General features: G+C 39.2%; 2 protein-coding genes and 2 long non-coding RNA genes across 4 annotated transcripts; all 4 read left to right on the forward strand.

The window, feature by feature from the left end:
- Window positions 1-6499: 6499 nt before the first annotated feature.
- LOC134336050 (uncharacterized) lies at window positions 6500-13586 on the forward strand. Its single transcript, XR_010015681.1, has 3 exons — window positions 6500-6586; window positions 12698-12745; window positions 13507-13586. It is a non-coding gene; the product is annotated as an uncharacterized LOC134336050 (long non-coding RNA).
- A 480-nt stretch (window positions 13587-14066) lies between these two features.
- On the forward strand, window positions 14067-21646 carry crybg2 (crystallin beta-gamma domain containing 2). Its single transcript, XM_062985073.1, has 17 exons — window positions 14067-14071; window positions 14190-14394; window positions 14491-14630; window positions 14811-14937; window positions 15146-15181; window positions 15269-15408; window positions 15578-15704; window positions 16364-16518; window positions 16697-16823; window positions 17225-17257; window positions 17352-17464; window positions 18286-18415; window positions 18665-18804; window positions 19447-19570; window positions 20214-20372; window positions 20610-20769; window positions 21321-21646. Exons 1-17 carry the CDS (start codon window positions 14067-14069, stop codon window positions 21407-21409), a joined length of 2010 nt encoding a protein of 669 aa, XP_062841143.1. The 3' UTR covers window positions 21410-21646.
- A 6827-nt stretch (window positions 21647-28473) lies between these two features.
- anxa14 (annexin A14) lies at window positions 28474-35792 on the forward strand. The gene is made up of 13 exons (XM_062984831.1): window positions 28474-28558; window positions 28959-29007; window positions 30006-30099; window positions 30345-30433; window positions 30637-30750; window positions 31415-31505; window positions 31764-31843; window positions 32914-32952; window positions 33197-33287; window positions 33699-33806; window positions 33908-33963; window positions 34471-34578; window positions 35671-35792. The coding sequence occupies exons 2-13, from the start codon at window positions 28990-28992 to the stop codon at window positions 35728-35730; spliced, it is 948 nt and encodes a 315-aa protein (XP_062840901.1). The 5' UTR covers window positions 28474-28558; window positions 28959-28989; the 3' UTR covers window positions 35731-35792.
- A 10761-nt stretch (window positions 35793-46553) lies between these two features.
- On the forward strand, window positions 46554-48512 carry LOC134300316 (uncharacterized). Its single transcript, XR_010007340.1, has 3 exons — window positions 46554-46756; window positions 46881-46909; window positions 48372-48512. It is a non-coding gene; the product is annotated as an uncharacterized LOC134300316 (long non-coding RNA).
- The last annotated feature ends 7248 nt before the right edge of the window (window positions 48513-55760 follow it).

Consider the following 55760-nt stretch of genomic DNA (forward strand, 5'->3'; position numbering starts at 1 on the left):
GTTGTTGCAAAATGTCCGTACAGGCATTTACAGATCAGATCGCTCATCTAATCGCTCAACCACACCTCATTCCAACCTCATTTTTTCGGACATTCCTGACGTATTTTGTCGTGACCTGTCATTTGTTCAAGTTGACGTTGGTCTAGAAAGCTATTTAGACGTCCTGCTAGTGTTGCATACAGTATAAAAGTGTTCATTAGCTTTAATCCTAATAAAGTTCAGCACATCAAATATCGCTTTTACTTTGTTGCTACCACACAGATTCGGTGCCCAAAACACAGAGACTCCGGCCATCATCTACATCATGAGTTTATGCTTTTTCAAGCCTCCCAGTGAAAATAATGATACACTAAGTGGTCAAAAGTATTCAGACACCTGACCATGAGCTTGTCAGACGTCCTATTTCAAAAACAGAGCGACCTCTATGTGACCTTTACAGCTAAAACAACAGCCGTTCTTCTGAGAAGGCTTCTCACAACACTTTGACGTATTTTGTCAAGACCTGTCATTTGTTCAAGTTGACGTTGGTCTAGAAAGCTATTCAGACGTCCTGCTAGTGTTGCATACAGTATAAAAGTGTTCATGAGCTTTAATCCTAATAAAGTTCAGCACATGAAATATTGCTTTTATTTTGTTGCTACCAAAAACACTGATACTCATTATCTAAATCATGAGTCGATGCTTTTTCAATCCTCCCAGTGAAAACAAGGATACACTAAGTGGTCAAAAGTATTTGTACACCTGACCGTGAGCTTGTCAGACGTCCCTTTTTAAAAACAGAGCGACCTTTATGTGACCTTTTCAGCTAGGACAACAGCCGTCTTCTGAGAAGCCTTCTCACAGTATGCCTGTGGGGATTTGTGACCGTTCAGTTGTACAAAAGAACTTTTGCATGGCTGGTCAAGAAAGCCTCAATTAATGTTCTGGTTCATTCTACAACAGTTCAGTGGGGGCTGAGGTCAGGACCACTGTAGTTTATTTTACTTAAACCAAGCCTTTCTTCAGGTCTTTATAGAGCTTGCTTTGTGCTGAAAAAGAAAGGACCTTCCTTAAACTGATGCTGCAAAGTTGAAAGCTTATTATTTCCCTTACATAACTGATTCATTACACCTATTAGCAACTATGTTCTATTTATTTGCCAAAGCATTAAACAAATCAATAGTTGACACAAGCAGCTTAGCCGCCTCAAGCAATCTTATGAATTTGATTTAGATGCTTGTAGTAATAATGCCATATTAATTATTCGATGTATAAAATCAACCAGACTTTATTTATTTAGTTCTTTTTGTTAATATATAAATACAAACAACAAAAAGACAAAATAGCGAAACAGTGTAAGAATTATCAGCTTGATTTTAAAGTGACTGAATCAAGACCCAAAACGAGCTCTGATATGCGAGATCTCAATCAGCAGGAGTTCCACAGGGGTGTAGTTGTGGGCATCTTGAGTTTTAGGGGCTAAAAAAAAAGCCCCTAAAAGCTAAAAAAAAAAAATTTAATATTTCATGGCAGTGAGTATCAAACATGTACAAACAGCATCAGTAAAGAGAAGCAGCAGTCAGTTCTCCCATAGCACGATATATCACTGTCTCTTTTATTCATGTTTAAACCATAATTTCTTCTGCATTTTTTAGTTTTGGTCACACATTCCAATTCACACCCTAATTTTCCATGCTCAGTTTTTACTGTAAGTTCCAGACAGGTGATAGATGCATCAGATGCGATGCTGTGCTGTGGCAGAATACGGCCTCCAGACTTCCTGCAACACAGGATTGTTCAGCACGTGTTTAATTAAACTTAATGATTCATTACAGAGAACTAAAAGGTGACACCTCTGTTCTCCAGAAAATACCTCAGTCCTGCATGCTTAATAAGTTCTTCTGATCATTCTGTATCAGTGCTGTGTTTAAAGATCTGTTTTAGTCTAAAATACATGTTAGATCTTTTTATCCTGAAAGTTTCCACCCCTGTGTTGTGGGATTCTCCTGATAATGTGTGTGTTCAGGTTAACAGTAGCACTCGGAGGAACAAGGGATGTTTTGTTTCAGATTTTTTAGCACCTCTGTGAACATGGTTTGCTTGTTCAATCACACAAGTTTAACCAAATATTTACCTTCGGGACTTCAGTCACGACGGAGCTTCAATCACAAAGTCCTTGTTACTTCTGCACAATGTTCTGTGCTTTACAAGTAAAGCAATTAGATCAGATTAAACAGATTATAAAATCTTATGGGATAAATAATAGCTTTTGTTATTGGAGAGGAATCAGGCTCAAAAACTAAGTCTTAAGGACACACGTCTGTGTGAGAAACCTGATTAACTGGTACGAATCAGAATTGGCCGGTTCTTGCTTCATAAAACACAACAAGCAGTGTTATTATAGTTAACAGTTAAATCCTTAGCATGGTTTTTGTGTTTGTGTGTGTTCATCATCCATTCATCCTGGTCAGGGTCACTGTTCAGGGTCCAGTTGCACCAGGAAACACTGGGTGCAAGGCAGGAATACACTGGCCAGGCTTCTGCTATCTTCCCCACCCTCAGCATGTCTGTGTAGATGCCTGACCGGCTGACAGCACCGCTGTGGACATTAAACCTGGATTCCACAGTAGTGCTCAAGCTCAAGCGCCACCTGACCGTGCACAATATACCTTATTAAAATATATTAACAATAAAATGTTACATACATTACTGTTTATTTTACCATTTTTAAATAGAAAGTAAAACTGTATCAGAGATTCTTGAAGACCTGTGTTGGGTGTTTCCTACTTAAAAGCCTCCCAGATCAGCTAAATGAATCAGCAGTCCATTACGGGTGCACTATTACTACCGACTCCAAACTCCCAGGTTCTAGTCTTTTAGTAATTTGTTAGTCATTTTGATGAACCACTAGGTGGCAGTATGGATCTTCTCATGACTTAACACGTGTCCGCTTGTACCTCAACATGTCAACCTTCTGAAAAGCAGATCAATGAATGAATGAACTGAAATTCTGAACATATTTTACTTTAGAAATGATAAGTACCTGTGTAATTTCAACATAAAACACTGTAAGAATGTGACTCGGTGACAGTTTGAGCACAACAGTGCTTCAGTGATTTGTCTAGTTTAAAGCGAACCCTTCAGAAAGACCTGCCTGTCTGCATTGCTCTGAAAATGTGCTTTGATCTTCATCCTACTCATTATTAATATAGACAAAAAAATTATGTTTAAACGGGCGCTCGCTCGGGTGGCGCACCGGTAATTTACATTAGCCCACTACCGAGTTCAAATCCCCAGCGCAGTGTTGCCAACTCCTCAGTAAGGAAAGTAGCTATTGGCTGTCCTAAAAGTCGCTAAATGACGTCACCACCTAATTTGCATAAGGTCAATTGCATGTATTTGACGCTGTAGAAGAGAGGAATAATATCGTGGGAGACAAAAAGTGGGTAAAAACACCCTAAATATGTTTAGAACTACAAATGAACCTTCTTCTGTTAATTCGTGGTTTGTTCTTGTTTTTTAAGACAACATTGAGCTACTCTGGGCAGGGTTGCCAGATTGCGACAGTAATTTTCAGTTAAAATGCATGAAAAAAAACCCTCCCAAAACACAGGTTAAGCAGATGATGTTTAGCATTTCACAAATAATAAACCATTTAAACCATCAAGACGTACAAATCAATATCTTAAAATGAACAGATCAGCAATTATACATTATAAAGGACAAATTATGTTTGCTTGCATGTCTTTAAAACAATTTCCAACAAAATCCGCTATTTTGGTTGAAAACAGCCCAATCTGGCAACCCTGACTGTGAGACTGACCGCCCGTGAGTGCTTTGGGAGGGCGGAGGGGCTCACGGCAGCACCCGCTGCTCATTGAGGACAATAACTGCAGAACAATGTGTGTTTTCACGTTCGAGTAACACCAGAAAAAGTCGCTAGATTTGTCGCTAGTCGCTTTTTTGAAAAAAAGTCGCTAGAGGGGTCTGAAAAGTCGCTAAATATTGCGACAATGTCGCTAAGTTGGCAACACTGCCCCAGCGGCGTGGGTCGGGCATCTGTGTACAGACATGATTGGCTGTGTCCTGGGGAAGGGTGTGGCTGAGTGCCCGTGATGGATTGGCATTCTGTCCACCCAGTGATTCCGTACCCGCCACGATCCTGACCTGGTTAACGAGGTGTCAAAACGTTAAAATGAAATGATATCTACATTTCTTGTTTAATTTCTTGCATGACCACCAGCGCTAAGCCTAATATCAAAGAAATGCTGGCTATTCTGTACAGGAGTCTGCCATGTTGGCATTTGTGAGCAGTAAAACCCTTTTTGGGTTGAGCTTCTAGATGTTGATTTGTATCATTTTGATTTCCAATTATTTCCGCCTCGGTTGCAGCAATAAGAACTAAACATGTGGTGGCACAGCGGGTAGCGCTTACAGTTAGAAAGGCCTGGAGTTTGCATGTTCTTCTTGTGTCCCACAAGTCCAAAAATGTGCAGTTAGAATTAATGGAGCTACTTAAATTGCTTTAGTGTGAGTGTGTACTCTGCCTTTTGCCTAATGAATCTGTGACCCTGACCAGGATGAATCAGTGGTAAAGCAGACAAATAATCAATTTAATGTAATGAAATACAGTTGACAACAAAAAATGCACACACTGGTTGTGTTTAATCTGCCCTCTGTCTAGGGTGTTTCTGTGTGCCTTGCGCCCACTTAGAGCTGGGATAGGCTTCACCCTGATTAGGATAAACGGCTTAGAAAGTGACTGGTCGTAATTGGTGGGCACAAATATGAAGTTTGTCTGAACACAGTCTATTGTCCTTTGGTACTATTGCACTATTTTTATTTAAATGCTACCATTTATTGTAAATAGTGTCTAGGAAGGGGCTCTAATGTTCTCCCGACTTACGTTAATGATTTTGTATGTTCCTCCTGTTCTAGGTTCCCTCATGCCTTTCCTGTTCTCGGTCCAGTAGCTGAAGAGTCTGACGCTGAGAGTTCTCAATCAGATTCAGAAATGAGTTCCACCGTCGCGAGCGCCACCTTCACTCTGCGACCCAAAGTGTCTCAGGAGAGCAGAGAAGATGGCAAAAGGGTGCGCAAGGTGTCGCTGGTTAAAAACAGCAGCGCCGCGATCAGCTCGGAGCTTCGTAACAGCGTGACGGATCAAAACGGACCGGCCCATAGAGCCGAGGGCAGAGCTACCAGCCTTGACCCGGCCGACGATTGGACGAGGCGAGATGATTACCGTTCTGCTACAGAAGGCTCGAAATATTCTGTTATGGACCGTTACGATTCAGGGTTCTCTTCTGACATCTCAGCTAACTCATACCTGTACTCATCAAACTCCAGCTCCAGGTATGAACCATCAGAGTACTCTACGCCGTCCTTCTTCTCCTCGGAGAGAGAGCGGGAAACTCCGCCTGCTGCGGTCTCCATGGACACAGACAGTAGCCGGGGCAGCTCTGACTGGTGGAACGTGAGGAGCGAAGTCCAGGGGAGCAGCGAAGTCGAGGCAGGTAGGAGGAGCTGGGTGGAGTCTACTGAAACTGCTGGAGAGAGAGACGTGGTGAGAGACGCAGGAATAACAACCACAGGCTCCAACCCAAATTCCAGCACAGACAAGACTGACGGTTTCTTCTCAGGTGTGTTTACGGCCACTCGCGTGGAGCTGTCGCCTTCACCCACTGACGCCGAACCGGAGCTTTTGGTGGCTTCCTCGCCCCATGAGATGGATGCCCTGAAGGACACGCTCAGGAGCATGCAAACTCCCATTCGACACAGACCTCTTCGGAGTGCCTCCAACCTTTCCTTCTTCTCTCTTCCACCCATAGTGGAAGATGCTCCGAGTCCTGTTCCTGCTTCCATCTCCAGCCCAAGCTCTCCAACGCCTATGTCCAGCCTGCCATTGGACCTGGGATTGAACTGGTCTGCGAAAGACCTCCGCACACCTTTCAGCATGATGATGGAGCAAAAAAGTCAGGAGATGTCGTCACGCAGTCTTATCTTGCCCTTGCGTGCCTCAGCCATCAGCAGCATGGTCATGAGCAAGAGCTCCCTGCCCAACCTCACGCTGGAGGAAGGAAATCAGATCAACGGTTTAATCGGAACATCACGCCTGGAGCACAGCTTGCTCTTTTCCAGTTATCGTTTGAACCAGCCAGAAGAGAACGGCCATGCGCCAGGCCATCGCGGTCTCTACCGAGCAGCCTCGCTTCCTGAGGTCAACTCCAGTCTCGACTACCTCAGCTCGTTTTCCAAGGGCCCGGACTTGTTGACTTCTGCGTTACCCGCCTACGAGCTCTCATCATCCACAAACTCTCTCCCAGGGGCAATGGAGACGAGCCGGATCAGCAGGGGCGCTTTGGTCATTCACAGTCCCCCTCCATTGAGCCCCACCTCGAACCATACACCCTCCCTGAACTTGGAATTGTACCGAACCCTTTCGCCCGAATCCTCACCCAAACCACCAAGCCTACAGCGCAGGCTCAGCGCTGGGACATCATCTATGGAGTCACTTGTCCCTAATGGAGGTGGAGGAGATTTAGGAGTTGCTCTGGGACCAGACAGGAACCTTTTGGCCAAGTACAGAGCTTTCCCTGATGCCTATGTAAGTAGTGCCTTGTTTTCAAGACTTTAAGACCTGTTAGGTTGGTAATAATGTTCGTACGATTTACTATAGATATTCAAATCAATCTTATACTGATCTGGATTAAAGTGTACGCACACTTTTAAGGGAAGAGTATTTAATAGCAGTCTGTACTTTTCTAAAAATAATAAATAAAGGATATTTTTTAATAAATAGAGCACGTAACTGGAACTTTATCTTGAGGCCCATGGTATATTCATTGAATGTATCTCTCTATCCAAGATCATGAGCACTGATAGTGAGTTGGTCCTACTTGCTTTGTAAAGTGTGTCTGTAGGAATTTGTGCACAGTAAACTGTAGTTTAAATCGTCCCAAAAGTGTTCAGTACGGTTGAGGTCAGGTCTCTGTTCCAGTGATAGCTCAGTGGTTAAGGTACTGGACTAGTAAACAGAAGGTTGCCGGTTCAAGCCTCGCCACCACCAAGTTGCCACTGTTGGGTCCCTGAGCAAGGCCCTTAACCCTCAATTGCTCATTGTGTTCTGCTCATTGTGTAAGTCGCTTTGGATAAAAGCGTCTGATAAATGCTGAAAATGTAAATGTAAATGTTCCGAACCTGTCAAACTATGTCTTTGTGCACCTCATCTTCCAAAAGTGTTGCCCAAAATTTGTATACGAAGGGTGTGGCTTGGACGCCTGAGCATACGTTTGGCCAAATATATCGACTGTGAACAGTGTCACTCATGTTACAACCACTTCTTGCTAAAGGCAGTTTTTATTTGTGGTTATTGGACTGAATCTGACCATCTTACAAATTCCTCTCAACCTAAAGTGATAGTTTGGGTTTTTTGATGACATGACACTAAGTGACATTTTAGTCATTAAATTAATCTTATATAAAAAACATCGGCATGACACATTGTTTTAGATAGATAGATAGATAGATAGATAGATATATAGATAGAGAGATAGATAGATAGATAGATATATATAGACAGACAGACAGACAGACAGAGAGAGAGAGAGAGAGAGAGAGATAGATAGATAGATAGATAGATAGATAGATAGATAGATAGATAGATAGACATGTTCTGACAGACAGACAGACAGAGAGAGAGATAGATAGATAGACAGACAGACAGATAGATAGACATATGTTCTGATAGACAGACAGACAGATAGATAAATGTTCTGATAGATAGATAGATAGATAGATAGATAGATAGATAGATAGATAGATAGATAGATAGATAGATATTGACCCTTTATTAAATTAAACCCCTATTACTAATAGATATTAATAGATAGATATTTGAATTGATTGATAGATAGATAGACAGACAGACAGACAGATAGATAGATAGACCGACAGACAGGTAGATAGATAGATAGATAGATAGATAGATAGATAGATAGATAGATAGATAGATAGATAGATAGATAGACAGACAGACAGACAGACAGACAGACAGACAGACAGACAGATAATTTATTGACCCTTCATTAAATTAAACCCCTATTACTAATACTCAGTATCAGATGGATGATGTATCTGCTCAGTCAGGAATGTGTTTATTAGAAGACAAGAAGAACATAAAGTACTAGAAACAATCCTTTAGGCTTATTTTAGAACAAAGCCCTGCTGTGATACGGTAGGATTCATGAAGTGAAAACCTGTTTAGAACTGAACACCTCAGAGAGATGAAATTACAATTTGACCCCATATCCGTTACCCAATTCCTCATGCATTATTCACGTCTGCTCCTTTCTCTTGACTCGGTGAAGTGGTGAAATGGTGTCGGTCTCGTGTCTCTGATGCCGCTGCTTCGGTCCGCTATCTGGTTTTATAAGTCAAACGTTGTGTGTTGATTGAAATTTAGATGAGTTGTAAAATGCCACATTTTGCTTGTGGTTGTTGCATTTGCAGCACTTTTTACTGGAGTCTTTTTTTGTTCCAGACACTGAAATGGTACCTAATAAACCATATATAGGTTCGATTTAGTTTTTATAACCTTAGGGAACCTTACTGAGACGAATCATTAGTCATTAATCATCATCATTAGTTTGATATCCTGCCTGTAATACAGTTTTTAAGCTTCTTCTGTGCAGACCGATTAAAATAAACTAACTTCTTGATCCTCACGTACAAGACCTGCTTTATATCTCGTCTGGCTTTCATGTTCACGGTTGTGTTCACGTTCGAGTTTTGCAAGTCAAACATCGTGTCTTTTAAATAAGCACAATTCGGACAAACAATGGGACTCGACACGTCGCCTCTGGCTGTGACCTGCGCAAGACGCTTTGTGAGAGAAGCGTGTGATTATTGTGTACCTCAGACTGACAGTAAAAAGGTGCTGGGCAGGTAAATTAGTGGGGTAGAGGTACAGCAATAGTCTATTTACAAAAAGGTTTCAGACAGACACTTTGTCATAAAGGTTTTGTTAATAAAGACACCTGTTGGGACACCCCAGTGTTATTCACACGTTATAGTGATGTTTCTTACCCCAGTAAACTTCCCTGAGATTAATTATGATTGCCACAAGTTTGATTTATTGACTGTAATAAATTTGGCACCTTGGAAGCATTTTTTAGCGTCTATCATGTGCAGACACATACAGTACAATGCAATACAGATTTCTTAACCAATTTGTGTTCAGAAAAAAATGAACCCACAGTTCTAAGCTACATTTATTTTGCAGTGTGCCACTGATGATACATTAATTGGCCAGAAGTATTTGGACACCTGACCATGAGCTTGTTATTAAAATAGAGTTCCATGAGAACTCTCTTCGTCGGAATTTGTGTCCATTCAGTCAAAAGAGGATTTGTATGCTTGGGCTGATGTTGGTCAGGAAAGGCTCAGTTGATGTTTTAGTTCATTCCAGAGCTGTTCATTGGGGCTTAGGTCAGGGCTCTGTGCAGGTCACTGGGGCGGCACGGTGGCTTAGTGGGTAACACTGTCGCCTCACAGCAAGGTCCTGGGTTCGATCCCCAGGTGTGGCGGTCCGGGTCCTTTCTGTGTGGAGTTTGCATGTTCTCCCTGTGTCCATGTGGGCTTCCTCTGGGAGCTCCAGTTTCCTCCCACAGTCCAAAGACGTGCAAGTGAGTTGAATTGGAGACACTAAATTGTCCATGACCGTGTTCGATATAACCTTGTGAACTGATGAATCTAGTTTATGCAGTAACTACCGTTCCTGCCATGAATGTAACCCAAATGTAAAACATGACGTTAAAATCCTAATAAATAAACAAACAAACAACACTGGAGTTTCTTTACATCGAGCTTTTCTTCATGTCTTTATAGAGCTTGATTTGTGCACAGGGGTACAGTCATTCTGGAACTGGACGAAGCCTTCCTTAAACTGTTGCTGCTAAGTTGGAAGCATATTATTATCTGTATAATTCATTTATTACACCTGTTAGCTGAAACTCATGACTTTTGTTTGGTTTGATGCATCATATCAACGCTGACAAAAAAAAATGACGTTCTGCATTTCACTATTTATTAAATCGTGGGAGTTGACATGTGACCTCTGGTTGTTGTCACTGCGTTTACCTCTTTACGCTTGACATAAAAAGACTTGAACGGATGAATCTTGTGTAACCAGTAATTACCTGTCTTGTCATGAATGCAACCAAGGTGTAAAACATGACAATAAAATCCTAATAAATAAATAAATCTTATACCTTGCAGTTAACATGCTTTTGACAGCATAATATGAATTGACTTGCAATTATTGTGCTGTTTCGACAGCGTATTAGGACGGTGGTCGTAATGTTTACATCATGTCTAATAGTAGGTAATGAGAAAGCAGCTTTAGTCGCACCGAAAACCGTATCTGGATTTTACAGATTTTCTGCCTTGCACTGACATTAAATAAAAACTTTTTCCTAGTCTGTTTGTGCACAGCAGCTTTTGCAGCAGGTACGAACTTGATCCTAATTTAACGAATCATTACCTGAGGTCAGAACAGATATCGAGACTCAGGCATGTGTGAATTTGCAGTCATGCTTTAGTTACTCTGATCATAATTTAGGTGATGTTTAATCCGCCCTTTTCTGCTGTTCATACCCACTCTAGTCTCCATACACACTGGTGCATGAAACAGTCCCACAACCCTAATCACATGGGTGTGCTAAGCTCCGTGTGCTTATATAAATATTCTCATCCTGCTCCTCGTCCTGGATCGTCAGTATACTGTATCGCCGTATTCGAAGAGTAACAAGCAGCCAAGTTCAGGTCTGTTGCTCTGATACTTGGTGTTGAGAGTGAGATGTGACCGTCTGATTACAGGTTTTGTGTGTGCTAAGTAAACACGCTCGGTAAACAGATAGTATTTCGGCTCTGGATGTGTAGGAGCGTTCTGATCACATAATACGACAAAACACTTAGGGAGCATTCACATGAGAAGTGGCTGTGCCGTTGTTTCCTGGGTTCACTGCTGGGTTCACCTGATTAAACTTTAACCCAGTTTGCCACTGAACTTTTCACAGCTCCTCCACTGAGACGAACTGTTTAATATGACGCGGAAAAAGCGACTCGAACAAAAGCTGTACGAACAAAGCGGTAATTGACGCTTCTCATGTGAATGCGCCCGTAGTGTAACGAGTCCTGTGTGGTGTGACCTTTTAAGCAGAAATAGGTTGCTAGTGATTATAAAACATCATGGCTATGTTATTTTGTACTGTTTTTCTATCCAAGAAAGTTATGGGTTTGATCCCCAGGTGGGATGGTCCGGGTCCTTTCCGTGTGGAGTTTGCATGTTCTCCCCATGTCTGCGTAGGTTTTCTCCCACAGTCCAAAGACGTGCAAGTGAGGTGAATTGGAGATACAAAATTGTCCACGACTGTGTTTGATATAACCTTGTGTAATGAGTAACTACCGTTCCTGTCATGAATGTAACCAAAAGTGTAAAACATGACGTTAAAATCCTAATAAACAAACAAACAAACAGTTTTTCTATCTAGAAATAATAAATCTCTCTTTTAAATAAGAGCAAACTGGGTTTTTAGATACGGTGCGTAATTCCTCCACTCTAATACCAAGTAACTGTGTCACATGAACTTCTCTTCACATTTATAAACACCTTTTTCTCTGTAAAAGCGACATGCTTTGACTTTTCCTCTGTAAAAGCGACATGCTTTGACTTTTCCTCTGTAAAAGCGACATGCTTTGACTTTTCCTCTGTAAAAGCGACATGCTTTGACTTTTCCTCTGTAAAAGCGACATGCTTTGACTTTTTTTCTCAGTAAAAAGGGACATGCACTCGACTTCGGTATGCGTTCAAAATCCCCACCTTTTTTTCTGTTTTGTCTTACTAGGAACTCTTTGAATCGTAGAATGCGGTTTGGACAGATAGCTAGCGACGTCTCTGCGTTTCAGTGGAATTTCGATTGTTGAGTTTGAATACCTGTCTGAACCTGGCTTTGTGGAAGACTCGAGTCGAACAAGAGTAGAAAAATTTAAACAGCTGTGAACGACGAGTGATTGGATCACTCTTTACTAGATCTCTTTAATAAGACGTGATTGTTTTGTGAGTCATGAGTTGGGTTCGGACACACCCACTTATTGCTGCCAGCTTTACTGGGTGAATACAGTTATCGCAAGTCTGTGCACAGTCGAACCAGGTGGCATGTTCTTTACCTCGGGCTTCCAAACACTGAATTTAAATACCAGCTGTGTGAGAAGTGAAATAATTCAGAACACACATTCAGTATGCTTATTAAATTAGTTCAAGCAGATTCACTCTGTTAAGGTTTTTGTTATATTTGAATGTACTGATTGTGTTTGTGTTCGTTATGCACCAGTACTCACCAGTAATGTTCCATTGCTGTGTACCGGTGTACATGATTCTGTGTGTGTACATTTTTATGACTGTGTATATGTACAAATAAGTCTGTAGGACCTAAAGTTGGGTTACAACATGATTAAACCATTGGAACTCAATAACCAGCCTGTATGTGCTCCAGCTGTGATGTGTTATGGAGATCTTGAGAGAGCAATGGATGTCAAGACAATGAAGAATACGCCCCTAAATATATACATATAAATATAAATACACGTGTCAGGCAGTGTGTATCTGTATGAGTGTGTTTATGTATTTAAATCAGTTTTTTCCTTTTTCTTGATGCAGCGTACCAAAGAAAAGGAGCATGGCAAACTCAACCCTCGACCAGGCAAGGTGAGTCCCGCCTGTTCACTGTCATCCACAAACACAAACACAACCCTGGATCAATCAGAGAAAGAGTTTTAAATCAAACTGTGATCATTCTAACATTTTAGCTGATTAAAACACACATGATTGCATTTATTGAGCTCCTTCATGTTGATGTATGCTTCAATAAAGCTTTTCTTACTTATTTTTATATTATACAATATATTACACATCAGAACAACTATTAATCAACAAGAACATGAACTTAAGTAGATCATCATTAAGGAATAAATATAGCCTACGGAAATTCTCATGATATGAAAATGAACATTATAACCCTCATCATCAAAGTGGAAATTAGTGAATCTAATCAAGTGTCCAAGTCATCAAAGTGAAAAGTGTATAATTAAACCGATAACCTGTATTGCGCCTGTTGTTGGTTTTATAAAGTTTTTAATATTTTTGACCTGTATAGACGATCATGGATGCACCATCGAAAAAGCAACAACAAATAGCACATTATGTTGTCTGATTAACGTTGATTTGGAACTTTAAGAGGCTTAACAAGTAAATTAAACATTGCTAACATTGATAATAATGTTGTTACCATCAAAATGTACATATCTCATTTAGATTTTTTACTGTGTTTGTTGAGGTAAATTTGGTCCCTCAACCCTAGAACCTGATCTTGACCGGACACAGTGCGGTACTGTTTACTGCCCTAACTGCCACATGGCATTGTCTAATTTTGGATTGTGGGATGAATTAAAGTTGTTGTGTTTTGATAGATGTTCATATATACCCGGCCAGGACGTCAGGGCCAGAGAATCGAGGTACGAGGAGATGTGGTGGATGCCACACAGTGGACGTTTCCAGAAGACGTCATCTCCATTCGAGTGGTCCGAGGAGGGTGAGGAACTTATTAGACTCTTACACTGTAAATCATGTCAATTAAATGCATGGTCCAACCTTAATAATCCCAATATAATCACAACAAAATAAACCACTACATTGATCACGTCAGACATCCATGTGCTTGTTAATTTGCTCTTCTCTTGATCTTCAAATGACCTTGACACTTTACATCTTCAGCATACACTTTAATCCAAGGCAACTTACAAATGTGACCGAATACAATCCAAACACTTGATGGTTAAGGGTCTAGCTCAAGGGTCCAAAGGTGGCAACCTGGCAGTGATGTTGCCTGATCCAGCGGCCTTCTGAGTATAGCCCAGCACCTTTGATTGATAAATTGATATAAATGAATGTTCATACAATTATATTAAAATAATATATATGGTTGAATTGATAGTTGTCTGTGCTGTGTGTGTCTTATATTTCCTTAAATATGCTGTCATGTAAAATGTAATTCTGGACCCATTAGTTGGTCTTTGGCATAAAAAGCATAAATTTGTCCAAATTTGTCAATTTTTCTGCCTTTAATGTGCATGTTTGTTTACTCTTCCTGCAGCTGGGTGTTATACGAAAAGCCGGACTTTAAGGGAGAGAAGATCGCTCTGGACGAGGGCGACATCGAGATCAAATATCCGTTCGGCCCTCAGGAGAACGATCACGGGAACATGCTGAACGGAGCTCTGGAGCATGAAGACGGAACAGAAACCAAACCTGCAGAATCCAGAGGCTTTGTCATTGGATCCATGCGCCGAGCGGTCAGGGTACGATTTACATCCACACTGTAGAGAAACGGGGTGAAAGGACCAGTGCACACTACGACATGATGAGTAAAATTTTGTTAATCATGTTGATTTTAGGACTACAGTGTTCCTGAGATCTGCCTTTTCCCAGAGGAGAATGCCGAGGGAAAGAAAGTGGTGTTCAGAGACACATCTGAAGATGCCCGAATCTACGGCTTCCCCATCAAAGCTAATTCTATCATCATCAACGCTGGACTGTGAGTAACTCCGGACTCATTTGATTAAATTCAACTTCATTTAGATGAACTGAAATGGGACAGTATATCATTAAAAAAGGGCATTTTGATGTCAACTTAACCCCTTTTTTATAATGTGTGTATATAATAAATGTAAGATAATGGCTGTATATTGATATATCACGTGTAATTTCTCTTTAGGTGGTTAGTATTTGCCGAGCCGTTCTTCCAAGGCGTCCCACGAGTGCTGGAGGTCGGGGGCTTTCCAAACCCAGCTGCCTGGGGCGTCACACATCCCTACGTCGGCTCCCTACATCCTCTCAAGATAGTAAGTGAATCTAAAGCGCTGGCTTTTATGTGTCGTATGAAATGATGAGGATCGAGAAGAGAAAACGCGGTTGTAATATATTATGTGTTATGAGTCAACCTGGCTTAAAAGTAAATTATATTAGGCAGGCAGAAGTTTCTCCACAAGGGGGAGCTGTTGGCACTGCATTGTGTTTTTGATGTTTTTGATGCTCTTTCATTTCTTTTAGGGAGAGCCGACGGTGGAGCGACCAAGCGAGCCCAAAGTAAGATCCACCACCACTTCTATAAAGAAATGTGTGTGTCTGTGTCTGTGTGTAGGTGTGACATAGTGTTGTTGTTTTGCTTTTTAGTTAGTAATCTATGAAAAGCCGTACTTCACCGGGAAAAGCCGAGACATCTACACCAACATGAGGGATTTCATGACAAGGACAGACCGCCAGCAGACGACGTTCATGTTCAGTGTCGGCTCAATCAAGGTCATCGGTGGCATGTAAGTGTACATGTGTGTGTATACGTGCAAATGTTACATGCTCAGTTTTTACACTTATTACCGACCCCTCATGCTATCCGTAGGGGTTCATACAGCACCTATATGAGTAAACAAAAATACAGTGTTAAATTAAAAGTTATTAATAGATAATAACAATGTGTTTTTTCAGATGGGTTGGCTTTGAGAAGGAGGGTTTCCGTGGGCACCAGTATCTGCTGGAGGAAGGCGAGTACCATGACTGGCGCACTTGGGGGGGCTGCGACACTGAACTGCGCTCGGTCCGAGTCATACGAACTGTGAGTGATACTTTATCTGCAGTAGTAGTGCAGTAGGAGATTTTATATGATGGTAAAACCACATTATACATTGATGAAACCACCATATGATGGTAAGAACACAGTATATTATGGTAAAACCTTCATATATGATGGTAGAACCACCGTATATTATGATAAAACTACAATGTATGATGGTAAAACAACTGCATATGATGGTAAAACCACTGTATATGATTGTAAAACCACAGTATATGATATTAAAACCACAGTATATGATGGTAAATCCATAGTATTTTATGGTAAACCCCCAGTATATGATGATAAAACCACAGTATATGATGGCAGAACCACAGTATATGATGGTGGAACCACTGTTTATTATGGGAAACACACTGTATATAATGCTAAAACCATAGTATATTATGGTAAAACAACTCTAAATGATGGTTAAACCACAGTATATGATTGTGAAACCACTGTTTATCATATGATGGTAAAACCCAACATTTTATAATATGGTAAAACAACATTATACAATAATAAAACTATTGTATATGGTAAAACCACTGTACATTATGGTAAAACCAATGTATATGATGAAAGAACCACCATATATAATGGTAAAACCACAGTATATGATGGTAAAACTACTGACTTCAGTACTTCCTTGCATGCAGGACCTAAGCCAGCCCATGCTGGAGATGTTTGAGATGTCGAATGACGATGAGGAGTTGGACGAAGAACGAAGGCTTGACGTGACCGAGGCCATTCCTGACGTAGAGCTGGTGGACTTTCGGCCGGTCACTTGTTCTATCCATGTACTAAGTGGAGCGTAAGTCATATCTTACTGTACATTTCATCCCAAACAGTGAATGCACACCATAATGAAATAGTAGTGTGGGACTGTTTTTGGCTAGCAGTGTATTTAGCCTCCTTGGTGTGATACTGTGCATAATCTGCGTATTTCAGATCAGTGTGCAGGTTTTTGATTTGGTCTGTCTGCTTCTCAGGTGGGTCGCGTACTCTCACGTGGATTTCTCAGGAAGCCAGTACATCCTGGAGAAAGGCTTCTACAACAACTGTGCTGACTGGGGCGCCAGCGACAACCGCATCTGCTCCATCCAGCCGATCCTACCAGTAAAGAAACACAAACATAAAAAAACAAATTTTTATTTCATTTCATTTGCATCATCACCAATCCATCACAGGGCTTTGGCCTGTTTCCCTTATCTCAGGGGTGCTAGCGTGCTTGCGCCCTCTGCTGTCTGGTCGGGGGATAACAGATCAGTGTTTATTACAGACTGTGTCTGTACGGGGAGGGAAATGGTCACGATCATTGCTGCTGCCATTACGCCCTCTGCTGGCTACTCTAGGCATTTGCACAAGGTGTAGATGATAGTGAATGGCAGTGCAGGGCTCCTGGCAGGTGAATAGAAGTGGTCAGTGGCGTGTGGACAGTCTGCGACCCTTCTTGATCGGGGGTGGAAACGTATTTGTTATGAATATGGAAAAGCACTGACCACTTCTCTTTATTACAGGCTCTAACTGATGGACTTGGTTTCCGGAGTGAGGTTAGTTAGTTTTTTCTCTCTCTCTCTTTTCCATGTAGAATTATTTATTATTATTTATTTATTTCTGTTTCTGTGGCCTTTTCTTTATCTGTAGCTGCTGCTTTATACAGAGCCGGATTTCCAGGGTACGTGTCAGATGCTCTGTGAGAGCGAAGCGTTCCTGTCTGAGAGGCGTCCGGTCCAGTCATGCAGAGTCGTGGGAGGAAGGTGGGCACATGTGGTCATTCATAGCTCAGTTTTTTCACCTCAGATGCTTTTGGTAATCATGAACCAGTACAGTCCACTCATTTCTGAAAGGTTTGAGGTCAGGACCTTGGACAGGCCAAACTAAATGCTTTATTTTATCTAAACTAATAAGGAAAATTTATTGTTTTGATTTCACATTGGTGTGGCCAAAATATGTAGACATATAAGTATTATTGTTATTAATTACTTTTATTTTCATTAACCAACCACCTTATCCTGGTCAGGTTCTTTTGGAAACACAGGGCACAATGCGAGAATACCCTGGACATGGAGCCAGTCCATCTCAAAGCTTCAGAACAACATAGCCAGTCATGTCTGTGTAGTCTCCTGGCCAGTCGACAGCACTGCTAAGATTCGAACTCGGACCTCTGCGGTGATGGGCTAGATATTGGAGCTTGTAAATGTTACTGAACACTCTTTATATCATATAAACACCGTGTTGGCGGCATGGTGGCACAATGGGTAGCGCTGTCACCTCACAGGAAGAAGGGCCGGTGTTCAATTTCCCGGCCGGGCAGACAGGGTCCCTTCTGTGTGGGGTTTGCATGTTCTCCCTGTGTCTAATTTGAGCTGCTAGTAATGACCTTAAGTGTGTGTGTGTGCACCCTGTGATAGACTGGCGACCTGTCTGTGGTGTTACCTGCCTTTTGCTTAATGAATCGGACCCACCGTGTCCCTGACCAGAATAAAGCGGTAGTAAAACAGACAGTGAATGGATGGAAGGATGAATGTACATGGTGCGTACATGCTAATCACTCCTCTGTTGTGGTTGTGTTTGTTAGCTGGGTGCTTTATGATGACACAAGCTTCGAGGGAAACCAGTATGTTTTATCAGAAGGTGATTACGCCAATCTCACCAGTATGGGCTGCTCTGATAAATGTGTCCTGCGATCTGTTAAACCCGTGCCAATCGTAAGTAAATTGATTTCTTTCTGTTTTTATCAGTTTATTACTATGGTTAGAACAAAGTAATTTAGGATGCAAAATGCTGTGATTTCTTTTCCATTGACCATCTTGTTTAAAAACTGAATTAAACCATAAATTTACTGCCATGTTTATCTTTATACCTTTACTTAAATGTAAGTACTTTGGAGCGGAGGCGGCATGCTGGCACCGTGATAGACTACTAACTATTATCATTGGTGTTTTGTTTTTCACCAGACACTTACAATCCCATCCATCTCTCTTCACGGCCTGGAGTGTTTTGAGGGTCGTTGTGTCAGCTTGGAATATGAGGTGTCCAGCATGATGGAAAAAGGGTTCAACCCCCACTTCCTCTCGGTCAAGGTCAACTCTGGCTAGTAAGTCTGTTTGGTCTGTAACAAGTAAAAAGTTTACATACACTTGTAAGGAACATGCCTGATCCTTTTTATCTCTGGTTTTTGTGGCCTCACAGACAGATTGTACAGATCATCTTGGAACCCAAAGCTGCTTAGGAATGGCTCCAAGTAGTGCAAGGGTGGTTCTAAGATCGAATCTCAGCTGTGCTATTAACCTGCTGGTCATTGGGAGGGGTGGGGTGGGGTGTTGTTGATTGGTTTCCCCATTGCTGCTTTACTTGCGGCTTCTGCTGGCTGATTGAGGCTCCTGCACTAGAGATGGTCGAAGTTGGGAAGAAACGCATTATAGTCTGAGGCTCTCCATGGTCAGCATGGGGGTCAGCATGTGGGACATTTGTGCCTACAGTTTGTATACTGAGATCTGCACAGTGTTTTCTAGACTCTCTCATGCCAATTCATGCCATTATCACTAATAAGGAATGAGGAGACTGTGTCATAAAGTTAAATAACATTAATGGAACTTTCCACCACTATTCAGTTCAATGGGTTCAATCATTCAGTTGCAAAAAAAGTATCTTATATGTGTTTGTAAACGTTTTACCTGGCCTGTAGCTCTGTGTCTGTGTGTAAATATCATGCCAATGTCATTTTTTCGTCCTGCAGCTGGGTGTTATGTGAGCACAGTAACTACAGAGGTCGCCAATTCCTACTTGATCCCATCGAGATCACAAACTGGTCCAAATTCAGCTCCCTGGACTCAATCGGATCCCTTTACCCAATCCGAGAGGTGAGTATCAGATATCAGACACTTCAGAGTGTGATCCAATACAGATAGTAGAATAATACACTGTTAATATTTTTAAGTCCTACAGCTCAGTCTGTATTTGATATGTGGTGTTGGCTGCTTCCCAAATCACAGCATGTGTGCTACATGGTGTGTAACTAATATGGAATTTGGGACACAGCCTGCTTCATCTGCCGAGGTTACTTTAAGCTCTGCCTTCATGAGGTGTGGTAGACCTATTAACTACCAACTTAAGTTTTTTCCTGCCCTAATGAGACCCAATAAGTCTGAATAAGTCTAAATCTAGGGCACTCGGGTGGTGCGGCTGTAAATTATACTAGTCTAGTACTGCTGGGACCCAGGGTTCAAATCCTCAGCTGTGCTATCAACTGATCGCTGTCTACATACAGTCATGATCGGCTTTGTCTAAGCCGGTATGGATTGGCATCCTATTCTATATTACTACATTGCATCCAGTGATTCGGGGGAAGCCAGACCCACAGCAACCCTGACCAACCTGAAAAGAGCCATTTCTTCAAATTGATTATTATCACTGCAGTCAGAATGGAGTTGAAACAAATGTAGAGCTTATGTGTGTGTGTGTGTGTGTGTGTGTGTGTGTGTGTGTGTGTGCGTGTGACTGCAGAAGAAGCGACTTTTCCGGATCCGCTATAAGGAGAGCGGTCACTACATGTCAGTGCAGGGTGGAGTGGACGCTATGAAGACAGGCCGCGTGGTGGTGTCCGAAAACGTGGAGGGCTCGAGCGATGTCTGGTTCTATGACGAAGGCCTCATCAAGAACAAGGTCTGTTTGATTTAATTCATTATTAAATTATAAAACACGCTGACCCACCAGTGCTGGGATCTTGAGCTCTCGGGATTCGAATCTCAACTCGGCTATCAGCCGGCCGGGCACCTACACAGACACATGATTGGCTGTGTGTCTGAGAGGGGAGGGACAATGTCTGAAACATGGTTTCTTCACAGCTGATGCAAATGCAGCTTCTGCTGACCCTCGCTCTGTCTGTCTCTCTCTTTACAGTTGGCACAGACGATGAGTATGCAGGTCGTAGGAAACGTGGAATCAGGAGCGAAGGTGGTGCTGTGGTCAGAAACTCGTACGCCTGTTCAGACGTGGAGCGCCCAGCTGAGCGGCACCATCTCCAGCCTCATCTTCCCAGGCCTGGTGCTTGACGTCAAGGGTAAGAATGAAAGAGGATTCGAAGGTGCATTATGGGACATAGTCTAGTACAGGCTGTTGTTTAGATTCAGTTTTTGATCAAGCAAACAGGGATATGGAACAGTAGTACTGGAATCTGGACCTGAATAAAGATTAGAACATTGTGCTGCAGGTTATTTAGTGTCAATAAGTGTCAGTGTTCCACAGAGCACAGACATCAACACAACCGAAGACTTTTGTGTTATTGTAGTTTATCAATTTTGAAAAATAATAATACAACTTATGACTGAATGGGCACAAAGTTTTTGAAAAGCCTCATAACATAAAAGTCACTCTACTAATAGGACGTCCAACAAGCTCATGGTTAGGTGTCCAAATACTTTTGGCTATATAGTGTATTTTATTTTGAACAGTTAGATTTATTCTTTTTGCCTCAAGTTTTTTGTAAAACCACAGACGTATTAGTGAAATATTGATCAGAAGGCGTGTGTTGCAGGAATTTGAGACATTAGCTAACATTCCGATTCATCCCAAACCATTATTTTATTCACATTCTCTCTCTTTTCTTTCCAGGTGGTAAAACATACGACAGGGAGCACGTGATTGTCTGCACCGCGTCTGAAGAAAATATCTCTCAGCTGTGGGAGATCGAGCTGCTCTAAGCCCCGCCCTCATCTCATCCGGCCCCGCCCTAATTCCACCTGCTCCACGTGTTCTGTGATTGTGCTGGACGAGCTAAACCTGAACAGTCTGATATTAGCTTATACAACATAATCTGCTCCTGACAGGCTGGACGTAGACAAGGACGTAATTCCTCCACTTTTCATGTTTCATCCGAGCTGCATTTGAACCATCACTTATTAACATCATAATTATAATAATTTTGTTATCATTATTTCATAAAGATGGCACCCTATACTGTCATGACACAGGTTAGTAAAGAAAAACAAAGTATTTCTGTTACGATTCAAGAAAACAATACACACAATTTTCAACTTTATGAATTTTTATGTCACTAAGCACTTTATATATCGAGGTTATATTAAAATCACTCGGCTAAATCAATTCTATTGGGTTTAAATGAGTGTGTTCTCAAAAGAAATGGTTACGTGACACCACTGGTTTATCTGGCGTTTTTTTCATGTCACCTCTGTCTCATGTCGCTTGTTGCAGACTAGCCCTGATAATGCGATCCATGTCGTGTTGTAGTCAATCCAACTTACTCTTGGTCTTCCTCATCTTCTGAGTCCTTCCACAAGTCTTGCCAAACATTAACACTGCCTAACACACCCAGGGGAACGTAACGTTTTCTGTTCTGGCCATCTCATGCGCTCGCTCAGTGGTAATCATCAGTCTTTTCATCAGTCTTCCTGATGCACTTGTTTTTAAAAGCCTGAATTCTTCCTCTTTCTTGAGCATCCAAGCTTTACATCTATATGTGGCTACTGGCCAGAGCAGGGCTTTCATCAACCGTAGCTTGGTGATGGTGCTAACTGACTTAACTTTTACTTGTGTTAATTGGCATTCATGAGATAACTAAGTCGGACTCTTCGCCTGCAGACATTCTGACATATAAAGCAGATTTTAACAGAAATTAAAAGTTTAGATACGTTAGTAAGGGACGTATGGATTTCTATGATTTCTGCAACTGTTGATTTTCTGTGACTGAACGACTGGAACACCCTACTTTGTCTAAAAATAATAATAAGTTTATTGTCTGTATTATTAAAATTGGTTGGGTCTGAATTATACATACAGCAACTGAAATCATGCTTTAGTGGTGTTTTTGTTGCTGTTTGACAAAGAAGTTCCATCACAGATATAAAAAGTGCAGAAACAATTACATTTTTAGGCTGTGATGAGATTTGCCCCTTATAAACTCATATATAACTCATTGTGTTGTTATTTTGTGTCATTGTCACTCACTAACATATCAGCAACACTTTATAGCTTTTTATACATGTGTGAACTGTGTTTACATACAGTGTATCACGAAAGTGAGTACACCCCTCACATTTCTGCAAATATTTCATTATATCTTTTCATGGGACAACACTATAGACATGAAACTTGGATATAACTTAGAGTAGTCAGTGTACAGCTTGTATAGCAGTGTAGATTTACTGTCTTCTGAAAATAACTCAACACACAGCCATTAATGTCTAAATAGCTGGCAACATAAGTGAGTACACCCCACAGTGAACATGTCCAAATTGTGCCCAAATGTGTCGTTGTCCCTCCCTGGTGTCATGTGTCAAGGTCCCAGGTGTAAATGGGGAGCAGGGCTGTTAAATTTGGTGTTTTGGGTACAATTCTCTCATACTGGCCACTGGATATTCAACATGGCACCTCATGGCAAAGAACTCTCTGAGGATGTGAGAAATATAATTGTTGCTCTCCACAAAGATGGCCTGGGCTATAAGAAGATTGCTAACACCCTGAAACTGAGCTACAGCATGGTGGCCAAGGTCATACAGCGGTTTTCCAGGACAGGTTCCACTCGGAACAGGCTTCGCCAGGGTCGACCAAAGAAGTTGAGTCCACGTGTTCGGCGTCATATCCAGAGGTTGGCTTTAAAAAATAGACACATGAGTGCTGCCAGCATTGCTGCAGAGGTTGAAGACGTGGGAGGTCAGCCTGTCAGTGCTCAGACCATACGCCGCACACTGCATCAACTCGGTCTGCATGGTCGTCATCCCAGAAGGAAGCTGACGCACAAGAAAGCCCGCAAACAGTTTGCTGAAGACAAGCAGTCCAAGAACATGGATTACTGGAATGCCCTGTGGTCTGACGAGACCAAGATAAACTTGTTTGGCTCAGATGGTGTCCAGCATGTGTGGCGGCGCCCTGGTGAGAAGTACCAAGACAACTGTATCTTGCCTACAGTCAAGCATGGTGGTGGTAGCATCATGGTCTTGGGCTGCATGAGTGTTGCTGGCACTGGGGAGCTGCAGTTCATTGAGGGAAACATGAATTCCAACATGTACTGTGACATTCTGAAACAGAGCATGATCCCCTCCCTTCGAAAACTGGGCCTCATGGCAGTTTTCCAACAGGATAACGACCCCAAACACAACCTCCAAGATGACAACTGCCTTGCTGAGGAAGCTGAAGGTAAAGGTGATGGACTAAACCCAATTGAGCACCTGTGGCGCATCCTCAAGTGGAAGGTGGAGGAGTTTAAGGTGTCTAACATCCACCAGCTCCGTGATGTCATCACGGAGGAGTGGAAGAGGATTCCAGTAGCAACCTGTGCAGCTCTGGTGAATTCCATGCCCAGGAGGGTTAAGGCAGTGATAATAATGGTGGTCACACAAAATATTGACACTTTAGGCACAATTTGGACATGTTCACTGTGGGGTGTACTCACTTATGTTGCCAGCTATTTAGACATTAATGGCTGTGTGTTGAGTTATTTTCAGAAGACAGTAAATCTACACTGCTATACAAGTTGTACACTGACTACTCTAAGTTATATCCAAGTTTCATGTCTATAGTGTTGTCCCATGAAAAGATATAATGAAATATTTGCAGAAATGTGAGGGGTGTACTCACTTTCGTGATACACTGTACAGTGTTACGTGCAGAGTACTTTACTTAAAATGTACATGTTTATTTTAAAAGCAACAGCATGGTCAGATGCTCACAGTTTGCATACAAAAGTCTAAAGAGGAAGAATGTCAGATCTCGTGTTTATTTTACTGATGTTTTTTGCTCGATCTGAATGAAGTGGCGCATGATAGATAACAAAGCAACTTATGAATCTGAACCGAATCAGAACTCACTACTCAGCTGCTCAGATGATGCCCAAAGTGCTTAGAGGCCGGGTGTGAACATACAACTATAATGAAAAATATTACTAACAAACATCAAAAATGATAGTATTTCCTTTTATTACTTACTGTATGGTATGAAAATCTTTGTACTAATGGTCATGATCTAAAACAAGCTGTACACTGTGGTTATAAGAGGATCTGCAGACAAAAATGGTTATGCACATATTAACGTCTATGAGCTTCACTTATAATGCCTTTTTTTATGAAGCCAAGGCTTCACCTTACACAGATAAAGGATGGACAAACAAATATCGGACACTTTCTGTAATTACACGTGATGTATTTAAGATGGACTTTGAAATGCAAAGGGAGTTGAATACTGGAGATACTTGCATTAATACGATTGTTCTATACAGGGAGTGTATAGTGGTTTTTTATATGTATGTATATGTGTTTGTATATTATACCTGTAGCTCCGTCATGTTATTGGTTTTACTCTGAGGTGTTTCTATAAAGAAAGTATTTTAATTTGTTCTTGTTAAACGCCAAAACTCTTTATAAATATCACTCTGAGTATTCATTAAATGAACTGAGATAAATCGATCTGTAACTTTTATTTTTCAAAGTGCTTTGTGAATTATTCCATAACAGGGAGCGGCTTTGATTTTATAAGTAAAGGTTCATTTTACAGACGTCTCATGTTTGCTTATTTATTTATTATTTATTATGTTTTGTTTTCTGATGGTTTGCAAAACCAGCATTTTGGCGCATTACCAGCACAGACTGGGATGGAGTGTGGAAACAATAACACGACCTCAAAATGTGTTTTCACATATCTGGTTTCAATTCTGCATCTTGGTTTAGTTGATTTACCCATCCTGACCTTCACTGCATGAGGATATTGCTGTTATTTTGCCCTAGACTTCATACATCAGCTCTATACCTTCTTTATGCATGATAGTGGAACAGTACCAATGTTCTCAAGTTTCTTGTGTTGGGATTATGTAAACCAGGTTCATGTTTTTGGTCTACTGTAAGCAAATCATGTAATCTGGTATGTTTTGTCCTAAACTTGTACTACTTCATCATGCTTTTGTAGTTTATAAGGATGCTGTCTCTTCTGCTCTGCATCCCATTGATCTTTGTACCTCAAAACAGCTTTTCTGACTGGATTTTACCTTCTGCCATACAAAAAGTGAGTTAGAACCCATAAACAGTCCTGCTGTACTGTGCTTAGTGATAAACTTCGTACCAAAGCTCTTGTCTCCCACTAGATTTGCAAATACGGATACTTAAAATGAATACTCATGAGATGGAACATTTTTAAACTCTTGTGAATTATTTATTCCCCTCTCATTGCAGTATGCATACAATATTAGCAGGCTATGGTTCTTCTGTGAATTCCTTCTTGGTTCCCTCATGTTCCAGCTCTACCCTGATTACGTCCCCTAATTATTCTTCACACCTGCAGTTTAGAATTAGTCTTAATCTGACTGACTCGTTTCCAGTCACAATCTCAGGTTTCAGGTATTTATCGGTGCTTATGGAAGTATATTAGCTTAGCATATAAGCTAGTGTGCTAGTGACCAGATCCCAGCACTTTCAGAAAGCCACCGTGGATCGTTCAGGTCTTGAATTGTAATTTACTTCAGGTGTAAGTCATTACCAAAACATAGCCAAAAAATGTTTGCAATATGAAGAAAAAACGATTTTTTACATTAGTGACCACATGTTTAGAACCCTTGAAATCAGCATTTAACCACCAGGGGGCCATAAAAAAGCACAATAATCCATAACCATTAATTCATTGGTTCTCAAACTGTGCTACAACGACCACTTGTGTATTTATTAAAATGAATCCAGGTGGTAAAGCAGATTATAAAAAGCATATAAGATAAGTTTTTATGTTTTTATTTAATGAGATTAGTATAAATACAATAGCAGTCACAAGACTGACCACACCTAATTGTGTTGGTTTGAATGTTATCTGATTAGATAAAGGTCAATAAGCCAGCAGGTGCTCAGTGGATGTAAAATCTCCTTTAGCAGTGTTAGAAAAGCTTCATTACTGAAGGAAGTTAGTTGGGAAAATCATTTTCCTTTTACAAAGATTTATTAGTTCAACACTTTTTGAGTCACTGCTTCACATGCTTCAATTCTGAACAGTTTATATTATCTTTTTAGTCTTTATTATTATTTAAACAGGCTAAAAAAAGTCCTCTTTGACTATGAATGTCCATACCTTTGACCATTATTGGTACAATCATACCTCACAATTGTTGTGTCCAAATCCTGACACCTCTGACTTTTGAGAATAGTCATGGATGAATGAAACAGGAATAATATGGCAGGAATAATAATAGTTATAATGAGGTGCTCTGGTGGTGCAGCTATCGGCCGGTCGGACATCTAGACAGACATGATTGGCTATGCCTGAAGGCAAAAGTCCTGATAATAATAATAGTAATAACAATAGCGGCTCGTATAGATGTTATGTTGTTATAGTGGTGGTGTGTAAGGTTTGTTGCATCCATTATGGCCTACACATACTGCAAATCATATAAATGAAAATGCTTTAATTCTATTTTATTTAACAAACAGACATGAGGGTAATAAGGAGTTTTATAATGGTGACGCTCAGTGTTGTTTTTAAATTTGGATGTGGCATGTTAAAAGGGAGGTTACACCCTTATAGATATCAGATCTGAGAAGGTGTGGGCTCATGTTCTCATGTAAGAGAACTTAATTGTTTTAACTATCAGACCGTTGGTAGGTGTCCCACCTTACAGATAACGAAATACAGTGAACGCTAATATGTGACACACAGAATAAAAACGCTTTCACTTCCTCCTAATCTGCGTTCAGTGTATTTGGATTTTTTAGACGTCGTTCGACAGATATTAGGTGCTTTTATTTACATTCAAGGAAAACTTTATCAGACTGTTTAATAGATAACAATGGAACACAATGATTAATATTGACTGTGTGTTAAATATAACGACCGAGTACAATGTATTAAAAATGTGGTTGTCATGCACAATACATGACCAAACATCACATTCATTTACATTTATTGAACTGGCATTCCGAATCTATGAATATTAACGTCAAGTTGATCATCATTTAGACTAGAAAGGCTTTTCTTCACCTGAATTAAGCCATGAATCATCAGTAAGATTGGCCAGATGTACACTTGGCATTTAAAGGCGTTCAAGCTATGCACAAGAGCGATACCATACTGAACCAAAAACAGGTCCTTCTTAAAATGTTGCCACAAAAGTTAGTTGGAAGCGTGTATTGATATATAAATAATCAACATGTTTGCACCGCTTCACGCCACAAGAAAATGACATTGCTGAAGATATAAAGCCTTAAATATTCCTGATAAAGAGAATTTAACAATCTTGAGTGTTAGATGTTGTGAATTTTTACACCATGTAGTGTCAATCCAACCAAATATAACTCCAGAACCCAAGGCAGTGGGCATGAGAACACTGGGGAGACCAAATCTACCAGGAAAGGGTCCTAAAATATTTCTACCCTGATGGAAACACTGACAGATCCTAACATAACACAAATCTAGTGAGTGGAATATTTTTATTTGAATTTTACATCAGTATATTAGTAAAAAAAAAAAGACGTTTAAAGACTGAACCTATTATCCAGCCATGATAATGGCCATAGAAGCTGACATGGCTTTAAGAATTAAACAAACAAACAAACATCAGTATATTAGGGGAGATATTTTACGTATATCTGAATATCAGAACCTCAATTTTAAGTCATTTGTATGAAAATTCACGGTTTGATTGGTGTAAGATTGTGTAAGTTAAATTTTGACCTTTCCAACATTTTAGCACAAAGTAAATATGAAAAAGAGAGACAGAGAGTTTATTCTTGCTCTTTTTACTGCATTGTAGACAAACCAGAAACGTGTTGTACATGGATGGGATCAGGTGACTGATGAACTGATAAATTCATCTATAGTCTCATCTGTAATCGTCAAACTGCCAGTTACACCAGCGACAGAGACGGGTGAGAAAGTCGTCTACTCCCTCTATACTGATTTTATTCAATCTATAAAATTTTTCAATATTTTTATTGATGTCATTCTAGTTGTCTGCATCTAATTGGTTGTAAAGTACTGTTTTTTGTAGTAACTGAGTAAATTGTTGTGATGATAAACTTTCCTTTTATAATTATGATTGTTTTCTCTCTGTACAGTGTGTATAATGCACAGTTGAGTTTATTATTAGCTATTGTTGTACCTGTGTAACATTCTACACTAATAATTCCTATTTAATATTTACATTTTTAACTTTTTTAACTACTTTACTACTTTTACTGTTGAGCTCACATTTAGATGATTCAGGTTTTGAGTTGACAGGTCTCGGTATGTCAGGAATCTCACAAGATGTGTCGGTGTGTGTTACAGGCGGCTGGTCACGCATTCTAACTCCGACTGTATGACGATGACCGTGACGGTGAGTTTCTGTACATGATGGATGTGACACGTTCTTCCTGTAGTTCTGTGTAGATCTCTGACATTGATCTCGCAAGATGCTGTTATCATATCTTGTTCCAAACTAACTGCTTTTCTTTATCTACACAACTTACAAAAACTGCACAATTAAAACCCAACATCTGGATCTGTTTGATTAATCTAGTTGAGTGGAAAAGTGGGCAGTGGTTTGTTTTTACAGAAAAACTTGTTGAGGGAATTCATCAACATTTATGTTATGATGGATAAAAAGGCAATAACGTTCGATTTCCTTTTAGTCATTACAATTAGAATCGGTACAAAATTATATTTTTAGTAAGCTTTAGGATCAAACCCTTTAACACTTGATGTTTAGGTCTTGGCTTGTAGTCTTGGATTTGACAAAGCTGATCTTAATTGTAGCCCCATTTACCTGCCTACTTTCCTTTTACCAGTAAACCAGATAACAACCAGAACAGACTAAAGATTTTGGCACTGATACTATTCTGTAGTGCACTTGGGTGTGGCATCATAAACTACTGGCTACTGTGTGTGTAGGGGGAAGGCTAGGGGTGTTACTGCATTGCCCCCAGTGATGTGGAGGAAACCGGACACACCGTGATCCTGTATACACTTTACACCAAAGTAATAAATAAATATACACAGACCAAATTATTTATTTTATGTTTAACAAAGAAGAACTAACTACAAAACAGATAGACAATAGAAAATAAATAAAATACCAAACCCACAAAACCTGTTATGATATACCTTTAAATTAGATACAGTATATATATTTTATAGTAGTATATAGTATACATTTTCACACCTTTTGTTAATTTTTTCTGTATTTAGAATTAAACTATGCAAGAAATGAAAGATGCTTCACCATCAGGCACAGATTTGATTTGATTTATTTCTACTGGAATATATGAGAAAATAATACTACTAGTAATACTAATGTAATAATAATTAAATTTTTCATTTTCTGTTCCACATCAGATGTTCTGGGGAACGCTTGGATCTGTCCGGCCGTTTTCAGCCTTCCGTCCTGAGAGAGACGTTGCTAATTTAAAAGCTGCTCTGGAGAAAAAAGGTAAATGAATAGTGGTTCTTGCATCTATTTTGACCAGTCTGCATACTCGATATCTTTAAATGTAGTGTCAATTTAAATCTTAGTTATGCTGTCGGTCCTGATTCCAAGGGTCCTACATACAAGCTGTAGTCTAAACCCCCTGAATAAAACTAAATACAAATAATATTTATTTAACCCTCAGTGTTTCACTTAAGTACGTCAGCTGTATTTAATATATATATTTTTAAAATGTCTTCTTCCTAAAGACGTGAGCACATTGGTGAGGATCCTGACCAACCGCAGCAATGAACAGAGGCAGAGCCTGGCACAAACCTACCAGAGTCTCACCAAACAGGTCATTTCTTATTTCTGGTCAAGAATTTCTCAATGACAAAGTCTCACAGTGAGCGTCTGTCTGCAACTGTGTGTGTGTGTGTGTGTGTGTGTGTGTGTGTGTGTGTGTGTGTGTGTGTGTGTGTGTGTGTGTGTGTGTGTGTGTGTGTGTGTGTGTGTGTGTGTGTGTGTGTGTGTGTGTGTGTGTGTGTGTGTGTGTTACAGGACCTCAGAGCCAGTCTAAAGAAGGTGCTGTCCGGAGATCTGAAGTTGCTGATACTTGGTCTGATGATGACTCCGGATCAGTTTGAGGCGCATCGTCTTCAGCAGGCCATGGAGGTGAAATATAGATAACAAATATAAAGGGTGTAAAATGATTCAATACATTATATAGTGTAACATTAAAAACAATAATAAAACACCCTTAATAGCATGTATTATGTCAGTGTATTATTTGCTGCATACATTTACGTTTAAGGCAATTTACTTTAATCCAAAGTGGGGTGGCTCGGTGGGTAGCACTGTCGCCTCACAACAAGAAGGTCCTGGGTTTGCATGTTCTCCCTGTGTCTGTGTGGGTTTCCTCCCACAGTCGAAAGACGAGTAAGTGAGGTGAATTGACAAAATTGTCCAGGACTGTGTTTGAAATTAAAGACTTGAACTGATCAGTTCTTTTCTTGGTCTGTACCAGATGCCATAACCTTTATGTTCTTTGGCATTCGTTTGTGGCGTGTCCCTCCACAGTCCATAGTCAGTAGGTAACGTACCATGGCTATCTGTGATCACTGCTTGCCAGTCAGGTCTATATACTGATCATATGGGCTGTTTTAACATGTAAACAACAAAGAACCTCCATCAACTCAATGTTTAATATATTCCTGACTGTCACATGCGCAATTATTATTAAATAGCCATTGCTGTGCACATTTTGGGGTGGTCCTAATGTTTTGGCTTATTAGCGTATACTTATGTCATAATGTTATATGTGTTTATGTGTGTACAGCGTCTCGGCACTGATGAAGAGACTCTTCTGGAGATCTTATGTACGAGGACACCAGCACAGCTTTCTAACATCAGATCTGCCTACAGTAAAGGTGGGGAGAAACAATACAGCAATACAACAAACTGCAGATTATACTGTATTATAAAGATTATGTTTTTTTTATTATTTGTATTGTGCAACAGCATGACGTGCACAACTGTGTTATTTCACAATCAAACCATTAAGAGTGTAAACAGTGAACAGAAATTAAAAAAAGCAGATCGTTTTGTTTCTAACTCCTGTTTCAGTGTCACACTGAGCAAACACACCTCCTGCATGGTGTCATTATTTGATATGAATATTATTTCAGGATATCAGCGAGATCTGGAGAAAGACTTGGTCAGTGAAAGCAGTGGAGATTTCACCAAGCTGCTTGTAGCTCTGCTGAAGGTACTGTTGGAAACGAAAATGTTGCTACTGAATGTGTGCAGGGTGTTCCAGTGCAATAAAATACCTATCGCTCATTCTCTACACAATCGAATATTACAGTGTGTACACCGACCAGGCATAACATTACAACCACTGACAGGTGAAGTGAATAAAACTGACTATCTCTTCTTCACGGCACCTGTTAGTGAACATTTTATTCTCAGAGTTGATGTGTTATAAGCAGAAAAATGGGCGAGCGTGAGGATCTGAGCGAGTTTGACGAGGGCCAAATTGTGATGGCTAGACGACTGGGTCAGAGCATCTCCAAAACTGCAGCTCTTTTGGGGTGTGTCCCGGCCTGCAGTGGTCAGTATCTATATTTATAGTGGTAAACCGGCGACAGGGTCATGGGCGGCCAAGGCTCACTGATGCACGTGAGGAGCGAAGGCCAACAGACGAGCTACTGTAGCTCAAACTGCTGAAGAAGTTCATGCTGGTTCTGATAGAAAGGTGTCAGAATACACAGAGCATCACAGTTTGTTGTGTATGGGGCAGCAAAAGGGGGACCAGCAGAATAGTAAGAAGGTGGTCATACTGTTATGCCTGATCAGTGTATAGTATAGTGTAAAAAAACAAGGCAACTTACAATTATGATTGATAGATTATAGATCTTACAGTTAATTTCCATCTACAGAACCTCCCAAATACTTTTATTTAAAGTAACTTAATTACGGCCCTTTCTCAGGGGCCCAACAGTGGCAATTTGGCAGTGGTGGGGATGGAACCAGCAACCTATTACCATTGCCATGCTGGTTGACACTTAACTTTACATATGTCATCAGAATAAAACATTAACACAGCATAATGTTTGAAATACAGTATACACGTAAATAAAGGTTTTTACAGAGGTCTCACCTCAGGTTCATTAAACAACTTGACTGCAGCCCAGGTCCAACATTAATCCCTGACCTTAATGTTTACTGTATATTAAATATTAACAACGTGATATTGTCCCATACAATACAAAATACCACGGTTACATATTATAGTACGGTATTAAATAAAACTTGTCTTGCTTTTATTTTCTTTAGAAAGAGTACGTGGCTGGTGTTCTGGACCGGGATGTTGCAGTAAGTACTGGGAAAACTACTCTTTACTGGGCTGTCAGATCTTACTACTGACCTTTTAATCAAAAGCAAACTTAAGAGTACATGTTTGCATGTATTAGGTGCAATAAGTACCAAATAAAACTTCAGCTTTTGGTGAATAATATAAAAAATCAGCTCATCAGGATTGGCAGGTTGAAATAATAATATGTTTCTGATGGAAGGTCGGAATTGTACACAGCTTTCACACAGTATTTTTGTTTCACAGATTTTATGTGAAGAGCTTAACAACAAGAAGGCCAGTGCAGATCCATGGATCCAGATCCTGACAACAAGGGAACCAAGCCATCTAAGAAACGGTACTGTTAGTGTTTTTAACATACTGTAGGTTCTTCTTCCTATTTTTTTATTATTCTTGTGAACGTCAAAAGGAATTTGGGTACCAAACCAATAACCAATTTATCTTTCTTCTTTATACATTAGTTTTATATCCCCTAAAATTCATATATGAACAGTGTCCACCCAAACAATTATAAATAAACATATCGTACTCACTAGCTTTGTGTAATATTGGGATCCGTATTAGGATTTGAGGACATTAGGATCCCCAACCTTGTCTCTGGCAGGTGAAAAGAAGTGGTTGGTGGTTGCACACGTGCCAGAGGGGGCATGTGACATGAATCCTATTATACAGTATATACGAAATCCAAACTTTAAATCATGTTTATCTCATACCTCATGCTGTATTAATGTGAAGTGTGATGTTTCAGTGCTGATTTATGTGGAGGCTGAAAGAGGACTGCCTGTAACCGCAGCTATAGAGAAACGCTTCGGTGGACTCCTCAGTGGAGATCTGAAATTGGGCTTACAGACACTAGGTGAGGTTCATGTGTGTAAAAATGAGATGCGCTATAGAGCCAGAAGAATCTATTTATCCATCTCTGATATGTAAACATAAACAAATCTGGTCTTTTCATAGTGCGCTGTATCGAGAACCCAAATCTCTACCTTGCACAGAGGATTCAGACTGCAAAAGTAAGTTTTATTTTAACATTCATGGTAATAATATTGTACCGGTCTTGTACCGGTGTCAGTAAGTGTTGTTGGTAAGCCAACAGTGTCATGCGATCAGAAACTTCTCAGTGATAAAAGACTGAAGCTTGTTGTGTATGAAAGAAGAGGCTGAACAGTATTTAAAAAGCCCAACAACACTGCTGCACCTGATACTCATACCAGAATAAGACATTAACCTGGCATTACCAGGCTGAGAATGGTCCAGCACACAGACATCATCTGGTCAGTAGGTGTCCTGTGAGCTTCTCTTTTGATTAATTGATGGGATACAAGGGGTGACCAAGTGTACAGAGCAATAAATGGGCTACAGACAGTAATTGTATACACACAAAGTTCATGTTTATGGTATGTGTAGCCTATAAAATAATAAATGAATGTATGTACTTAATACAGTGCTTGTTTAGTTTATTTTGTTTAATTAGTATATGTAACTTCACTGCCTGTAACTCAGTGATCGTTATTGTTTAGGACTCGGTGCTGCAGGGACTGATGATAGCTCACAGCGAGGAGGATCTGCTGGCCATTCGAGTTGCATACAAGAAGGAAAAAGGGAGCTCCCTTTACACCACTTTACAGGTAGCTCTTGTTTTTGTTTGTTCAGCTGCCTGAAATAGAAAGCTTTGGGGGTTTGAATCCCAGGCTGGCGTGGTCTTATGTATACCTAGCCATTGAGGGAACACATATCAGTGCACTTTTAGTGCTGGTCCCAAGCCCGGATAAATAGAGTTGGGTCAGGAAAGGCATCTGGCATAAAAACTGTACCATATTAAATATGTGGACTAACGATCTGCTGTGGTGCCTCCTAATCGTGGAATCTGAAAGGAATCACAGGTAGCTCTCTTTCTTGTAGAAGTAATCGACCCTTTCTGATAATTACTTTCACTTCAGTGGTTATTAACGGATCCTCACACTTTTATGGATACCAGAACGTGATCCTCTACCTGGACAGGGTCATCTGGTCCAGGTTTGTGTGTTTCTGCAAGAGTGCTGCTCCAGAAGTTGGTGGTTTGTCTGAATGATGATCAATTTTAATGAATTGTGTTGTGTGTGTGAACCTCATTGATGTTTAGTGATTAGCAAGTTTAACTTTACAAGATTAACTTGTCGATGTCTAATTTGAATCCTATTCATACTTACCCACCATTACCAAACTTCCCATCACGGCCAGACTTTATGTAAATCCATATTTGCAATAAATGGCTAAAAGTGCTTATACAGCAATGATATGCACAGAATGTTTTTGGAGCCAATACAGAAATATTAAAACATATAAAAACCGGACAACTTCACACATGTGTGTAGTAAACATGAAGAATCGATTGTTTCCACGACCTAAAGGGAAACATCTTGGGAATATTTACCTAAGATAATAACGCAAAATGATTTTTATGTCCAGAAAACCAAAAATCCACAAACACTGATTTATCAGCACTTAGAGATATCATGCAAAGATGGTTAGTAATGTTTTAGGAACTTGAACTTGTTAGCTGAGCTGGTATTAAGGATTAAATACTGTAACTTTCTGGGTGACTCTAGGATTCAGGTGGTTCTTATTGTTGATTTCTACTCAAAACTAGGGCCAAATAATTGGGCTAAATTTAGCTAAATAAAAAAACTCATCCTTTACATTTTTATATATAAATAATATTGATGTAACTCTTTCTACAGGAGCAGTTTAAGGGAGACCTCCAGCAGGCTTTGCTAGCTGTGTGTCATTCTGAAGACTAATGAGGCAGCAAGAAAAACAATTATAATTATAATATTATAGTAAACATCTCTGTTCACATAAACAATACAGTATAAATCATGTCTCAGACATTCATTTGTTTTGATTCATTTTTCATTCTAGAAACACAGAAGAAAATTATTATTATGTACACACATTGAGCACTTTATTAGATACACCAGATAGCAGATAGCTTTGTACCTTCATTGAATCTTTATTTGGCCGCAGCATGACTCAGCCTTTCCTACGACTACGTGCAAGTTTGTTCGAATTCTGGAAGTTCCATCAGTAGCCTGGTGTCAGTGTTTTATTTGTACTTCTGTACTTGTTAGCGAGTGACTCAGTCGGCCGCAATATGTGCTAATCATGAGCCACATGAATGATTTAAAATCAATTTGCTGATTTTAGTTTGTTCATGTATGTTAGTGGTCCAACTGAGATAAAAAGCAAGTACTTATTATTGCAATTGCTATATTTCTGGCTGGTGCTACAGGTTTGATTTCACAGCAGATCAGGTTTCCCAAAACTATTACACACTTGTGCAATCAAGAAAGTGTTTGCAGTGAATTATACAGCCTTTAAAGCACAGTGGCTATGTGTAAGAGGTTTACAGCCCTGTTTCAGACACTGACTTTGAGAATACATAAGAAATGTTGAGCCTGTCGGACGTTCTATTTTAAAAACAAGTGGTATTAAAATAGTTCAACCTCTGTGTGATATTTTGTGGAGGCTGTTGGTAACGTCATGGTGTGGAAATCGCAATAGAGGCTTCATCACAGGTGCTGAAGACAGGTTTCTCTTTGCCCAAGCTGTTGACAGTTGATTCATAAATGCTCCTTGAAGAACGCAGAGCTTTTTAGATATTTGGCCGGAGAGTTTCTGTCTGGTGCAGGTGGGTTTTTTTAAGCACTCAACCACTTGTCCAGTCATTCATAAGTTTAGTACTTTCTGAACCTGGCATGCATGCATGTTTTGTGGTATTAGACACATTGGAACAGATTGTAATGATGAGGTCTGTAGAGTAGATGGAATGCCTTTTATACAGCATACACCAATCAGGCATAACATTATGACCACCTTCCTAACCGACTGGTCTGCGGCTATGCAGCCCCATACACAACAAACTGTGATGCTCTGTGTATTCTGACACCTTTCTATCAGAACCAGCATGAACTTCTTCAGCAGTTTGAGCTACAGTAGCTCGTCTGTTCAGTCTTCGCTCCCCATGTGCATCAATGAGCCTTAGCCACCCATGACCCCGTCGCCGGTTTACCACTGTTCCTTTATTGGACCACTGCAGACTAGGAACCCCCCACAAGAGCTGCAGTTTTGGAAATGCTCTGACCCAGTCGTCTAGCCATCACAATTTGGCCCTCGTCAAACTCGCTCAGATCCTCTCGCTCGCCCATTTTTCCTGCTTCTAAGGATCGAATGTTCACTTGCTGCCTAATATATCCCACTCACTAACAGGTGCCACGATGAAGAGATGATCAGTGTTATTCACTTCACCTGTCAGTGCTCATAATGTTATGCCTGGTCGGTGTATGTCGTAGGCTAACTATAATGCTGGATGGCTATGGTAACTTTGTTGGACTGTGCTCTCAAAACACAACTTGTTTGTTATGACCACAAACACTCACATCATTGACCATAATGCTCATAATAACTTGCATTAATAGCTTTAAATAGTGGTGAGTGTGTGTTTATTACATTAGGCTATCCAGACCGTTATCCAGGCTTTAACACTATTTATGTGGGCACCAAGAAGTCACTGGCTCTAGTTAATTATGTATAATTCCTTAGAAGTTAAATGGCATTGTAGAATTTTGTATGCCATCAAAGCATTAGTAATAACACAGTTATTAATAATAATTAATATTGTTGTTCAATAGTGGTATTAAACTACTTGAATTTGGAGTGTTTTTGGACAAACGTGTGGTTTCAGTCATTTGGTCACAGAAAAAAATCAGCCGTTTGCTAAAGCCTATTGTTCTTATATAAAACTCTCACTGACCAAAACGTGTCAGGAACAGGAACATACCTAAATAAATAGTAGATAAAATCAATGAAGCCACAGAGTGGAACCAACTTTCATTACATTTTAACGTTTTCCTTGTTCAAACACACCCAGTTCAGGCTGTTTAATCAGCTTATGCTGGAGGTCAGAAAACTATAATACAGAGCATAGCAGGAGTACCTGAGAAACAGGTTAGAGAAAGCCCAAAAAATTAAATAACACCCTTGAGGAGACGAGTGCAGTAACCATTTGTGTTCCTGAACCCCATAAAGTACCAATTATTTCTCATTGTGTTCATATTTTAGTGTGCAGAATGTTACTTTAGATTAAATGCAGTACTAAAATGGATTGAATGACTGAAATCTTCTGTTCAATGTGCATACAAATGACTTATTTAGGCACAGCAGGTTGTGTGGGTGACAAAACGCATGCAGGTTGAGAGGTTTGGACCAATGAATAAATAAATGCACCAACACTTATAATGCATGAATTCATAAATGATGATGTGATTTTATTATATTACTGTAGACACACAATGCAAAACATACTCATGATAGTTAGCGAGTAAATCAAATTAAAATTACGTCATTTATTTAATTAGCTTTATTAGCTTTTAAATAGTAATAGTGATTTTTTCTTCACAAGATCGTTGATTTTACCAAACAGAAGATATTAGGTGGCACAGACAGACATCATATTAATATCACACTGATTTACAGCTACTGAAATGTGTTTAAACTGATCACTGATGCATTTAAGATAAAAATTGAATTTTACATGACGTGAATCACATAGCATTTTGGTGCTGTTGGTTAAATGGGTGCCTCACAAACATAACTTCTCTAAACTACCCATATATGCAAAAACATGTGATGCCCTGTGACTGACTGGCATCCCGTTCGAGGTGTATTACCTACTTACAGAGTGCAGACCCACTACCAGGCTTAAAAGAACCAAGTCGTTTCATTCTCTTATAATAATAAATTACATTAACAATTACTTTATACAAACAGATGAGTGTTTGTATCCAGCCTGAATTTGTTTATATTAATAACCACTTCATATTGTTCAGGGTCTCACTGGGTTTGGGCCAAAGATGAGCCAACTATGCAGGGCCCCAATTAATCACAGGGCATCACACACTTAACGTTTAATCTCATTCTCACATCTAGGGGCGATTTATACCTGCCAATATACCTACTGTATGTTTTTAAGGTCAGATTAAACCCATGTATGAACAGATGTGTGTGTGGATCTACACTTTCATTCTCTTTTATCTTTAATTGTTAATTAAAAGGTCTTTGTTGTGAGAGATTTTTGTGTAAAATGAGGATTAAAAAGCCTTCAGTCCTGATCGTTAAGTTCTGATTATTCACTGCTACACAATCTGATAATATTGATTGGATTTGTAAGTTTAGTTCCACAGCAGGATTAGCAGGGCCGGTAGAACACAGCTTAGTAATGCAGCCTTGGTGTCTGGACTGCTGGATGGTTTTGTAGTGGGTGGTGGTGTTACTGGTGTGCTGTTATCTGGTGTCTTGCTAGTGGTGTCAGAGGTTGTTTTGTTGGCAGATGGTTTAGTGTCAGATGGTTTAGTGTCAGATGGTTTAGTGTCAGAGGTTGTTTTGTTGGCAGATGGTTTAGTGTCAGATGGTTTAGTGTCAGATGGTTTAGTGTCAGATGGTTTAGTGTCAGAGGTTGTTTTGTTGGCAGATGGTTTAGTGTCAGATGGTTTAGTGTCAGATGGTTTAGTGTCAGAGGTTGTTTTGTTGGCAGATGGTTTAGTGTCAGATGGTTTAGTGTCAGATGGTTTAGTGTCAGAGGTTGTTTTGTTGGCAGATGGTTTAGTGTCAGATGGTTTAGTGTCAGATGGTTTAGTGTCAGATGGTTTAGTGTCAGAGGTTGTTTTGTTGGTAGATGGTTTAGTGTCAGATGGTTTATTGTCAGATGGTTTAGTGTCAGATGGTTTAGTGTCAGAGGTTGTTTTGTTGGCAGATGGTTTAGTGTCAGATGGTTTAGTGTCAGATGGTTTAGTGTCAGATGGTTTAGTGTCAGAGGTTGTTTTGTTGGTAGATGGTTTAGTGTCAGATGGTTTATTGTCAGATGGTTTATTGTCAGATGGTTTAGTGTCAGATGGTTTAGTGTCAGATGGTTTAGTGTCAGAGGTTGTTTTGTTGGTAGATGGTTTAGTGTCAGATGGTTTAGTGTCAGATGGTTTATTGTCAGATGGTTTAGTGTCAGATGGTTTAGTGTCAGATGGTTTAGTGTCAGATGGTTTAGTGTCAGATGGTTTATTGTCAGATGGTTTAGTGTCAGATGGTTTAGTGTCAGAGGTTGTTTTGTTGGTAGATGGTTTAGTGTCCGATGGTTTAGTGTCAGATGGTTTAGTGTCAGATGGTTTATTGTCAGATGGTTTAGTGTCAGATGGTTTAGTGTCAGAGGTTGTTTTGTTGGTAGATGGTTTAGTGTCAGATGGTTTATTGTCAGATGGTTTAGTGTCAGATGGTTTATTGTCAGATGGTTTAGTGTCCGATGGTTTAGTGTCAGATGGTTTATTGTCAGATGGTTTAGTGTCAGATGGTTTATTGTCAGATGGTTTAGTGTCAGATGGTTTAGTGTCAGATGGTTTAGTGTCAGATGGTTTAGTGTCCGATGGTTTAGTGTCCGATGGTTTAGTGTCCGATGGTTTAGTGTCAGATGGTTTAGTGTCCGATGGTTTAGTGTCAGATGGTTTAGTGTCAGATGGTTTAGTGTCAGATGGTTTAGTGTCAGAGGTTGTTTTGTTGGTAGATGGTTTAGTGTCAGATGGTTTATTGTCAGATGGTTTAGTGTCAGATGGTTTATTGTCAGATGGTTTAGTGTCAGATGGTTTAGTGTCAGATGGTTTATTGTCAGATGGTTTAGTGTCAGATGGTTTAGTGTCAGATGGTTTAGTGTCCGATGGTTTAGTGTCAGATGGTTTAGTGTCAGATGGTTTAGTGTCCGATGGTTTAGTGTCCGATGGTTTAGTGTCCGATGGTTTAGTATCAGATGGTTTAGTGTCCGATGGTTTATTGTCAGATGGTTTAGTGTCAGATGGTTTAGTGTCCGATGGTTTAGTGTCAGATGGTTTAGTGTCAGATGGTTTAGTGTCCGATGGTTTAGTGTCCGATGGTTTAGTGTCCGATGGTTTAGTGTCCGATGGTTTAGTGTCAGATGGTTTAGTGTCAGATGGTTTATTGTCAGATGGTTTAGTGTCAGATGGTTTAGTGTCCGATGGTTTAGTGTCCGATGGTTTAGTGTCAGATGGTTTATTGTCAGATGGTTTAGTGTCCGATGGTTTAGTGTCAGATGGCTTAGTGTCCGATGGTTTAGTGTCCGATGGTTTAGTGTCCGATGGTTTAGTGTCAGATGGTTTAGTGTCCGATGGTTTAGTGTCCGATGGTTTAGTGTCAGATGGTTTAGTGTCCGATGGTTTAGTGTCCGATGGTTTAGTGTCAGATGGTTTAGTGTCAGATGGTTTAGTGTCCGATGGTTTAGTGTCCGATGGTTTAGTGTCCGATGGTTTAGTGTCCGATGGTTTATTGTCAGATGGTTTATTGTCAGATGGTTTAGTGTCAGATGGTTTATTGTCAGATGGTTTAGTGTCAGATGGTTTAGTGTCAGATGGTTTAGTGTCCGATGGTTTAGTGTCCGATGGTTTAGTGTCAGATGGTTTATTGTCAGATGGTTTATTGTCAGATGGTTTATTGTCAGATGGTTTAGTGTCAGATGGTTTAGTGTCAGATGGTTTAGTGTCCGATGGTTTAGTGTCCGATGGTTTAGTGTCCGATGGTTTAGTGTCCGATGGTTTAGTGTCCGATGGTTTAGTGTCAGATGGTTTAGTGTCAAATGTTGTTTTGTTGGCAGATGGTTCAGTGTCAGAGGTTGTTTTGTTGGTAGATGGTTTAGTGTCAGAGGTTGTTTTGTTGGCAGATGGTTCAGTGTCAGCAGGTGGTGGTTTATCGCCGTCCTTCTGTAAGCATATATTTTAGTACAAAAACATTATCAACAAATATTTTAGCAGAAACACAGATGTACCGTTTACTATACAGTGTAATGGACGATAGAAAAGAAGTCAGTATAGATTTTATCTAATGCAGCTGTAGGTGAATTACTAGACAAATAAACAGGTGAGTGGACGGAGTGTGTACAATTGCCAGAAAAAGAATTGAATAAGTAGTAGAATCACATTTAGCATCAATTCTGTTTTAGAATAGAATTTGGTGAGAATTTCTCGCATTTCTTGCATGAATTTTGGGAATTCTAACATAAAGAACACTTTTAAGGTTGTGCTTAGTGTTTAGAAGTTTATTCTACCATTAACCATAATACATCCTCCACCACACTTTATAGTTCAAATGAGCTAATAAAAAATAACATCGTCAAACATATTAAGACAAACGACCGCCTAGATGTCACACAGTACTTTTGGAATAGGCCAACGCCCCGCGAGGGATTGGCGTCCATCGGGGTGTTTAACTGAAGCCAGAGGCACCGTATACAGGATGAAAAGTTATACTTATATAAATAGTTTTTAATTCTAATGTGTATTACAAATCTTATATTTCACACAATCACTGATGAGCACTAATGAAAAGCTGGGGCTGAAAAGCTCTGTTTGTGAAATTAAGTTTTTGGGTTTGCGTTTACGTTCCATTTCGATAAATTAATATCACACGTTGAAAAATTGCACATATTTAATCAAACAAAGAACTGCGGCATGTGCTAACACTACCATGGCAAATTGTCAATATTTTAATGATCAATAACAGGTTTTAAGTGCTAATTTGTCAACACTTTTAACTAGTCGTTTGTAAATATTTAACGTGACAAATTACAAACTGAATATAAAAATTAGACATATAGACATATTGATAATTTTTTTCATAAATCCTGTGTTCAATTTTTCATTTTTCATACGTTTAAAATAATAATACAAACATTTAAAGAATGTGTAAAGCCATTTTAGCTCTTATTGAAAGTGCTATATAAAGATTTTTATTATTGTTACAAATTCACAACTATCGTCATTCTCAGCAGTCACAACCTAAAAATTACCAGTAATAAAATTTTACCTTATTTTTTCTCTCCACTAGGTGCATATGTGATGTAATTAAATTATTTAATGTATTATATATTTTTATTGATTGATTTATTTATTTATTTTCTTTCAGTTACTTATTCACTTGTATCTCTCTAGATTGTTAATGACGTTAAACATTATGATACCATTTCTTTTTTTTGGTTGTTTATTCTGTTGATGTATATTGATATAATCAAATACAAGCAAATCTTGCCAACATCTAATATTAAAATATATATATAAGAAATGTTGTATAAGAAATATTGTAGATGCACCAATTTTGAATCAAAAGTCACAAATTGACAACATTTCTGATGAATTTTCAATGTATCAAATATGATACAAGTGAATTAATGTACAATTTCCCTGACAAGAAAGAAACTTAAAGGATCACATGGATTAAACTCAGAAAATCTATAAACGTGTGATAAATTAATAGACGTACCTCTGCTGCTGCTTTTGCTGCTTCTGCTTCTGCTGCTGCATCTGCTTCTGCTGCTTGAACCCCCAAGGACATGATGCACAGCACACAAGCCAAAATAAAAAAATTCATGATGTAAAAATCTGAGATCTTACAAAGGTGTACAAGAGGTGACCTGAACACAAGGAGCCAGCTGCATCCGTCCTAAACAGACCGTTCCATATAAGAACCTCTGAAGAACATGCCTGCTGGGTTATTGCACCATTACACTGGACACACCCCACCTGCACCCCTCCCTGGCTCCTACCTCTACTGATAATATTTTAACTGAAATAGATTTTCTGATTATTCATGCGCTGCTGTTTCTCAGGACGGGCATTTTTTGGTTAGAGGTGAATAAAATAATAATAATAAGTAAGTCAATAAAAACAAGAAGATTAATAAATACAGATCAATTGTTTTAAATTAAAAAAATGTCGTTTTCTCTAAATGAAGTTCAAACTGACATGTTTTATACTCGTTATTCTTTATTTTAAAAGTAAAATAACAGAAGGGGAACCGTGACACAATGGGTAGCGCTCTCACCTCACAGCAGGAAGGGTCTGGGTTTGATTCTGTGTAGAGTTTGCATGTTCTCCCTGGCCTGTCTGTGTTTGTGTGTGTGTGTGTGTGTGTGTTTGCCCTGTAATAGACAGGAGACCTGTCCAAGGTGTTTCCTGTCTTCTGCCCAATGAATCAGACCCACTGCAACCCTGACCAGGATAAAGCAGTGGTACAAACAGATAATCAATTAATGAATTAATTAAACCCTTAGCCTAACCCAGAAACATTACTTTTGATTTATGACTGCACATATTATTAAAAATAAAACAAATGTTATGGACAGAACTGTTCCAACTCTCTAAACTTTGAGGGGTTCCGTCCTTCAACCCGAAAATTTCAGTTTATAATCCAGGGCTCGTATCGACTCGCCTCAGAACGTTCCTGTGTTTTCTTCTCATCTATTCCTAAACCAGAACATCAGATGATGTTTTCTTGACCGACATCAGTGCCCAGCCATGTAAATGCTCTGTTTACTGAATGGGCACAAATTCCCTCAGACTTACTTCAAAGTCTTGTGAGAAACCTTCTCAGATGAGGGGCTGCTGTTATAGCCGTAAGATCACACAGAGGTCACTTTATTTTAATAGAATTTGTTTTTAAAATGAGATATTCTGCTAGCACACCAGCGCCGAGATTCTGAACTCCGCAGTTCTGAACTCGGCGTTGCCACCGGTCAGCTGGGCGCCATCTAGCGGGCATAATTGGCAGTGCCTGCAGCAGATACTAATTGGCCACTGTATCTGCAAGATGGGGACCGGACTATGTGTCGGTGGGTGGGAAGAGACGCAGGTGCAGAATGCAGAGGCGAGAAGAGGAGGGCTGTGCACGTGTTGGAAGAGGTGTGGGCAGTGACGTGCTCTCCTCAGATGCAATCTGGTATCTCTCAGCAGCGGAAGACAAATTGAGTGTGCTAAATCAGGAGGAGATGTCCAATGGTCAGCCCATGATCAGGTGTCCAAATACTTTTGGCTATATAGTATATTTAGTGTTAAGCATGTGTTTAGTATGTGCAACTATATTGTTCATTCAGTCATGATTTTAACTCTAAACTAACACAAATGAAAACTTGATGTATCATCTATTAAAAAATAAGATAAAAAAAACTGGTGGGGGGGTCACTTTAATATTTTGGATATGCTGGTTTGAAATGTGTTGGTTTGTTTCAGTAAAACAGTAAATTGTAGCTGAAAAGAGAAGGAAAACTAATATAAATAGTGAATATGTCAAATAGAATTATTAATAATTTAATATTTCAAATGCTGAAAGGCAGATTGCGTAATCACTATTGTTATAATCATATCTTTAACAGGATATTTATTTAATTGAAATGTTGAAACAGATAAAATTGATTAATTATTTTCTTATTGTTCTTTATGGGACGCTGAGGTAATTATTGATGATTATTAACAGATGGTTGTAGGTTAAAAGTCTCTCTGTTGTTCACTGTTTACACACTGATGCTTGATTTCTCGTACATTTCTTTGTTGGAAAATGAAACTTGGCAGGCTGGTAAAATCTGAGCTCTGACTGGACCAGTGGCTGTGATCAGGGTGAGCAGGGTGAGTCCTGATTACTAATTCTAGCCCACACCTAGCCAACTACTCTCATTTAATATTAATTGAGGACTTCCCCACATGCTAGTATCTGAAATAAGTTCTTATTGAAATTTCTAAGAAACTGAAGTTGTTGATGAAATCCAAAATAACAATGACGCTTGCACTTTCATTTCATTAGCTAATATTGAAATAGCATTTAGTATCAAAGTGTGCTGACTAACCGTGAATCAGAGAACACAGGGGACAAGAAATGGTCGTGCTAAGCAAAAATGCATAAAAATGATTGGCTCCACCTGGGAATTGAACCCAGGAACTTCATGTTGTGAAGCAACAGTGCCACCGTGCCACCCTTGTTATTATTTTTGTTTTTTTTTGTTGTTATTATTATTGAAAAATCTTACAATTGGACAGAATGTTCATCAGTTTCTTCTTACCAATATCAGCACACAGAGCCTGATAATCCGCCCTCTTTAGAAATATTCAGGCCCCTCTGTGGATTGGTGTGCCGTTGCTGCATTGTGTTTGTTGAGTCATTAACTCTGACCAAAAATAATCTATTAATATTTAATTATTTATTGTTGGAAGTTATTTTTAACCAGCAGGAACGCAGACTGTAAACAGTGGGTGGATTAGATGTTCTAAATTGTTAATGGATGGATGAATAGATGGGAGTTTTGCCCTGAGATAGACAAGGACCTTGACCAGGTTGTTATTTGCTTGGTGCCCAGTGTTTTCAAGTTCTCCAGGTCCACCATAACTCCACAAAATATATTGTATACATGCAGAACACAAAACGTTATGTAGGATTACAATTATTTTATTAATTTAGTGCTTTATAAATAATTTAAACATTGTAAACATGTAACATGTAAAAGTGACCAAATGTTTGAGGAATAAAGAACTAATTCAGCATACAGAGATCCCACAACCGTCAATAATCATTTCTACATTTAAGAAGCACATCAAATGTATTCAGGTTTATCTAACATCAGTGCTTATAAATATTTTGAGTATTTCATGAGTATTTTCATAATAATGAAACATTGAAAATGACTCAAATAAAACATAAGAACGTAGTTAAAACAAGCTTTTATGTTTTGATTTTTGCATCTCAGTGTGCAGCTGGTGTAGAGACTCCTGTGTGTCTCTAGGGGGCGCTAACAACGACGAGCAGAGCCAGAGGAGTTAGAAAAAGCCAGCAGGACGTGATGATGGTGGCGGCTCCTCCTTTGGTGGTTGGGCCTCGGCTTTCGGCAGGCTTGGTGGTGATGTTAGGGCTGCTTGCAGCTGATGAACTGCTACTTGTAACTGTAGTCTGTGCAGTCTGGTAAAGTGGATAAAAATAAATAACAATAGTTCATTTACCTTTAATAAGTGTATTAAAACTGTGTCTGTAGTTCATCCCATTCTTGCACTCATCATAAACTTCCTGCTTTCTGTTTCCTTCTTAGACAACTGATACACAGATGTCAGCATGAGAGTAAGTTCAGTTCTTCTCTTTTATATATTTTATAATAATGATCACATACTTGATTTGTATGTATGTTGTTGTTTATCAATGAAATACCAAATTCCAAATATCAAACTCACGCATGGTAAATGTATAGTTGTCACAAAGGTAAAATAAAGAGTATTTTAAAATGTTAGAAAGATTAGATTTTGTGACTGTTAACCATACGCACATTGGTACAACGTTATTATGCAGCATGCAGCATTCTATATACTTAATGTTTTAGTTCAACCCTGTGAGAAACAGTGGTCATTAAATAATGTAATATTTTTGAAATCCATGTATCTCCACCCTGTCGAGGATATTTCTGCTTTGTGCCCAGTGTTACCAGTGGCTTCAGATCTTTTCTGACTCTGAGCAGGATTTACTAGTTATAAAGATATAAAGCACATGTGTCAGACTCACAAGCGAGAGCGTAAATGGTATGATTGTCTTAAAATACGCTGTAAAATCGTACATAAACTGCATCTCCCACAATGCATTTGTGTCCCGCAAAAAGACCGCATCCCGCCACTAGATGACAGTGTTTTCACATCAGCGTTTAAGTGAGGCAGTTTTCCAACAAGTGATTCTGAGAAATATTTACAAATCATCCCAAAATCTACAAGAAGAGAAAATCGAAGCAGACGGAGGAAATTTAATGAAAGATGTGAAAGTTAATAAAGTTCGTGCTTAAAGAAGAGAAGCCGGTACGTCTCTTGTGTTATGAGGCCGTGTCTGTGGTACAGGAGAACAATATAAATGTAGATATACATTATAAATATACAGTATAAATTTGGCATTTTTACACCAAACACAGTCACTGCAGTGCTGAGAATGATCCACCACCTAAACAATACCTGCTCTGTGGGGGTCCTGACCATTGAAGAACAGCATGAAAGGGGGTAACAAAGCATGCAGAGAAACAGATAGACTACAGTGGACAGTGAGTGTAGAAACAAGGAGGTGGTTTTAATGTTATGGCTGATGTGTGTATACTGTATGTGGTACATTTGGATGAGTTGTTGATCTCAGTTATTTTATTACATTCCTACCAGCATTGATGATAACATTGCTAAGTTATAACAATGGCTATTGTTCATTTTCAGTGTCATTTATTGTGTAAATTACGTGCGGTGTGGTGATCAACTTCTCTTATTCTGTTTCCTCCTCTGATAACAGAATCCCACATACATACATACATACACATATACGTACATATATCAGTATCCATGGACATTATTGCGTTCAGTCAAATTTAACACTTCACTACACTTTGAGGGGACTGTCACGTTTGTTTTTATCTTTAGAAAATAGTGTTTAATAATAAAGCTTAAAGTTTAGTTGTTTATGGTTTTGTTTCTGTTTGTTTGTTTCTAAATTCTGTTTTTGCTCGAGTCTTTTCAATCCTCATTGACCTTAACTGAAATAACCTCCTTTCTTCCAACTGCAGAAGTTTCTCAAACAGTTCTGACCCAGATCAACCACAGAGGGCATCCTGACCGACAGGATAACAGTTTTTGCAAAGCACCAGCCTATTTTACAGACCTTTCTAACATTAAAACTAGTCAGAAAGACGTAAGAGTGATGTTAATAGGCCTGCATAATACCATTCTCAGTTTTTCAGGATAATTAAGCTACATAAACATTTATTACAAAAGTTTATTCACGTCAAAGTGTCTAAAATTCACTTCGTCAGGTATGATGGCGTTTTAATTCAGGTTACTTTGACAACTAATTTTTGTTAACTATTTATTTTAGTTCCTTTTATTCCTTCTTTTAGTGGAATTATAAACTATAAACTATAAATAAGATTTATTATAAAATTTTTATGTGTTTCAGAATAAAAACTCAAAATTCGTCACTTAACGAAGTTTATGCTCATCACAATCGAGGCCTTTTGAGATAAACTGAACATGTTGATACAGGCTGGTTTTATCTCTGTTGTTATCAAAAGCTCTTGTAGGTTTCATGCAGCGTTAAGAACATCCATTTAAAAGTAACATCAACACCGTAACATCTGTTCATTATATTTAATTTAATGTAATAAAAATCTTGTACTTTCACAACATGCAGCAACAATAAAAGTAAGCAACAGGAAAATAATAAAAGTATTAAAATAACTGTTTTAAAGAACGCTTTAAAACACAAGTTGTACTTCATTTATAGCAGAATTAATTTTCTATCTTGCTAATACAAAGATTTTTAAGATCTGACAGTTAGATTTGTCGGTACCCACCGTTGCACTGGTGCACATCTGCACTGTGAGAAAAAGTACCACTGACAGGAGCATCACGCTGGTGAAGGTCGGGAGAGACATGCTTGAATCTGATGGCTGTGATAATGTGTCTGATTTCAGTATCTGATTTATCTGACCTGATCAGCACTAATGCAGGTTTTGTTATATACCCTGCACCGCCCATACTCCCACACGAGGGCTGAACCAGCACCATGGAGACGAGGTACATCCATGGTTCTCTTTTTCGTAGGTGATGTTCTTCTCTATTATATTACACAAAGGGAACTTTTAGAGCGCAATCAATTTTGTTAACCAAATATTTTTCCAAATAAGAAGCGAAGGCATCCTGCAATTAAATCAGCCTTATGTAAAGCAATCCTCATCATAATAACCTTTAATAACCATGTTTAGCAGCAGGGACAGCAAATAAACATATTACGCTTTAATGAGGCCAATGTTAAATCAGACACGTAACTGGTGGTCTTGAGTTCCATGCAGAAGGAGTTTGACTGAGCCTATAAACATTTTAGCCATTAATCTAACTTTTGTTTTGTATTGGTCGTTATACGGCTGTATGGCTCATTTACAACTCAGCTTCAGCTTCAGCTTCAGCTCACAATTTTGCTGCAGTTTTGCTTTTTGCTAAACTGGCACCTTTATTTGACACCAACACATATGCTTCCCAAGGATCCCGACTGAGACCAAAACATGGATTTGTTTTCTGTCATTTGTCTGTGAATTTTTATTTATGCATGTGCAAGAAGGCAGGAGCATAAAGAAAAAGGTGAAATCAGTGCAAAAACATGCAAAGAATAGCTCACGCAGATAAAAAAGAAATCGAATACTTGATATTTTATGGCGATTTAGTAATCCCGACTGGACAATAATATATTGTTATATAGGTCCAAAAAAGAGGATGTATGGTCACTCTATCTCATATTAATGGATCAGGATCTTGCTACTAAAAATAGAAGGTTCAAATAAAAGCATAATGTGTCCACATCACTCTCACTTAACAGCACCTCAACAGGTAATGTCTAGACAGGGATGAGGATGAATTTAAAACCCAGGACTAAGTTCACTATATGTGTAACCCTTATGTACTTTAATAAAGCATTTTAGCCAGCAAATTAGCCAGAAAGAAAACTATAAAAGGATCCATAATGCAGTCGTTAACCATCAGGATGATACATGTGATGAATAAACAAAGGATGTGGTGCTATGCAAATTCCAACATAACAGTACAGACTTCTAAACTTCTGTTCCTTTCTCAAAACCAAAAGCTCTAAAAGGTCACCCACCAGTTCTAACAACTTAAAACTACTGTGTGATATTGTCTAGGGATTATATTGTTAGAAAAGCTACTAGGACTAACCCCAGTTTCTCTACAACTGTGAGATCATGCTGATCATCTTCAGTCATCAATATTGGCCCGTAAGACTCATCACTCACCTTAGCAAGCTGCAGGATTAGGCAAACAGTCAGGCCGGGCAATCGTCTCGTTATGCCAGTCCATCGCCCCATCATGAACTTCCTTTTCTAGGCCGCCCACCCGCCTCCGCCTCAGTTTTATGTCAACTCTACAAATTGCTGAAGGCAGAAAATCCCTTTCTTATCTCTGTTATCATGTCTGAGCACATTGGGAATCTTGTAAAATGAGGCTACGCACACAGTCAGTAATGCAGAATCAGATGCGCTATTATATATTATATATATTATGTGGGTATTTATCTATTATTATTATTATTATATATTAATTGAAGGCCAAAAGCAATTGTATCAGGCACCAAATCAAAATATAATATTCAAACCTGCACCAACTTGTTACTAAGACATTATTGTTGTTGTAAAAATAATACAAATTGCTTTCATTAACCTAGTGGAGGTAGCAGCATCCCACACGCTCTCACACCATCACCAGCAGGGTGTCATAAAGACCGGTCATAAAGGCAGATCAGATAACAACATCAAAAGGCCTCAGCAGAACTTGACGTCTATGTTAAACCATTTTTTCTGCCTGTCTCACATATCTGGAGGTTGAAGATACCTTGATTAGACTTTAAAGAATTATTTTGACTTATTAAAATTAATAAACACACTCAAATCCTCACAAGCAAAAATAAAACACTGAACATTTGTGAACATCTGTAATCAGTAAAGGAAAAGAAGGATGTCATTTTCATAAACTATCTCTAACTTCAGTGCTGCCTTTGAACCATGTACAGCATGTTCTCTTCCTTCTGATTTTGCATAGTATCATGTCTCGTTTACTTCATGTTAGTGGGAAACGGCTCTGTAGCAGATCTGATAGGACCAACATAATCAGGTAGTTGGTGAATTGCTTTTATTCTACTGTATTTATAAAGGAGTGGTATGGTGGTACAGTGGGTAGCACTGTCACATAGCGGCAAGAAGAGCCAAGGTTTGATTCTTCGGCCAGGTTCCTTTCTGTGTGCATGTTTCTCTTGTGTATGTGTGGGTTGGAGCTACTAAACATTGTCCTCTGTGTGTGTATGTGTTGGTGTGTGTGTTTGCCCTGTGATGGACTAGAGATGTTTCCAGAGTGTTTCTTTTTTCCTTTCGACCATTGCATAAGACCAACCGCTACCCTAACCAGGATAAAGCGCTGTTAAAGCAGACGATAAATTATTGAATTCATTTATAAGATTTGTTTCTGCAAAGCTGGGAGTGAAACTTATTCAGCTTTGCTTAGACACACATCTCCAACGCCGACCTGTGAGCAAGAACCAGCCAGAAACCCATCAGCCAGGACGTGAAGAAACGGAAGTGGGGTTGGATTGGCCAGTATCGTCACAAGGCAAGCCCTGGACTGGAATTCTCAAGGGAAACGCAGAGTGGGGAGGCCAAAACAGACGTGGAGGAGATCAGTCGAGGGCGAGGCAAAAGACGCCGGACTGTCATGGACCCAGCTGAGGAGGGACGCACAGAACAGAGTGCGCTGGAGGGGTGTGGTTGCGGCCCATAGGCACAATGAAATGATAGACACACACCTAAAACACTTCATCTGCTGTACACACACCAAACACACACACAAACACAGATACTCATATATTTTATATCAGGCATATCACACAAGGTGTAGGATTTAAACTGGTCAGCAATAAATTAAATTCAGCTTCCTTAGGGTCTAAAATTCAAAAAGTTTGGATCTAGGAAAACAACCAGTGGCATTTTTTCTGTTACACAGTGAATTTACAGTCAGTGATGGACAGTATTCTTCTATTAGTCTTAATATTTCCCCCATGGGGATCAATAAAGGAATCTTATCTTAAAAAATTAAAATTTAAATAAAGTGGTAGCACAGCAATCTATAACCTGGGAACATTGATTGGAACCCTGCTTTGGAAACTGTTGCATGTTCCTTCTCTGTTGATGTTCGTTTCCTCTTGGTACTTCAGTTTCTTTCCTCATTAAATAACCACATTCAGTGTGTGACTGTCCAGAACACTTCCACCTTGTTCGTACCAGTAAAAACAATACCATTTCGAGCAGTTCACCTTCCTGATTATTATTCTGATTATTGTTTGTTTAATAAGGTGTAGGTACTTATTCATTTTACAGAAATTAAAAATAGCTATATGGATCCTTTATGTGCATTTCTTATCACTGCTGCTGGTCGGGTACATTTCATAATGCACTTCCTGGTGCACTTTTTTCAGTACTGTAGAGATCAACCACTCCTGACACCTTATCTGTGACCTCAGCGTGCTTCATACATCTGTAATCCAAACAACTGAAGCCTGAAGAATTTAAATATCTAATTTTAGCTAAACAAACAACATATTTAATTCTATTGTACTGTATAAGACTTGCGTCTTGCACCTACATCACCCTAAAGCCCATATTAACATACAAATAGCAAAAGAAAAACCCATATATTTATTTATTAATCACTATTTTTAACCTTTGGATGGTTCTTGTATAACTGGATATGCCTAAGTTTACCCTGTAGATACTACTGTGTAATAACTGTGATAACTGTGTAGATAATACTGTGTTTATTAATTTTGTTGTATAAAATTGAACAAAGTACACATTTTATCAGAGTGCAGTTTTAATAATAATAATTTGTCCTGTTTACCACTCTAAAGGTCATTATGATTACAGAATTAATTTAAATCTGTTAGAAGGTCCAAGTGTCTTATATATAAGCCATGTATGCTAAATTTACATTGTGTTCAGCTGGTGAAAATCATACCAGAATATGGTTTATAAAAACAGACACACATTTCTAGTCTTAACTCTGCTTCACCTTAGTTTCACAGATATTAATCCTAAAGCCAGTGACAAAACATACACTAGAGAAATGTATTCTTGCTGTTAGTGGTTGTTAGTGGCTGTTTATTGTATTATTTAGGGGTGCAGGGTGATCAAGCTTAAGCTCCTGAAATGATCACTTGCGGTATTTTGGTACTATTTTTATTTCTAGAACTGTGCAACAGCATTGAGATCTCCATCTGCTCAGCTGTATAAAACACGACCTGAAAAAGCTCAGATTTCATTTCAAATTAATAAAAAAGCTGGAGCTTCTGAGCTCTGCAGTTTGTGGAATCAACCCCATCCAACACATTTGGGCTTAAATTAAAACACCTAATGTGAGACAGTGCTATACCTCATTAATGGCCATGTGGCTGAATGTATTTCTGCAGTGATGTTCCAAAATAAGAAAATAAATAAACAATAAATAAAGCATTTTCAAAATGATTGCAAACATGATGTGCTGAAATTTGCTTTTGCTTGTTGATGGTACAGCTGTTTCCATTTTACTGTATTTTTACCTATAAAATATGAACATGAATTCCATACTTATGTATATTGTTTTGAATGTAAAATGACAGGCGTCCACAAACATTTGGCTATAGTGGAAAACACATTTAATGTTAGATTAGTCTGGTTGCTATGTATATGTCTGAGTACTCTTTGCACTGAAACTTATCAGCTGAGCAAACAGGCTCATGAATGCTATCGATTTTCTGTTGGTCACACACATTATTTCTAAAACCAGCAGGAAATTCTGGGGTTTTAACTGGAATGACATCAAAGTGAAATCTAAATCACAAAAAGAAAAGTATTTTATTGCTTAATAATGGTTTTACGTAGTGTTACATTCCTAGTACATTAAACTGGTAACAGATATACGGTGCAGTGAAAAAGTACCATGTTTTAAGATCATGTGTCATGTTATATTACGTTAAAACATTTTGTCTTGGCTATCAGGTGTTAACGCCTTGCAAAACATTTTTGTTAACTCCCACTCTTATAGTGGTATAATGACGTTTCTCTGTCTGTGGAAAAAATAACTGGCCAGTTGTGGGAAAATTTACTACTTTACTTTGGTTTACTGGAATCCCATAGCATCAGAATGGCTTTGTAACCCTTTTCATATATTTTCATACATTTATTTAAGTGCTGGTGAAATATGAAATGACTGCAGAAGTCAGTATTAATTGTGTTTAGCGTTAAAATTGGGGTAAGTTATTTTAGTAGAACACTTTTAGAATACATGTTGAGAATACAGGGTGTTTTAAACAGGCTGGTATGGTGGTACAACAGGTTGTGTGGATTCTGATTTTAGTCTTTGCCTTAGTCAGCTTATTATTTAGGATGATGATTATTTTAGTATATTTGTTTAGTCTGACCCTCTCACCCCCACCACCACAGCCACCAGGGTAATAAGTAAGCAAGGTCCGCTTGAAACAAAAGGTTTGTTGTTAGCTTAGGCTTGAGCAAACACAGAATTATTAAATTACGTAATTATTATTAGCATAACTAACATGTTATGAAATGAAGTACTCTGATGATAAATGCTCTTTTAAATGAGAGTCCGCTGGAGGGGACTGTTGGAGACTGTTATGACTGACTGACTGACTTCAACGTCATTCATCTGCAGAATAAGAGCATCAGCAGCTGATTTAGATCTGCATTCAATTTAATCCAATCCTATTTTATCCAATTTACTTCTCAACGTAAACAGAATTTGACATTTACGTTTTAACTAAATTTCACTTGCACACGGGTGTATTCTATTACAAAGAATGTAAGTTTGTTTGTTTATTAGGATTTTAACGTCATGTTTTACACTTTGGTTACATCCATGACAGGAACGGTAGTTACTCGTTACACAAGATTCATCAGTTCACAAGGTTATATCCAACACAGTCCTGGACAATTTAGTATCTCCAATTCACCACACTTGCACGTCTTGTGGGAGAAAACCAGAGCATCCAGAGGAAACCCACACAGACACGGGGAGAACATGCAAACTACACACAGAAAGGACCCAGACCGCCCCACCTAGGGATTGAACCCAGGACCTTCTTGATGTGAGGCGACAGTGCTACCCACTTAGCCACCGTACCGCCCAAGAGTGTGAGTAAAAGTTAATTACAAATCTTACACATTTTAATGGTGTTTTCTGAGGCCAAATCATGTGTGTGTAGTGTGTGTCTCCTGGCTTTAATCTTGTGAAAATGGCATTAAACTGTAGATTATTGTTATTCTAATAATTACGTTTACTTAATTTAAATATTACATTCTAAGCTCTGGTTTGGGAAAAACACACTAACACACCAGAACCATGTC

The sequence above is a fragment of the Trichomycterus rosablanca genome, chromosome 22 (assembly GCF_030014385.1).
Source record: "Trichomycterus rosablanca isolate fTriRos1 chromosome 22, fTriRos1.hap1, whole genome shotgun sequence".
Taxonomy (NCBI): Eukaryota; Metazoa; Chordata; class Actinopteri; order Siluriformes; family Trichomycteridae; genus Trichomycterus; species Trichomycterus rosablanca.

Coding starts and splice junctions, on each gene's coding strand:
- anxa14 (XM_062984831.1), top strand. Junction 30,100..30,344: donor AGCTGCTCTGGAGAAAAAAG/GTAAATGAATAG, acceptor TTCTTCCTAAAG/ACGTGAGCACATTGGTGAGG. Junction 30,751..31,414: donor GTCTTCAGCAGGCCATGGAG/GTGAAATATAGA, acceptor ATGTGTGTACAG/CGTCTCGGCACTGATGAAGA.
- crybg2 (XM_062985073.1), top strand. Junction 16,824..17,224: donor CCATCCAGCCGATCCTACCA/GTAAAGAAACAC, acceptor TCTTTATTACAG/GCTCTAACTGATGGACTTGG. Junction 17,258..17,351: donor GACTTGGTTTCCGGAGTGAG/GTTAGTTAGTTT, acceptor CTTTATCTGTAG/CTGCTGCTTTATACAGAGCC.